This window comes from Schistocerca gregaria, chromosome 5 (assembly GCF_023897955.1).
Source record: "Schistocerca gregaria isolate iqSchGreg1 chromosome 5, iqSchGreg1.2, whole genome shotgun sequence".
NCBI lineage: Eukaryota > Metazoa > Arthropoda > Insecta > Orthoptera > Acrididae > Schistocerca > Schistocerca gregaria.
The window spans coordinates 380,738,402-380,810,490 of NC_064924.1; the positions used below are offsets into that span (position 1 = coordinate 380,738,402).

The 72,089-nt window shown below is 41.6% G+C and overlaps 1 protein-coding gene across 1 annotated transcript; it reads right to left on the reverse strand.

Annotated features, from left to right (window-relative positions):
- Window positions 1-19,279: 19,279 nt before the first annotated feature.
- LOC126271908 (cytochrome P450 6k1-like) lies at window positions 19,280-55,977 on the reverse strand. The gene is made up of 5 exons (XM_049974298.1): window positions 55,963-55,977; window positions 39,728-40,627; window positions 35,946-36,182; window positions 31,252-31,503; window positions 19,280-19,741 (listed from the first exon to the last, which is right to left on the reverse strand). Exons 2-5 carry the CDS (start codon window positions 40,617-40,619, stop codon window positions 19,569-19,571), a joined length of 1,554 nt encoding a protein of 517 aa, XP_049830255.1. The 5' UTR covers window positions 40,620-40,627; window positions 55,963-55,977; the 3' UTR covers window positions 19,280-19,568.
- Between the last annotated feature and the right edge of the window lie 16,112 nt (window positions 55,978-72,089).

Here is a 72,089-nt window from a genome sequence, read left to right on the forward strand (position 1 = left end):
CATACCTGACCCTCTTTTCCAAAACCCGAGCAGACCTATGGCTTCCTGTCGTAAATAATTATCGCTCTACGGCCACCAATAAGAAGGTAAGATCTAGCATACCTTGTAAGCTCGAGACGATCTTGCCTTATCATGTTAAGAAGGGGATACGTCGTAAAAGTGATCCATTTTCTGGTGACATCACTGATTACTTGTCCAAATGGCTGTTAGGCTTTGACCACGATGTCATCTGGAACGTAGAAAAGAAGTTCAAAGACTCTAACAGTGTAGAGACCGAATCCCAAGGGATAGATGGAAACTACCCCACGTTGCCATCAGAATGTTTGAATTTTAGCCCATTCTTATGCTCATGTACAAATTATCACATACTGCATCGTTGATAAATTTAGAGTAAACGACACTACTCATAATAGAGAGGTGGATGCCTACCAGTTCCTGTGATTCTATTGAGGTCACTTTCCGTATGAAGCACTCGATTTCGAATGCTTTGGGTCTCGCCAGTCCAGTTGATCTTGATGGTTTTCTATATGAGCGGGCCATGTTGTGTCTGTAGCATAGTTACTTGGGAGAAACACAAGAGGTAAACAATTTCACGATAGCTTCACGCTCGAACCGTCCGCAGTTTAGATGTAAACAGGGGTCGTAGCCGTTCCGCCGATGGAGGCGAACTGCTCCTAAACCAAGGGTGAACATCTCCCATCTCCACGCCTGGAAACAAGAAAACATCTTTTAAGCATTCTACGCAAGTTTGAGAGAATGATTTAATATAGTAGAAATATGAATTACCATCTACATATTCTGTCATCTTCAATTGGAGCTATGCCTTGTGAGTTTACAGACGATAATGGGGTCACACCAAGCGATGGCAGATACTAATAACCTACATGAAGGATGGGCACTTCATCATCAGGACTTTGGACTTCCTTGATATAACACCCCATGATAAATTGCCAACCGTGTGTGCTGGGCAATGTCAACAACTGGCTCAATGTTTCTAAAAAATACAGTCACGTAAGTACTTATGCCCACCAATGTAAGGAGACAGAGAATAGTAAAAACAGTAAATCTTGCTCAAAACGGAATCGCATGGAATTAAAATGATTTTCCACATTTACAGGTTACACAAAACTCACTAGGCCACACCAAATTTGTCAGATATAACGCGCTATAGAATAAATGTTTAATTATGCATATATTTACGTACCTTCATTCTCGTACAATTTCATTTACTGTGTGTTGTACAACAGTGCAATAGACTATTACACTACTTGATAAACAGTACTAAATATTTGTGTTTTCACTCTAATCTCCGCTTCGTTTCTTGTTGTATGTACATATATATTATCCTCATGGTTTGTTGCTTTACTTTCACTTTCTCGCCACATATGAAGCATGGGAAACCTGTTTGAATTTCCTTTTCACAACTGTTTTTTCTACGCAATTTTCGCACTATACAATATTTCAAACAGCGTGGGAGAACTTGTGTGTGCTACAATCTGCATAACATAGTTTATGCACACATTAGACTCTTCAGGAATATTAATTTTTCTATGGACATAATTTGGCTCTTCTTCTTCATCCTTTGTTTCTTCCTGATCATGTTCTGTGTAGCGGACTTCCATAGAGAAAAGCCAACATGAAGCTTGCGCAAGATTAGCCCTACAGGGGGCCAAAGTTCTCTTCTCAGAAAAATGTACACGTTATATAGCTTGTCTGACTAGGAGTATTTTTTTCTGGAGCAAGGAAAACCCAAATCTATCTTGTCTGAATGGGTGTATTTTTTTCTGGAGCAAGGAAAACCCATACTGCTATGAAGGATCAGAGAATAATCTCCCACATGTTATGATCTGGACTACAGTATCCAGTAGGCACATCATAGAGCTGTATTTCTTTCAAGATGCAATGAATCAACATTCTTACTTGGAAATGTTGCGTGTATGATTTATTCCAGAGCTCCAGAGATTGAATATGCTAGGTGACAATTAGCTTCAAGAAGATGGAGCTCCACACAGTAAGCTCTCCGTCTTCAAGAGTTCTTGGATGAAGTGTTACCCCGGAGGAGGATAGGCAGGGGATCAGTGCAGTCTGCCTCCAAGCAGGCATTCCAAGTAATCATAAACTGTGAGAGCCATTGGTGCTGCAAGATGTGCAACTTTTAGTGGGGACTTTGCTGTGTACCATACAGGATAACACATTTGCTTGTCATTGACACAAATGGTTCAAAATTAACATTTTGTAGTAATACAGCACGTTATTGTACAAACACCTCATATTTAGCAAAGTCAGGACAACGTAGGTGAGCATAACACTGCTCTTCTGGCTGGTTTTATGTGGCTCACGATGAATTCCTGTCCTGTGCAGATTTTTTCGTCTCAGAGCAACATTTGCAACTTAAATCCGCAATTATTTGCTGGACGTATTCCAATCTCTTTTTCCCTCTATAGTCTTGATATCCCACCTTCTTTTCAGTGTATTCCATATAGTTCTTTCCTCGCCGATTCTCTGGAGAACTTCTTCATTGCTCAATACATCAAATCTTCAATATTCTTCTGTAGCACCAGATCTCAAATGCTTCTTTTCTTCACCTGTTTTCCCACATCCACGTTTCACTTCCACACAATGCTATGCTCCAAACGTACATTCTCGGAAATTTCTTCCTCCTGTTCTGGCCAATGTTTGTTACTAGTAGATTTATCTTTGCCAGAGATGTCGTTTTTGCCAGCGCTAATCTGCTTATTACCTAGTCCTTTCTCCATCTGTTATGGGTTTTTGTTTCCTAGATAGGAGAATTTTTAACTTCAATTACTTCATGATCACCAATTCTGATGTTAAGTTTCTCGCTGTTCTCATTTCTGCTGCTTTTCATCACTTTCGTCTTTCTTCATTTTGTTCTCAGTCCATGTTCTGTACTCATTAGACTGTTCATTCCATTTAGCAGATCCCATAACTCTTCTGCACTTTAACTAAGGATGGTAATGTCGTTGGGCAGTCTTATCATTGACAGCGTTTCACCATCAATTCTATTTACACTCTTTAACCTTTCTTTTATTTCCGCCACTGTATCTTAGATGTACAGACTGAACAGTAGGGGCGAAAGACTACATTCCAGTCTTACAGCCTTTTTAATCAGAGCACTTCTCTCTTGGTCTTCCACCTATTGTTCCCTCTTAGCTGTTGTACATATTGTATATCACCCGTCTTCCCCTGTATCTTACCTCTATTTGTCTCAGAGTTTCGAACATCTTTCGTCATTTGGCATTCTCGAACGCTTTACCCAGGCTGACATACCATATGAAAGTGACTCGATTTTTCTTTAGTCTTGTTTCCATTAACAAAAGCAATGTCAGAACTGCTCTGGTGCCTTCGCTCTTCTAAAGCCAAACTGATCCTGATCTAACACATCCTCAATTCCTTTTCAACTCTTATCTCAGCTGTTTAGATACATCAGCTGTTAAGCTGATTGTTCAATAATTCTCCTACTTGTCAGCTGTTGTAATCTGCTTAATTGTGCGGATGATGTTTTTCCGAAAATCAGGTGGAATGCAGCCAGACTCATACACACTACAAACCAATGTGAATAGTTGGTCTATTGTCACTTCCCTCAATAATTTAAGACATTCTGATGCAATATTATGTCGCCACCCTTGCTTTTAATTTCATCGAAGGTTGTTTTACTTTTCTACACGCTGAGTCAGTCCATCCGACCATCATTCCTTTTTCGATTTGTTCACATTTTTCGTGCAGTATTTTCCCCTTAGCTTGCCGACACTTCCTATTTACTTCATTCCTAAGTCAGTTTTCTTTCCTACGTGTTTTGTATTTCCGCATTCCTAAATTCCCTTAACATTTTTGTATTTATGGTTTCATCGTTCAACTGAAGTATTTCTTCTGTTACCCATGCTTTCTACATAGCTATCTTCTTTGTAGCAAAGCTTTTTTTTCATCTCCTGTGTTTTCTCTTTTTAGACATGTCCATTCCCGTTCAGTTGTAATACATACTGACTTATTCCTTATTCCGGTATCTATAGCCTCAGATACTTGATTCATTAGTACATCTGCATCCCACTTCTTTGTGTACTAATTCTTCCTGATTAATCTCTTAAACTTCAGCCTACTCTTTACTATTATCAGATTATGATCTGACGCTATATATGCCACTGGCTACCCGTTACAATCCAACATCTGACGTCGGTTCTCTGCCTGACCATGCTGTAATATAACTGGAATTTTCCCATATCTCTCGGCAGTCCCTTGCCAGAGATCCGGATGGGGGCTAGTATCGAATCTTTTGCCAATGGAGAGATAATCACGATTAGATTAGAGATTAGATTAGATTAGATTAGATTAATACTTGTTCCATAGATCATGAATACGACACTTCGTAATGATGTGGATCGTGTCAGGTTAATGAAAGATGTCTGTACAAGATATTACATTACACAAAATATTGCATGACACTAATGCTTAAGTTAGTTTTTTTCCTCCCTTAATTTATATCTAAAAATTCAGCCAATGAGTAGAAGGAGTTGTCATCTAGAAATTCTTTTAATTTATTTTTAAATGTTGGTTGACTATCTGTCAGGCTTTTGATGCTGTTTGGTAGGTGACCAAAGACTTTTGTGGCAGCATAATTTACCCCCTTCTGTGCCAAAGTCAGTTTTAACCCTGCATAGTGAAGTTCATCCTTTCTCCTGGTGTTATAGCTATGCACTCTGCTATTACTTTTGAACTGGGCTGGATTATTAACAACAAATTTCATAAGTGAATATATATACTGTGAGGTTACTGTGAGGATCCCTAGATCCTTAAGTAGATGTCTGCAAGATGACCGTGGGTGGGCTCCAGCAATTATTCTGATTACATGTTTTTGAGCAATAAATACTTTTCTACTCAACGATGAATTACCCCAGAATATCATACCATACGAAAGCAGTGAATGAAAGTAGGCATAGTAAGCTAATTTACTGAGGTTCTTATCACCAAAATTTGCAATAACCCTAATAGCATACGTAGCCGAACTCAGACCTTTCAGCAGACCATCGATGTGTTGCTTCCAGATTAACCTCTCATCAATGGACACACCTAAAAATTTTGAAAATTCTACCTGAGCTACAGACTTCTGTTCAAAGTCTATATTTATTACTGGAGTTGTGCCATTTACTCTACGGAACTGAATATACTGTGTTTTATCAAAATTTAAAGAGAGTCCATTTGCTGAGAACCACTTAATAATTTTGTGAAAAACATCATTTACAATTACATCACTTAGTTCTTGGTTTTTGGATGTTATTACTATACTTGTATCATCAGCAAAAAGAACTAACTTTGCATCTTTATCAATATGGAATGGTAAGTCATTAATGTATATCAAGAACAGTAAAGGACCTAAGACCGAACCCTGTGGGACCCCGTGCTTGATAGCCTCCCAGTTTGAGGAATCTGCTGTTGTATTAACATTACATGAACCACTTATTTCACCTTTCTGCATTCTTCCAGTTAAGTATGAATTAAACCATTTGTGCACTGCCCCCCTCAAACCATAATGATTTAGCTTATCTAAAAGAATTCCATGATTTACACAGTAAAAGGCCTTTCAAAGATCACAAAAAATACCAATGGGTGATGTCCGGTTATTCAGAGCATTTAAAATTTTAATCAGTGAAAGTGTATATAGCATTTTCTGTTGAAAAGCCTTTCTGAAAACCAAACTAACATTTTTTTAGTACTTTATTTTTACATATATGGGAGGCTACTCTTGAATACATTACTTTCTCAAATATTTTTGATAGAGCTGTCAGAAGAGAGGTTGGCCGATAGTTGTTGACATCCGACATATCCCCCTTTTTATGCAATGGTTTTACAATGGCATATTTCAGTCTATCGGGGAAAACACCCTGCTTTTTCAGTTAATGGTCACCTGTGCTGTTCATGTGCATTATGTGTCTTGCCACATGCATTCTCATGTTCATAATCAGTGCTGATTCTTCCAAGGGGCACTTTCCCAATCCAAGGGCAAGAGAGCCATGGCTGAACATCTCACATCTCCACACCCAGAAACAAGAAAAACCTGTTGTAAACTTTGTATGTACATGACCGCACAGATATGTGCTTCTGCTTACCTATTCTGTCACCTATAACTGGAGTCCATCATTCTGAATTTACAGCTGAGAATGGCACAGTGGCTTGGGATGGGAAAATTGTGGCCATCTTATCACTTTGTATGGTGATGGATGTGATAGCAACCAATTCAGCTATCTCAGCATCACTATCAAGCACACGAAGCAACAGGACAATATATCTGATAAGCATTGCATGCAAGCATAAATTAATATTGTAGAAATATGAATTATCAGTTACATATTCTCTCACATTTAACTGGAGTTATTCCTTCTGAATTTATACATGAGAACTGAGCCATAACAAGAAATGATAACTACCAATAATCTAAACGAAAGTAGTGGAGTACATCCTCAGGGCTCTGGCCCTTCCTGATACAACACCCTATGATAAATTGCCAATCCTGCGTACTGAATAATGTCGAAGTTTGGCTCGAGATTTCTACAAAGCACACAAACCGTGGCAAATAATAATATTGCGAAAAATTATTTGTTCCAACATATATATGGAGAGAGTGAATACCAATACAATAAAAATTGCTCAAAATGGAGTCACATGGGATTAAAACAATTTTCGAAATCTCCAGTATATACAAAGCTCACGAGACCACATAAAATTTGTCAGGTATAATACACAAAAAATAAGTTTCTAATTATGCATGTATATATGTACCTTCACTCTTGCAGTGTACATGCTCATCTACTGTATACTGTACAACAGATCACTTGACATTTACACTAACTTATAAATATTATTGCATGTCTTTACTTTCACTCTAATCTCCTCTCCGTTTCTTGTTGTATGTAGTTATGCGTTACACCCATGTTTATTTGCTTTACGTTTGATTATTTCCGCAACATACCAAGGAGAGAAACTTGTTTTAACTTGCTTTTCAAAATTGTTTCTTCTATGCAGTTTTTTGCACTAACAATAGTTCAAACAGCAAAGGATAATTTGTGTGTCCTGCAATTTGCATAACGCAGTTTATGCACACAGTTGATTCTTCTTTTTTCTGGGGACGTAATTTTGATCCCCTTCTGCTGCCTTTGTTTCTTCCTGATCATCTTCTGTGTAGCAGATTTCTATTGAATCTGTTACTGAAGTTATTGTGGAATGAATTGACAGACTCATAATTTAGAATGTAGTCATGCGCAATACATGGAACGTTTCGCATTTTAATTAACTAGGAATTTCTACTGCGTTTTCTTGTGCTTCCATGGCCACGGAAGCAATTTGTTACTGACCTCTAAACGCCACTTTATTGAAACACTTGGTAACAGCTTTCCTTACTTCCAAGCCAGTCGAATTTACTTCATCCAGGACGGAAACTGATCATGGCAGAGCAAATTGCTTGCGAACTCTTCAACACTAAGAGTAAGGGACTGCATCAGTAATCACCTGTAATAGGACTTGTATGTGTAAATAACCCTCTGAACCATGGACTGTGTGAGGCTGGTTGAACTTGGCAGGAACCAAGCCAGTTTCATGTTTTATACCGTGACTTTCGAGTGGTAGGTTGCATTGTCTAGGAAAGGAGAACTTGGCGATTTCCGTTCATCATTGTGTCATTCATAGAGTTGAGTCTTTATTCCGGAAGGCCACTCACCATCTACGCCTTTTTGTTGCCTTGCTATGTGACTGGAAACTTACTTACTTCTATGTTTTCGGAGCAACTCGGTTTTACCGCCTTTCTAATCACCAGTAACTTTTCTGTTTCATCTGATATATATCCACACAGTAGTAAAGTGATTTTTTGCTTGGACACTTCTTCGCAGCTGCACTTTTCACCTCGAATTGCTAGGAGTTTGGAGGTAAGGCGCGACATAGTAGTCCTGTGTCACTAGCACTGGACATGATTTCGTATCATAATGTTCTCTTTGGTTTGTACAATATTGTCTTCGATTCTGTATCTACACTTTCCTGCATGACCTTAGATTCCCCACATGCTGCATTTCACATGATGTGCCTTGCTTACAAACTGTCCAGCCATACTTTGGACGCCTTACACTCCGTATTTCCAAGCTCTCCAACGATTTTCAGAGCCTCACTCTTCAATACAAGTCCCACAATATCTCCTTAATATCTTCAGTTCCCGTCTTCTTCGCCTTTCTTTTCATTTCCTCATTCTTTTCGTCCATTCATCCCTTATCTTATCCGTGTTTCTTAAAGTATCAAAACCGTATATTTTACCAGATTTTAAACGCAACATAATTTCGCGCACAAAGAGTCTTTCTCACGTGCCTCGATTACCTTAATCTTTTAGTTAAGTATTAACGACGCATGCCTTTTATTCGACATCATTTTATCACTTAAAGTGTTATTAGTCAACTGAAAGTTGTAGAAAATGATATAGGTAATACATTTCTTTGGAGTGCTTGACATTGCCGAGTAAAACGATTGTTTAACGGAACAACATCCAACTCTTTCACTGTGCCGATTGCAGAAGAGTGTTTGTGGGTGTTCAACAATGTTCCAGCTTGCTCCTGTGCACATCAACAATAATGGAAATAGAGAAACCTCGACAATCTGAGCACTCAGGAATGAACTATTTTCTTTGATTCATCGCCACTGTGCGAAACTTGTCCGTTGTTGCACAGAGCGTAGTAGTTTGATGTCCACACCCGCAGCGCCGCGCTGCTCCAAACGTCTTTTGTTAGTTTTGTGCTGCTCGATAGCAGCGTCAGAGCTGTACAGTCTTTGTGTTCAAACTGCTGCCCTTGTGGAGTCGTGAATAGGTAATATATACTGTAATCCTTAACACATTTCTCAAGTTCTTTGAAAGTTACTTTCCCTTAGCATGTTCTTAACACGCTACTACCAGTAAAAGGCAGCCTAGATAGCTGATTGGTGGGATAAGAATATCATCTAGAACAAAGTGGGAATTATATCAAAATGGTTGAAGTAGTCACAATCAAGCTACAGTAGCCCATTGCAAACAGTATAGTAAGATGCTTAAAAATTTTATTACGAAAACAAAGAGTACGTGGTACGCAAATAGAGTAGCTAATTCACACGATAAAATTAAAACCATATGTTCAGTTGTGAAGGAAGTCTCTGGTCAGCAGCAGAAGGTCGACGATATGAAGTCAGTTCCAAGTAAAAACATTTCTATTACTGATCAGCCAGATATATGTACAGTATTTAACTATCACTTTCTGAACATTGCTGTTGAATCAAATAAAAACTTAGTTTCAACAGGGAATCATATTACTTTCTTGGAAAATGCCTTTCCGAGACTGATGTCTGAAACACTCCTCTGTAATACTGAAAAGGGGGAGATTGAGTCGCTAGTTAAATCACTGCAGACAGGGAATCATATTACTTTCTTGGAAAATGCCTTTCCGAAACTGATGTCTGAAACACTCCTCTGTAATACTGAAAAGGGGGAGATTGAGTCGCTAGTTAAATCACTGCAGACCAAGGATTTTCATGGATCTGATGGAGTACCTAGCAGAATATCAAAGTACTATGCCACACATGTTAGCTCTGTAATTAGCTATATTTGTAATTTTTCCTTTACAAACGGTCAGTTACCCAAACGATTAAAGTACTCATTAGAAAAGCAGCTTTATAAAAATTGAGAATAGGGTAATGTAGATAATTTTAGATCTAATTCTATGCCATCAGTGTTTGCTAAAGTTATTGAAAAGGTTGCGTATGTAAGGATAATTGATAGTTTTATTTCACATAATTTGCTATCTAATGTACAATTCGGTTTTAGAAGTTGTTTAACAACTGAAAATGCTGTATTCACCTTTTCTGTGAGGTATTTGACTCATCAAACAAAGGTTTCAAACGCTAAGCATCTTTTTTTATTTAACTAAGGTGCTTGATTTTGTTGATCATAAAATATTGCTCCAGAAGTTGGACCATTATGGAATACGGGAGTAACTCACAGACAATTCACTTCTTACTTTAACAACAGAGAGCATGGTCATATGGGGGAGAGTATGTCTCAGGGATCAGTATTGGGGCCATTCCTGATCTTTATTTACATAAATGTTGTGCCCTCTAGTATTACAGGTGATTCTAAATTATTTATGTTTGTTGATGACACCAACTTGGTAGTAAGGGATGATGTGTACAACTATGGCATTGTTCTAAATAGTGCAACTCATAAGTTCATGGCTTGTAGAAAATAAATTAAGGCTAAATCACGGTAAGACTAAGTTTTTACATTTTCTAACACACCGTTCAACAAAATCGGACGTTCTAATTTCACAGAATGGCCGTATGATTAGTGAAACTCAGCAGTTCAAATTTCTTCGTGATCAGATAGATAAGAAACTGTCATGGAAAGCCCACATTCAGGATATCGTTCAAAGATTTAATGCTGCCATTTTTACTATTCGAATGGTATCAGAAGTAAGTGATAGTTCGACAAGAAAAGTAGACTATTTTGCTCATTTTCATTCGACTATGACGCATGGTATTATATTTTGGGATAACTCTTCCCATTCTCAAAGGATATTTTTGGCTCAGAATCGGGTGGTCTGGGCAGTATATAGTGTAAGTTCACGAACGTCTTGCCGACACCTGTTCACTAATTTGGGTACTCCAACAGTGGTCTCTCAATATATAAATTCCTTACTGTCATTTCGTGTCAACAATATCAGCCTATTCCCAAGAATTAGCAACTTTCACTCAATTAATACTAGGCAGAAATCCAATCTGCATTTGGATCGCATTTCCTTCTCTCTTGTGCACAAAGGTGTGCAGTACAGTGATGCATATATTTTCAATAAGCTTCTGCAAGAATACAAAAATCCACACGCTTTTAACTGAAGAGTTTTTGTTCTTTCGAGTAGATCCTTAAAAAAACAACTAAAAGTAGTGTTCCGGAGAAAATTATAAAGTGGCAGCTGTAACACCCACAGCGGAACGGGAGAATGAGTTTAAGAATTATTCGCAAGTGTTGAGAGAAGATCAGATGTCAGATCAAACTTCCGTCATCGAGCGAGGGGATGCAGAGAGGGATGAGGTCGGGTTTAGGCAGCTCGGTCGCTTATACGACGAACTAAGAGATTATAGGGGCCTGTATGGAAGAAGTGTTTATGGGAAGCGCGTGTAGGATTTTCCACGTCTCGTCCCGCAGGAAGATAGTGTTTGTGAAATGATAGAAAGTTCTGGCCCTAACCGGCAGACTTTACCAGAAATAGTTGATGTTAATGGGGACCACGAGCAAGATTCGTCGTGTTTCATACAGCAAGAGTTGGACGTTGAGGTAGTAACGGAAAGTTCTGGCCCAAACCGGCAGACTTTACCGAAAGTTATAGTGGTAGAAGTAGCCGACCCATCCGACGCTAACCTCCAGTTTAAACATTGTGAGAGTATTAAGGAGAAAGATTACGAAAATTTTAGTGATAACCGGACACGATTGGTAGAAAAGCACATAGATTACAGCTTGTATGAGGTTAGAGCTGACATTATACGGTCAGACGATAGCAGTGTGGGTTGCGCAGATCTAGAGGAAGTAATTGCAGATACTACTGGGCACATTCCTCCAGGTAGATTGGCAGATGAGATCAATCTCACCAAAGAGGAATCAATGAAGGTGACAATTAATGAATTGATAGCAAAGCAACGCTCACTAGTTGACGAGTTACAGGAAAAGGTTTCGGTATTGGAGGCGGAGCTACAGACTAAGCCTCAGGACAAACATGTTGAAATTAAAACTGTATGTGAACAGAGGCTGAAAAAGCCGCCAGATAAGCCGGATTTACGATCAAAGCCGGATGGTTTTTTCTGGAATGACCTGGATATACACGAGGATTTACTGTGGGAAAATAAAGAAACAGTCGGGGACAAGTGTAGACAGATAGTGGTGTCTGTTAATATGTACGGCCTACAACTAAACATGTTGATTGACACCGGTGCAGAATTGAGTGCTGTATCTGGGAAAATATTTGAGTAACTGAAAGACAGACCTGGTATCGTAGTTATGCCAGTAACAGGAGTGAAAATTATCGGTGCTACTGGGAAGGCCAGTGAACCGGTCACAAAACAGATTTTTGTCAACTTCGAGATATGTGGGGTAGGGTTTGAACAAGAGTTTGTCGTCGTGACAGACTTAACTACGGAAGTAATTATCGGATTAGATTGGCTATTAAAGTACCGTGCAGTGATTAATTGCGAAAGCAAAACTTTGACATGTACGTCACAAAATAAAACAATAGTAGTTCGTTTTGACGATGCAGGAGACGGTGTGCATAGGCAATACCAGCCTATACACATTGTTGACTGACCGGATGCCACTGATATAAGTATTGGTGTGAAAAAATATCGTTTACGAGAAATAATGAAGCTAAAAGTTGATGCTCACATACGTCGTCATCACGCTAAAGCGCATTTTGCTAAGTTTGCAATCGGAGACTTAGTACTTGTAAAAGCTCATGAGAAATCGAGCGAGATAGACAATGAAATCTCTAAATTTAAGTTTGTGTATAATGGGCCGTATAAAGTCATTGGTATACCTCACACAAATGCTTATTGCTTAGAGTATCCAAGCTCTGGAAAACTATTAGGTATACGGAACATTGTAGACTTGAAATTGTACCAACCTAGGATTGATTAATACCACAGAAGGGTAATTTGTACAGTATGTAAATATAGAGTGTAAGATTTAAACGATTTGCTAGATTGCCATGCTTTTGCCTGACCAAGAGAACATTAAAGATGTTGGAATTAATAAGTAATTAATTTATACTAAATGATTTAAGAGAGAGTGATTATTATTCAGTTGAAAAATCCAAGCTGCTAGTTTAAGTTTTCAGCTGAGTCACAGTAGATTAAGGAATGTAAATACGATTTGGTAATTAGCTGTAAGATTTCATAAATATGTGATTTACTAGGCATTGCCGATGTACTTAGACGCTGTTTTAAGTTTCAGGCTAGTATATACGTGTGATGATGGACAGTGTTGAGTTATCCACTGTGATAGTGTTAATGGACTCCTTGAGATTACTCGGGAGTGAGTTTTTCCGAAAGAATTCAGTGAAACGGACGTTCTGGAAATGCAGTTACATAGGCGAGTGAGATCAAGCGTGCCGCACAGGCGGGTGCAACAATACTGGCGAGGCGGAGCTGCTGTCGGCTCTTGTGCCGCTGTCGGCATTCTTTGTACTTGCGGGTACGGAAGGCGTTGTTGTTTTTCTTCCCGGACAGCTGATGTGAAAGAATTCTGCTGTCAATATTTATGTTTTTGTCCATCTGCTGTATATTATTTTCTTGTTTAGCGTTAAGTGGACTCTCATGACGAGAATATTAATTATGAAAAGGTTATATAAAAGAGTATTCTATGTAATCAATTATTAATTTGCGTATTTTGATATACCTCTTTTTATGACCATGTACTCTGATTAATTTTGTAAATAGTAGTACATTTCCTGATACTGTTAAGAATTTTGATTTTTTGAATAGCTAAACCAATTTCTATGATTTCTATGAATTTTAATATGTTGTCAACCTGTTTTCTTTTGTGTAAGATGACAGAGTGGAATAAGGTTAGGAGTGTCTCCACACAATTATTATGGTCGAAAATGGGTTTATGGTTAATTAGCCTAATGCTAAATTTCTTGATGTTTTGAGCATATGCATTTCCGCTGTTTTTTTTCCTTTTTGGGCCATTTTCTGAGTCTATTTAGGTCACACGAACATCCTCAGAAAATGTTGGGCATATCCTCCTATGTCCATCTATTGCACTGCAATTTTTTTTCCTTATTTTGTTACCTCAAGATATGACATTTCTGTGTCTTTATATATTGTAATTGTTTTACTATTTGTATATATACATATTTGTGCATTTATGTCAATGTATAATTGGTTTCTTTTGTAAATGTTATTTGTATTTTACGCTGGGTCTTGCCAAGGGAAAACTGTGCTATCGAACGATTACATCGATAGGTCGTGTCTTGTGAGGAACCACAGTATGTAGGATCTTTGGTAGTGTTAACTCTGCCGCGTGGAGAAATGGCAGAGGGAGAGTCTGGCTGGGGTAGTGCTGTGGAGCAGGTGTGTGGTATGACGCTCCCGCGATTTGCCGCGCTTTCGAGGTTTGGCAGCATGTAATTGCGCTCGACTCGCTATGATAGTTACTGACACGGTGTCGCGGACGGGAAGCATTAGCTGGGCACATCAAGAACCCGTTTCGCCTGGTGACCGTGTCGAGAAGAAAGCGCGCCAACATCCAGCTTCTGCAACAGCGACGGCCGACAATGAGTGACTGTCGCCACGTCCTCGATCGACGGCTTCAAACCTTCAATCAACAAACAAGGAAAACTGGAAGCACGTAAAGTTTTAGAACTGTATGGCAGACCTCAGCTTTTCAAACTGTTCCATTTTCGTAACTATAATTACAGCAACCTAGCATGAACATTTGTTCCTCATTGTCCCAATTGCATTACCAAGCACGGTCCCTTCCTTTTCCGGAATGAACCCGAGTGTCGTTGAAATTCAAACGCCAGCATTAAAGTAATATTAATCCATTTCACTGCTATAATTTCAAAGTTCAGTTAAAGTATTCATAGCTGGCTACAATATTTAGATTACACAAGCACAAATTATGAGTCCGAGTTTTGTTACCATATTTTAGCTTACCTGTGACTACAGGTCAGCTTGGTACGTACTAAATTTTACTATTGTTAATTATTCAGAATCATTAAATTCAAGTTCAATCTCTTATTTCTAAATTGCGTAGATTCAAGCAGCTTTTGAAATGATTGTTGAGGTAGCCCAAGACTTACCTTATTTTGTTGAATTTCGTAGTGCTTCAGAAACAAAGCTCACTATTAATTTCAGTCACTAAATAAACTTCCAATTTTCTGGTTTTATTAATTATAGATCTAACAGCAGCTTATGACACAGTTAATCATTGAAGACTTCTAACGAAGCTGTACAATGCCACTAGAGACTACCAGCTAACCTGTTTCATAAGGAATCTCCTTGAAAATAGAAGATTTTTTGTTGAATTCCAGGGCAAGACAAGCAGATGGAGATCACAGAAAAACGGATTACCCCAGGGAAGTGTGCTTGCTCCAGCTTTGTTTAACATCTACACAAATGATCAACCACTACCTGAAGGTACACAGAGCTTCATCTATGCAGATGATTGTGCTATCACCGCCCAAGCCCGCTGCTTTGAAACTGTTGAAGAAAATCTGTCCAAAGCATTGAGAGAACTGTCAGCTTACTACAGGGAAAACCAGTTGAGACCAAATCCTGGAAAAACACAGACTTGCGCTTTCCATCTTAAAAACCGACAGGCAGCTAGAGCCCTCAAAATCACCTGGGAAGAAACATCACTAGAACACTGTACGTATCCCAAATACCTAGGGGTCACCCTTGTCCGTGCATTAACATACAAGAGGCACTGCCTAAATACCAAGCAAAAAGTGGCAGCCAGGAACAATATCATCAGAAAGCTAACAGGCACAACGTGGGGAGCACACGCCAACACTGTGAGAACCTCTTCCCTTGCGTTGTGTTACTCTGCCGGAGAATACTCAAGCCCAGTGTGGTTCAATTCTTGCCATGCCAAAACAGTAGATGTTGCTCTTAATGATACTTGTCGTATCATCACCGGGTGCCTCAAGCCTACTCCTCTGGATAAACTGTACAGCCTCGCGGGAATTGCACCCCCCGACATCCGCCGGGAGGTAGCAGCAAAAAACGAGAAGGAAAAATCAGAAACTTCTACAGCTCACCCCCTATATGGCTATCAGCCAGAAAACCCACGACTAAAATCCAAAAAGAGCTTCCTCAGATCTACCGAGGCTCTAGTTGGGGCACCACAGCAATGCCGAATAGAACTATGGCGTGCAAGGCTTACCAGTACTGTGGGATGGATTACACCAAGCGAAAGACTATCACCCGGCTACACAGAGAGTTGGAGTACATGGAGATCCCTCAACAGACTACGCTCGGGTGTCACGAAATGTAAGAGCAATCTGACCAAATGGGGTTTCCTATAGGAGACGCCACTCTGTGAGTGTGGAGCAACGCAGACGACCTCCCACCTGCTCCAGTGTACCCAACGTCCAGCAACATGCACAACAGAAGACCTCCTACGTGCAACGCCAAATGCAATAGAGGTCGCTAACTTCGGGGCGGCAAAAGTGAAAATAATTATCTTGTAAATGTATTTACAAACAACATGTAAATATTGTACATTATTTTATATATTGTAAATGCTTCTGACACGGATAAATAAAATAAATTAATTCTTTTGCTAAATTAAGTCAGCGTGTAGCGAAATTTGTTACTTCTGACAAACTTTCAGTTTTCACACTACACGTGTCAATCTTCCGTTGCCACGCTTCTAGTGCTAATTATATGTGCAATAACCTTTCTTTTTCCGTTACTATAGTAATTGTCCATAGGACTAGCGACCGTAATTTTCCCTAAATCTCAAATATCTAATGACCGCTAGTTAATTGATAACGTAACGGCCGCACATTTACTTTATTTATTAACTTTACCCCTTTTCAAAATCAATGTCCACCTGTTTGATTTGCATTTTTCCTTTCATTTAGATGTAACCCTTTCCTCCCTCTTTACCGACAGATTAACTTCGGTGACGATTGCTTTTCCCAAATTTCCATTAGGTACACGCGATTTAATTTTTCACTGTCATTAAGGTCGACAAGGAGGGGGAGGTTACACGCTTAAGGTCGATAAGTGAGGGGGAGGTTACATGCTGTCTATATCGTCAGTACAAAACCCAGGGGCCATCTTGGATTATAAACTATCTGCACATGAATCTGAACCTGGGTGCTATGCTGAAGGCACACACGCAATTCCAGCAGCACACTGCGACACACAACACTTCCAGAATTGCTACAGGGTGGCTCTAGGAACACTCTTCTGAGTTTAAACACGTTCTCCAGACATGAACATATTGAGCATATCTGGGATGCCTTGCAACGTGCTGTTCAGAAGAGATCTGCACCCCTTCGTACTCTTAAGGATTGACGGACAGCCCTGCAGGATTCAAGGTGTCAGTTCCCTCCAGCACTATTTCGGGCATTAGTCAAGTTCATGCCACGTCGTGTTGCGTCACTTCAGGGTGTTCGCGGGGGTCCTATACGATATTAGGCAGGTTTACCAGTTTCTGTGGCTCTTCGGTGTATGAATAAACAATAAAGCCAGCAGCCTTTGCTTTGTTTATATATAGAGTGTTATTCACCAGTTTCAAGCAAGCTGCACAAAACCCGGAATACAGAATCAATGATGATTGTTTTTAAAGAAACCAACTCAGCCTTGGCATGAGGCGAATAAAGATATCCGTAACGAAAGTCACTCAGGATGGTTCGATGGGCATTTGGTTCTTACTCATCCCAAATACTAGTCAATTTTTATCCGTTGATCTGCTTTTTCGATAAAAACAGTATTTACTTTCAGCAGGGAGAACAGCGTAATTCCTCGTGCTTGATAAGTGAAGTCGTTTTCATTTTTTGTGTATTACAGAGTTGCATAGTAATGAAATATATATACTTTTCATCTGCAAACAGTGTTTGCTTTCAGCAGGGAGAACAGCGTAATTCCTCGTGCTTGATAAGTGAAGTCTTTTCATTTTTTTGTGTATTATGGAGTTGCATAGTAATGAAATATACATACTTTTCATCCACACTTCTCAAAATAACTGTTTATTTTTAGCAGTATTGTTAGTGTTCTAAGCTTAAAGCAACACCTTTTTCAGTGAAACGTTTTATCGGTAGGTTGACTGAGTAAGTAAATTCTAGTTCAGAATTTTTCTGGAATGAGGTGAGAGGCTGTAGATATTATCGCACTCTTTTGAAACCTTTCTGTACAAGAACTTTCAACTGACTGTTTCTAACGATTTGGGAAAATTACATGTCTGACCAATTTCAATCAGTTCTTTCTCTTTCATGGTTGAAGATATGTGCTCGTCTCATTCTCCAAAACATTTTTTAACCATCATTCATAATGATGTGTAATCACAACTATCAGCTTCTCCTATATTGTACGCAATTGTCCTGATCTACTTTCGGTTGTACACAGTTGTTGTAAAACGTAAGAGTAGCTGTTCTGTGTCTCTTTCACGTGACTGTCGACTCTATAATTCGTTCTTGTAAAAATTTCTTTTAGGCTTTCATGGCGTAGCTATTGCACTCGTATTATGTAATTTTACGTTTTAATTTGAAACTAAGATTGTATATACATGTACTAACTTGGTTACATTATCGAACTTCAAGTCATTACCTTTGTCTGATACAGTTACGGTGCCTCACAATCGATATGTCGCACATGATAGATGTGAAGCGGTATGTTTACACGTTTACTTCCTTTACTGATCAGCCCTGCAATGCCGGCCCAGTATAGCTCTGCATGTCGCTTCAAAGTCTGTACGTAGCACCTACTACTTGCTGTGCTTACACCAAGCATAGTCGACCAAGTGAAGCGTTGTATTCGTCGTATTGCAAGGCACCTTTCAACGTCCTCTTGGGCGATTCACTATTTTAAATCATGACACCACAATATTCCTATCACTTTGTATCATTTCTAAAAACTGTTGTTGAATATTTTCTGGAACGCTACACATAATATATTATGTGCATCTTTTGGTGTATTTCATCTAATTCTACCTTGTTGAACTGCAGCTCACCTGAGGATGTTCGTATAGGATGAAACTGCCCACTGGTTATTAAATCCACCTAAGGTAACAGCTATGATGGTTGGGGTGGTTTTGGGGAAGGAGACCAGAAAGCGAAGTCATCGGTCTCATCGGATTAGGGAAGGACGGGGAAGGAAGTCGGCCGTGCCCTTTCAAAGGAACCATCCCTTCATTTGCCTGAAGCGATTTAGGGAAATCACGGGAAACCTAAATCAGGATGGCCGGACGAAGGATTGAACCGTCGTCCTCCCGAATGCGAGTCCAGTGTGCTAGCCACTGCGTCACAGTTATGATGATTTTCTTAAATTTCATATTAATCATCTGTGGAAGCACAAGAAGATAGAAGGTATCGCATGATCAGTATTCATGTTCACAACGGTAGACAAACAGGAAACTTACCGAACGTGTTTATATTTCAAACACAGAATAGATATACAGTAGACAGCTAATTGCACCAAGTTTCAAGTGAGGAATGGTCTTCAACTGTTCTCCATGACACACAGAAGCAACAAGGTAAGTAAATGGCACGCATTACTATAAAACATTTTTATATTTAAATGAGCAATTATTCCATTTGACAGTGATATCAGTCTTAATGAACATTCAACAAAATACAGGAAAAAAGATTGGCATCTGTTGTTAGAGCGGTAGTATCAGTGGAAAACTGCACACTATCCACACTCTTAAACAACAGCCTGATTTATCAGGTGGTGCTAGTGTTCCATCGTAGAAGAGGCCTAATGCTGGATCCACTTGTCAGCGGATGTGAACACAGTGTGTACAGACATTTCCACAGAGTTCTCCACAGCAGCTGCAGGTCTCACCACGCAGGCTCTTGTCGCCGCTCGAACCTCAAATTCATACCGCCGATTGGTGTAAGCCCTGGGAAGCTCGGATCCATCCGTAGCGGCTTGTCTTCCACAGGCAGTACGACAAATTTTGACAGCAGATGTACTATCGCCGTCTTCATTTGCATTAAGCCAAAACGCATGCCTGCAACAAAATAAAGGAGCCATCACTTCATCGGTGGTCCTAAAAATAATGTTACGTGCTTTCAGTCTTGAAATTACGAAATAATGAATTAAAAAATTCATTCCACTCAGTATCCCGCATAAAACTGTGAGACGACTAGTTTGATACATAACATAGCCTGAGTGCGGTTAGACGAGTTCCTACGCTCGTGTACTCGAATTGTGGGCTGTTTCCCAATCTTCACCTCAGAATACAGGATACACAAATAGTTAAGTACTGTAGGTCACAGAACAAAGTTAATATCATTCAAGGGTTTATGGCCGACGTGAATTCCCTCCTAAGTTTAATTGTCTGAAGCGTGATGAAGCACCTCCGATCAAGAATTAAAGAAAAAAATTAAATTCTTAAAATCTTGAAAAAAAATAGAACCCACACAACGGAATAGTCGCTGGGAGAAACACACACAAGGCAGAGAGAGAGAGAGAGAGAGAGAGAGAGAGAGAGAGGGAGAGGGAGAGAGAGAATGTGCAACAAGGTGCGCTTTCAACCTCTTGCAAACAACGAGTTACGGTATTTTGTAAGAAAAGTTCTCTGTCTGAAACTTTCGAACGAAATTTTGTAAGAAAAAAGGTAATGAAGTCCACGATTTGACAACATAGTTGCATAAGGAATGCATTTTAAGTTTTCACGCAACTCAGAACCACATCCGACAACTTTTTGCCGTAATTGAATGGCAGCGATATGGAGACCCTAAGAAAGGCTTAGCATTGAAACCCGTCAGACCTAGGAGATGTGGTGTTTAATGTTTTCATTTTGTCATTTATCTTAGTACTACAAAGGAAGTGATTTTCGCATTAAAATTTGCTATACATTTCATCACTGTGGTATCTGTGGTATTTGAAGGCTGAATATGAGTTCGATGCAGTTACAACCCCTACATACGTCATTGTCAGAAAGCCATTTACATTGAGTATTTCCATTGCTTGTAAATAATAGATTTCTGCTATCAGTCGTCCTTTTAAAATTTTATTGGCAGATCTAGATTTCAGCTAGAAGCTAGCCATTCTCAGTGGACTATCATTCAATGAATATTCAATGAACTGTGGACGAAGCCCGACCAACAGGCATTACATGCATTGATCAAAAATGATAGTGCACTGAGGATGGCAAAAATGGCTCTAAGCACTGAGGTCATCAGTCCCCTAGAACTTAGAACTACTTAAACTACTTAAACATCACACACATCCATGCCCGAGACAGGAATCGAACCTGCGGTAGCGCGTTTCTAGACTGAAACGCCTAGAACCGCTCGGCCACATCGGCCGGCGCACTGAGAATGGCTAATTTCTAGCTGAAATCTAGATCTGCCAATAAAATTTAAATCGGACGACTGATAGCTGAAATCTGTTATTTACATGTCAATATAACAGTCAGTGCGTGCAACAGCCTTCCGGATGGAAGGTAACCTGTTTTCCATTGCTGTAGGAATGCTAGAAAAAGAGTTCAGTTGGCGGTAGTATTAGTTTTCTAGCGCTGAATAATTTAGTATCACATCACGTGGTGACTGGACGCGAATTTCTGGATTTGCTGAATAATATGTAGGAGTATTGCTGAAAGCCACAAAGGTGCCAGTTAATATACATTGAAATATATTTCGTGCGAATCCTAAACACAAAACGAGTTACAGTTCTTGGAAAAAATGGAAAAACAGCGAGAAACGCACCCTTGAACATAAATGCAGTTGCTAGGCAAGCCTGCACGTTGCACTCTTGTGTCTGTCCACGAATGGTGCCTGAGAATTGTCCTCAACACGTCACAAGTGCGAATCGTGCGCAGAACAGTGCTGTCACTGAGTTACCTCGGAGCCGAGTGAATTGTAAGGAGGGCAAGTTGTTGGTGCTCGTATGTATCCAAGGCAGGCGACGTTTTTGGTGTTTCAAGAGGCACCATGTTGTAGATTTCTACCGGATACAGGGAAAGTAAAAAACATCGTCCTCTAAGTTACAACGCGGCAACGGCATTGCCGCAGTGGCTACACCGGTTCCCTTGAGACCACCGAAGTTAAGTGCTATCGGGCGTGGTCGGCACTTGGATGGGTGACCATCCAGGCCGCCATGCGCTGTAGCCATTTTTCAGGGTGCACTCAGCCTCGTGATGCCAATTGAGGAGCTACTCGACCGAATAGTTGCGGCTTCGGTCAAGAATACCATCGTAACGACCGGGAGAGCGGTGTGCTGACCCCACGCCCCTCCTATCCGCATCCTCGACTAAGGATGACACGGCGGTCGGATGGTCCCGGTAGGCTACTCATGGCCTCACGACGGAGTGCTTAAGAGTTACAACGCGGACTAAAGTATGTGTTGAATGATCTTTACAGACGGTCATTGAAAAGGACGGTGACGAAAAATAAGAGGACAGTATCTGCAAAAGTCACTGCAAAACAGAATGTCCCTCTCACGAACACTGTTAGCAGCAAAACAATGCGAAGATAGCACCAGAAGCTGGGAAACTCAAAGCCAGCTGGAGTTCCATAACAACACATCATTGACTGCAAATGCCTATAACAGGAAAACGTGGTGCCGAAACCTTACGACGTGGACTACGGAGCAATGAAAGAATGTCGCTCTTTCCAACTTCTGGCCGAGTTTACATCCCAAAAGTGAAACATGACATCGGTGACCATCTCGTGAATTTTCTTGGGGTGCATTGCTAGTCTGTGAGACTGCGTTACTGACAAGGATTACGTGACAAATGTGGCTGATCATGTCAATCCCATGGTACAATGTTTATTCCCTAGAGGTGACGCTGTGTTAAAAGACGACAGGTTCTATGTCCAAACAGCTCGTATCATCCAGGACTGGTTTTGTGAGCACGAGGATCAACTGTAGCATCTCCTCTGGTCCGACAGTCACCAGATCTGAACGTAATTGAACCTTTGGTCTACTTTGTAGAGAAGGGTGCGTGATCGCTACCCCCTCCATCATTGTTTCTTGAGCTTATCACGATTTTGCAGGAAGATTGGTATAAGATACCCGATACCCCTTGAAACCACACAGGACCTGTAATTATCAATTCCGAGAAGACGGAAAGGTCTTTCGAATGCCAACGGTTTTCCTACAGCGTATGCCACTGAATTATGTTTTTTGTGTTTCCATACTGTTGTTCACCCCTGTAATTACAGCAGAAACCTGAGGTCTTTTGTACAGCTGCACATATGACAGATCTCAGAATTACATTTTTACCACACATCTTATAGGCTGCGACACGTTACTCAATCCTTATCGAGTATTTCTGGGCACTCTAAAAAAACTGACAATAAAGAATTCCAAGATCCCTCGGAATCTTAGCAATTCCCTTCAACATGATACTTAAAGTGAACTCTTGCGGATATAGCAAAAAAAGATATTCACAACGCGTTAGCATCTGTAGGCAAAACAAACTGTTAAATATAAGAAAGGTCCTGGAATGTCTGAAGCGGCGATCGTTAATGTCACGTACACAGGGAGTCTCCAGCACGCACTACTCCATTCTGTCTTACCGAGACTTTAACGATGACACAGAAATATAATACACAAAAAATCTTATTTCATTTGCTACATCTCTAATTATTTCCTCTGCTGGCGGACGTTATTATTTCCATGTATTTTATTTTAAATAGGAGTGCACAAGCTAAGTTTAAACAGAAAGTACATCACTTCAGATGACCTTAATGCACAAGATATGTGTTTGACTGGGATCTAAAGGTCTATGACATAACTAACGCCATGGGTTGGAAAAAAGTATAGCTTATTTTGCTTGAAGTATCCATCATGAAAAGACTTTTCTCTAGATGTCTGCCTACCCACCTCAGTGGTCAGCGTGAATGACTGCAATGCGGAGGACCCATGATCGGTTCTCATTACTACAAAGGATTTTTTCTTGGTTAGAGAACTAGTATGGGGTTCACTAATTCTCGTGATGCGAAGAGGAGCTACTTGAACGAGAAGACAACATGTGGCTCCATACCGCATTCGCATGAGGCCGCATTTAAAAAGGATCTCACGTGACTGGCCGACATCCGTTAGGGCTTCAGCGCCTGGACGAGGAGCACGATTGTGTTTTATTTGCTCCAGATGAGTGTCGCACTTCTGGGATGGTTCCTGGTAGGTATCTCAGATTTATGAGGAGTACTCAAGAATCCATCAAAAAAGCGTTTTGTGAGCCAGTTCTGGCGTGTATTTACTACTTTTCCTTAAGATTCTACCTATGACTCTGTCTTGGATATGCTTTCTAACTCTTAGTTTTATGTGGTCATTCCACTCTCAGTGTCTCTGAATTGTTACTCCTACACATTTTACGGTAGTTACTGGTTCCACCAGTTCGTCAGAATTAATGTAACTGTATCATAGTGAATTTCCTTTCCAATGTATGCACAGTATGTTACATTTATTTACGTAGAACGTCAATGAGCCGTGGTAAAAATTGCTGTTTTGAAGAGCGCGCCGCAGCGCGTTGTGTGAAGCAGTCGCCCTCCATTTCTGGCGGTGGGGCCGCTGTGGCAGTCGCAGCTTTGGTGTCTCCCTCTGGTGGGAAAGGGGAAAGGTTGCCTGTTTACGTGCATTTAAGGGGCGCTATAAACTCGCCAGTCGTGCAGTCTGGGTCAGTCTCTCGTCCCCAGCTTGCTAGTCTGTCTCTCGTCCGCATTTTTTAGGCAGTTAGTGTCCTTCAGATCAACCTTTAAAGCCGACAAAATGAGAGTCTTTCCACTCCGCCAGTAAGGGAACTCAGCGAGTGGTCGCTCGGTCGGGGCTTAGTCCCTGTATCTGAGTCTGCGCGTTAGGCCGCCAGTCTGCTCGAGTTTGCTCAGGCAATGGTCATTGGCGGTAGGATCGATCGGTTGGTCGGTTGCGCACTGAGACACAAGATGATTTGTCCGTCTTGAGCGTCAGCGCATGTGAGGTCGCCAGGTGAGCCCAGTGGGCCGCGCCGTATAGCGAGGGGTAGTGACTTGGCGGTCGAGACGAGAGCAGCACGAGTCAACCCACGACATTAGTCTGGCCGGTGCGAGCTGCGACGCTTTGAGACGGGAGATCGACGCGCCTTCCTGCGTCCGTTGAAGCGGCTGGCACCGGACGGTTCGGGAGAGCGATTTGGGGGTGCTGCGCCAGGTCTTCTTGAGAAATCGAAGTTTATTAGAAGTTAAGTGATTGGTGATATGTTGTTTGACTTAGTCTTGTTAAATTCTACTTGTTTTCTTGGTGAGGTCACCGGCCGTTTTGCTTTGGGGTCGTGCCACCATTCTTCTCCGTTTGTCCACCCGCGGGAAGGTAGTTGTTCATAAATTGGGTGGTCCTTTTTCCCTTGTGGAGTAGAGGCGGGTTAGAGCAACCTGCGGTTCGGGTTGTTCGGTAATCTCCCTATCAATCTACCGTACGTTAGTAGCTGCCTCTGTTATGTTTGTCGGATCTGGTGTGTTAACGAATTTATTGCTTGGACTGTAACGGCCTAATACCTGAAATATGTTTTGATCTTTGGAAACTTTGATATTATTGCCTATAATCTTGAGAGGCGGTATCTGTGTACTGTAGAGCATCTTAACTATTGTTTGGCCAACCTTGTAGAATTTTATATAAGATTGCATTTCATGGGCTTTTTTTAAAATGATCATTTTAGTGTATAAAGTTGCAACCGTAAGACTTTTCTTAGAAGTTAAAGTCAAGTTGCACCTTCGGTGGCAAGAGTAAAGTTTTAATTGTTAGTGTTTTGTACCATTTCCATCCCTCCTACGTGGGGTGCATAGTTTGTGTGCTTATGTAAATTGTTAAAACTCTTAGTTTAAAGTTATCTGTTGTGTTCCAGATTTGCACGAGTGTAGTCTTTCAGAGGCTGTTGTGAGCGGTCGTAACTACGGCGGCAACGTTCTCTGCCCGAAGCTCATACAGTCAAAACTTGTTTCTTTCTGTCTCTGAATAAATTGTAACTTTGATATTTAGAGAGTGCTCTCTGATTATAATTTTAAATCTCTTTCTTTTAAAAAATGTTTTTAGGCACTATTAAAGTGAATAATAATCACATTTGTTAAAAGGATTTGGTTATGATTTCATCAGCAACTCCCTGGCAACTACTTCCATGCTTACGTAGTGTGATTAAATGTGTTAATGTTCTTGATCAATCGCTAGTAAATAAAATAAATTTTTGAGAATATTCTTTGAAATTAAATCACGGTTCAGTCAACTGCGACTCCCTGCGCAATTAATCATTCCCCTGTAGGCGATCCCAACGATGCTTTGACGTTGCGACATTATTATAGACAACCACATAGTCTGCATACAGCCTCTCAGAGCTCATGACCTTATCCAGTAGATCACTTACATGTGTGTTGTAAACAGTTAGCGTATTCCTGCAGTTAGCATTACACAGGTCTATTTTGTTCCGATAATAGCCACGTCTTGCATTTTATCTGCAAGGCCCTCTTGAATCTAGTTACAAATCTGGTCTGACACTCAAAAAGATCCTATTCTTTTCGCTTAACATCTGTAGAGGACTACATCAATGGCATTTCTGAAGTCAAAGAACACGGCACCCATCCGAGCGCCGGCGTCTACAGCGCTGTGGATTTCATAGATAATCATATCAAGCTGACTTTCACAAGATCTCTGCCTTAGACATCCATGTTGATGTATTGTAGGGCAGATTTTATTCTCCAAAAAACGTCACAATACATGGGCATAAAACTGGTTCCACAATTCTACAACACATTGACTTCAGGAGTATAGACCAATAACTAGGTGCATCTGTCCTACAAACCAGCTAGAAAACTGAAATGATAACACTAGGAAAATAGAAGCATATTTTAACGAATTGTAACTATGGCCACGCTCATCCTCTCTCTACACCTACACACTGAGTGAGATTCCACTGTGGTGCAACATTGATTTATACTTGTCTTCACATCAACACACTGAGTGAAGTACCGTAGTAGTGTTTCACCTGTTATTATTATTTTCAGACATAATGGCTATGTTTGTGAGCCGTGACTGTGTAGGATAATTATTTATTTCAAGTTTCTGTTACCAGTCACTTTTGTGACTGGTAGCGGAAACTTGAAATAAATAATTAACTGTTTCACCTGTCTACTCACCCACACATCAACTGAATTAGCACAGTGGGAAAATGTTGGATTCCACCACTCTCCACACTTATGCATTGAGTAATGTATCACAGTGGTGGAACACTGGATTCTGTCTGTCTCCAAAACCACACATCGAGAGAATTACTGCAATGGTTTAAGATCCGAGTCCATTACTCCGTACCAAGTTATGTATCATAGTGCTAGAACACTAGATTCCACCCGCGTAGACACCAACACACCAAGTGATGTACAGCATTGGCAGAATATTGGATTCCATTTGTACCCACCCCTATACACTGAAGTAGCACAGCGTTAGAATACTGGATACCCGCTGTCTCCGCACCAGCACACATCATGAAGTAACATAATGACAGAACCCTGGATTCCACCTTTCTACATATCTACACACCAAAAGACTTACTGCAGTGGTAGGAAAACAGATTTAACTTGTCTCCACATCCTTACACTGAGTGAGACATCAAGTGAAGGAGCACTGGATTCCACCAGTCAAAACTCTTACAGGCTAAGTGAGGTACCGCAGTGGTAAACACTGGATTCCTCCTGTCTCCAAATTTAAACACCAAATGAGGTACTGTAGAGGTATAAAACTGGATTCCACCTCCATCAACACCTGCATGCCGTGTGAGATACTCCAGTAATGGAACACTGGATTTCACCTGTCTACAAGCCTACATCCCAAGTGACGAATCGCAGATCCAGAACACTGCATTGCACCATCCTCTGCACCTACACACCAAGTGAGTTACTATGGCGGTTGAACAATGGTTTCCATCGGTCTACATGCCTACACAGCGAGGGAGCTTCCACTGTGGTGCAACACTCATTATACTTGTCTTCAAATCAATACACTGAGTGAAGTACTGAAGTAGTAGAACACTGTGTTTCACCTGTCTACTCAGCTGCACACCAACTGAATCACCACAAATGTAGTACAGCGGCATCTACCATCTACACATCTACACGACAAGTGATGTATGCAATGATGGAGCATTAAGTTCCACTTGCCACCACACTACACACTGAGTGAGCTACCAGTGTGGTATTCCAGCTGTCTTCAAACCTACATCGGTCACTGTGGCCGAGCGGCTCTAGGCACTTCAGTCCAGAACCGCGCTGCTGCTACAGTCGCAGGTTCGAATCCTGCCTCGGGCATGCATGTGTATGATGTCCTTAGGTTAGTTAGGTTTAAGTAGTTCTAAGTCTAGGGAACTGATGACCTCAGATGTTAAGTCCCATAGTACTTAGAGCCCTTTAAACCATTTCAAACCTACACACAGAGTCAGGTACTTCAGTGAAGAAACACTGGACTCCACATGACTCAATAGATGTACGGTGTGCGACATACCATAGTGCTAGAACACTGGTGTTCATATGTATCCACAGCTACAAACAGAGTGAGGTACTGCCGTGGTAAAGCACTGGACACACATTATGGAAGATTTATGGTTTCCTCGCTTAAGGTGGATGCTAGCATGGTTCTTTTGCAAAGGACGTATCATTTTCATAATTCTGTCCTTCCTTTCCCCAGTATGAACTCGTGTTACGTCTCTAGTGTCCTCACTTATTTTTTCCACTTCTAAAGCTCTTTGTGGGAATATGTTTTTAATCCCATGTAGAGGTTACGGCAGAGAAATACATGCGTTTGTAAATCTTCAACAATCGCACTTCAGGGATCAAACCTTATCACTAGAAAATCGTTGAATAAAGTGCACTGACCTAAGAGTCAAAACATCGGAACTTTAGGTGTGTTTTCTTAAAAAAAAAAAGAATGTGGTTCAAATGGCTCTGAGCACTATGGGACTTAACTACTGAGGTCATAACTCCCCTAGAACTTAGAACTACTTAAACCTAACTAACCTAAGGACATCACACACATCCATTCCCGAGGCACGATTCGAACTTGCGAACGGAGCGGTCGCGCGGTTCCAGACTGTAGCGCCTAGAACCGCGCGGCCACTCCAGCCGGCAAAAATTAATATGCTTTCATTACCTAGCGAAGTGCTGTGCATGGTTAATGCTGATACTGGAGGAGCGTATATAAATAAATACTTTCCACGGCTAGCCTCCGTGATGTGTGGCTCAATCAGAGTGGAGCAGGCCACAAGAGAGTGTGTGGTGCATCTTATCAATGGGATAACCGCGTGTTCACAACTCTCGTAGTGAATGCTCAGGTGCTCCAAAATGTAAACCCAACAGCCTTGCAAATCTAACCTGTGCACTCCTATGTTGTCAGTTACTCGCCGTCCTCCACAAAGCTTTGGAAGCTGCACTTTTACCCATGAAACCTCGATACACATTAACTACACATTTAAGCGTATATATGAGGCAGGTACTTTCTGACCGTTATCATCTCGTGTACGAAGTGTCATATTGGTCTCGCCATTATGGCTACAGATAACCTTCCCAAATGTCTTAGTGGTCCACCATGTTTACAGACTATCGACAAAAAAACTTCATTTTTCAATATGAAGACAAGAAAAATGAAATATTTTCATTCTACAGAAAAATGCATTAAATATGTGAAAGATAGAAACTTTTTCAAAAATACGATCCTATCATCAGGAGCCTACTATGGGCAAAAAAAAAAAAAGACAAAGAACAGCATGTGCATAGAAAGAAAATGGCAATATAACAACACGACCTGAGAGAGCTTTTTTATGTAGTTACTGATTTATTGTACCTCCGTATGTAAAAGCAGTGTACTATCATCCTACATGATTGAGAGTTCTTGTGATTCACACTTACCTCCAATGAACTAAGTACACTCCTGGAAATTGAAATAAGAACACCGTGAATTCATTGTCCAAGGAAGGGGAAACTTTATTGACACATTCCTGGGGTCAGATACATCACATGATCACACTGACAGAACCACAGGCACATAGACACAGGCAACAGAGCATGCACAATGTCGGCACTACTACAGTGTATATCCACCTTTCGCAGCAATGCAGGCTGCTATTCTCCCATGGAGACGATCGTAGAGATGCTGGATGTAGTCCTGTGGAACGGCTTGCCATGCCATTTCCACCTGGCGCCTCAGTTGGACCAGCGTTCGTGCTGGACGTGCAGACCGCGTGAGACGACGCTTCATCCAGTCCCAAACATGCTCAATGGGGGACAGATCCGGAGATATTGCTGGCCAGGGTAGTTGACTTACACCTTCTAGAGCACGTTGGGTCGCACGGGATACATGCGGACGTGCATTGTCCTGTTGGAACAGCAAGTTCCCTTGCCGGTCTAGGAATGGTAGAACGATGGGTTCGATGACGGTTTGGATGTACCGTGCACTATTAAGTGTCCCCTCGACGATCACCAGAGGTGTACGGCCAGTGTAGGAGATCGCTCCCCACACCATGATGCCGGGTGTTGGCCCTGTGTGCCTCGGTCGTATGCAGTCCTGATTGTGGCGCCCACCTGCACGGCGCCAAACACGCATACGACCATCATTGGCACCAAGGCAGAAGCGACTCTCATCGCTGAAGACGACACGTCTCCATTCGTCCCTCCATTCACGCCTGTCGCGACACCACTGGAGGCGGGCTGCACGATGTTGGGGCGTGAGCGGAAGACGGCCTAACGGTGTGCGGGACCGTAGCCCAGCTTCATGGAGACGGTTGCGAATGGTCCTCGCCGATACCCCAGGAGCAACAGTGTCCCTAATTTGCTGGGAAGTGGCGGTGCGGTCCCCTACGGCACTGCGTAGGATCCTACGGTCTTGGCGTGCATCCGTGCGTCGCTGCGGTCCGGTCCCAGGTCGACGGGCACTTGCACCTTCCGCCGACCACTGGCGACAACATCGATGTACTGTGGAGACCTCACGCCCCACGTGTTGAGCAATTCGGCGGTACGTCCACCCGGCCTCCCGCATGCCCACTATACGCCCTCGCTCAAAGTCCGTCAACTGCACATACGGTTCACGTCCACGCTGTCGCGGCATGCTACCAGTGTTAAAGATTGCGATGGGGCTCCGTATGCCACGGCAAACTGGCTGACACTGACGGCGGCGGTGCACAAATGCTGCGCAGCTAGCGCCATTCGATGGCCAACACCGCGGTTCCTGGTGTGTCCGCTGTGCCGTGCGTGTGATCATTTCTTGTACAGCCCTCTCGCACTGTCCGGAGCAAGTATGATGGGTCTGACACACCGGTGTCAATGTGTCCTTTTTTCCATTTCCAGGAGTGTATATTTACCTCAAATACTTCCATTTCTGAATTTATTTGAAATTCGTGAGTGGCGCCAGCTGTTGATTGTTTAATGCGGGAATTAAACATAGTGTAGACGTAAGAAATCTCATAGCAATACTTATATCTCGGTTACACTGGACGTGTAAAGATATTCATAAGAATTTTGTAACAATTAAAAAGAATCAATAAATATGAAAGTAGAAGTGACTCACCAATGCAGATGCGTGGCCCTTCGCCGAAAGGCAGAAAGCTGTAGGTATGTCTGGATGCCACCTGCTCCTCAGAGAAGTGCTCCGGGTCGAAATTATCAGGATTTCGAAAGAACTTCTTGTCATGATGGAGTCCCATGACTGGAATGATCACCTTAGTTCCTGTCTCCAACACACAGTCATATCCTGGCAGTTTATAATCCTTCGCCACCTCACGATTCAGAATTGTAGCAGCAGGGTGCAGACGAAGGGTTTCTGAAAAAAAAAAGACATATCTCATCGTAGATATCTTAGTGATTATTCTACAGTGGCACTACGCGTAAGGTCGTAAATCTAATGGACAGCAGTCTGGTATAGCTGGTAAAAGGGTGGGATGCTATGAGTGACAAAGTGACGGAATTATTTTTCTGAGGTTTCAAAATGAGGCAATATCCACCATCATCATACAGATTTCCATAGCCACATCACAAGCCGATGACGAGAAAATAGAGGGAATATATGTAGAACTAGAGAAATTGATAAAATGCGCGGAAAGGGTGAGATTTTGATAGTCCTAGGTAGTTCGACCGTTATTACATGGAGGGGAATGGGAGGGAAGACGGCTGGCAAATAGGAGAATCATCAGCAGCACTGGTGGCATTTGACATTCAAACGAAATTCATTGTGCTTGTAAGAGGAAATACGACCACCTGTGTCAGTGGTTCTCAACGTGGTCCCCAAAGGACACTAGTGGACATTTCAGCTCCCATGTTGGACGGTAGGTGGTAGGAATTTCAAAAATATTTTCATTAGATTTTCATAAAATTTTGACGTCAAGTTTTTGGTAACTAATTATTATTACATCCTTTCACTTGTTGTAACTCTGCTCTACAACTTTTTTGAATTAAAACCACTTTCCTACGTTATAAATAACCACTGTTGTGGAATCGGTGGACGGTTAGAGAATTTTACTACTAACATAATTACAAAAGTGGGCGATTGGTAAAAAATGTTGACTACGCCTGATCTGTAGAAACAATTTTGGAGACAAGCTGAACATCCCCGTTAAAGTGTTTGCAGACGATGTTGTCATTTATCTACAGTATAGTCATCACAAGATCAAAACTAAATGAAAGATGATATAGATATATATCTGTATGGAGCGCAAAGTGGCAGAAGCAAACGTGTGTCTTCAACCACATGCATACAAAAGCAAATTCGTGAAATTTCGTTATACATTAAATCAAACAAATTTAATGGCTTCCAATTCAACTACATACTTCGAAATTACAATTACGAACAACGTAAGTTGCGAAGGTGACATAGATAATGCTGTGGGCAAAGAATCCAAAGACTGTGTTTAACTGGCAGAACACTTAGGGGATGCAACAGGTCTGTTAAAGAGTCTGCGTGCACTGCACTTGTCCATCCTCTGCTACAATATTGTTGTGCAGCGTGGCACTCTTACCAGACAGGATTTACGGAGAACATCGAAAAAGTCCAAAGAAATGCGTCGGGTTTTGTATTATCGCGAAACAGGGGGAGAGCATCACGGATATGGTAAACGATTTCGGGTGTCGATAAGCAAAAGAGAAGAGTGTTTCGTTGCAGCGAGACCTTTCCACGAAATTTCAATCAGCAGCTTTCTCCTCTGAATGTGAAAATTTTGTATCATCTCCAGCCTGCCTGGGGGAAATTATCGTCGTAATCAAGTAAGAGAAACCAGAGCTCGCACAGAAAGTTTTAAGAGTCCGTTTTTCCCACGCGCCGTTAGAGAGTGGAACGGTAGAGAAAACACCATGGCAGTGATTCGAAGCGCACTTTCCCATATATGTAAGCTCGAATTGCAGTGTAATCATGCAAACAGAGGTATAGTCTTGCTTGTAACATCTGTACACACACTTTTATAAAGGTATGCATGTGACAGGGGTTTTATTGGTGATAAAAAAATAGGAATAGTGATCATTCGTATAACCAACAGGACGTTCGTCTTAGTGTCACTATCCTACAGTACAAGGTGGTCTATGGTGAACGTGATGGGAAGTTCATGTGCATTTCCTCGGGAAACGTCACAAAGAGTTTTTTTTTACTATATTTTCTCCGTCACCAGCCGACCAAATCCCAGCCGAGGATTCGAAGACGGTTACGCAGAGAAAATAGCTGAAATTTTAAAAACATTCCTAAGATCCCGATTTCAAGAAAATTTTGTAAAATATGTTTATCCGTTTCCAAGATACTAATGTTCAGATTTACTCTTCTTCTACACGAAAAATACGGTGTGATGCGAAATCTAAATAATAAATAACCATAGGAAATTGCTGAAAAGTTAACGGCGTGTTCTCTATGTATCTATCTAGAAGAGTCATCTCCCCGCTTTCAGACCTCTTTATGTGTTGTCGAGAAACCCCCGAAAACTTATATTTTTGGTGCCAAAAACGCTGCCGTGGATTCCGAGACGGCTATGCACACCAAAGCGCTCTAATTTTTACAACGGATTCTTAAGATCATGGTCCTGAACAGCCTTGAAAATTTTCTTCATGTCTTTATCCGTTTCCGAGGTACAGAGGTTCAAAATTACCCTACTTGCACATGTCGAACACGCATCTAAAATCGGTTGTGAGAAGAAAACGTGGCTTACAAAGTAACGTAGCACTAATAAATATGCTGCAAAGTGTCTCCTTTATCATCTGGAAACCCTATGTTGTACTACAGACGTACCTGTAAAATATTTTGCATGTAAAATCCGACTGAGGTATAAAATAAGTTTTGTATTATTTCAACTTCACATAAGTAGACTGTCTAAATTTTACTGACCAGTACATTTCGTTTCTTATGACTAACATGCTCGTGCTGCAGCAGGGCAAAGAAGGGAACCAGCTGAAAAATGCTCCTACTGGAGCACATAGTAATTTGAATATGTTCCTGTTTATTTCAAAGACTGACTTAAATGTGGGATACCAGCTGCCTCGTTCTACCTTCCTCAGCACCTTTAAAAAAAATTTCCAAACTGTTTGGCATGCAAACTTACTCGCATTTTCTAATGCTGAGAGAAAAGAAGACAGTGGTAATGGTAAAGAGACGGAAAAGTAATAAATACTGTAAGTATTAGTAGACAGTATTTGTGTTATAGAAAGAGCGAAGGCGACTATTGCATTATCAGAGAGAGAGAGAGAGAGAGAGAGAGAGAGAGAGAGAGAGAGAGAGAGAAAGGGACACAGTGACAGTGACGGAACAATTCTAGGAAAAGAGTAAGGGAGAAAGTGGCTGAGGGAAGGAATGAAGAGAAAGAGGAAGATGAATTGGGTGGGAGCAAGTGATTAAGAGAGAGAATATATGACACTGACAACGAGGAACAGAGAGATAATGACGGTGAGAAGAGACAGTAACAATAGGAAGGAAGGAATGAGATAGCAGGAGTAAGAGAGAGCAAGAGGGAGACAGTGGCAGAGAGAGGAACCTTCAGTAGTAAGACAGAAGAAGAAGTGGCTGTAATTTTGATACAGGAGAAACAAAGAGATATTGACAATGAGTTGGGACGAATAAGTGAGTGAGAAAGAGCAACTGTGAGTGGATGGGTAACAGAGACAACAGTGACGGACTAGTAGGTGTGAGTTAATTAGAGGTAGGAGAGCTTCTGGTAGTTTGAGGTGAGTTGAACATTAAAAAAGCATGAATATGTTCGTATGCCAAAATTTTTGGAAAGTTTTTAAAGGTGCTTAGGAAGATAGAATAAGACTGTCGGAAGCTCACTTTTCAGTCCGTCTTTTAAACAAACAGGAACATACTTGCATTTTTGTGCTCCATTAGAAGCATTTTTCTGCTTGTTATTTTCTGATCATTTATGTGCAAAACCAGAGTAAAGGGATTCATAAATCCGACAATTTTATTTTCTATACCAAAATAAACAACTCTATTCCTAAAAATATGCAATAAGTGTTCCTTGCTCATGGATAATTAATAGCAAGTTAGATTAAAGTTACATAAAATATCTTCTTGGAATTATAATAATGTGATTAACATATTTTGGCAAGCTCTTCACGTGCTCTTAGAGTAAACCTTATTATACTCTGTGGTTGATAGCATGAGGGTAGAAGGTGTTTTGTGGAAAAGCAACTGCAAACATACAGTTCTGAATGAATCAACAAATAAAAAGGGCATATCTAAGACCCTTCTCTAGGTTCTATTTGTGTTTATTTATTTGTGTGTGTGCGTTTGTATGTATGTGTGTGTGTGTGTGTGTGTGTGTGTGTGTGTGTGTGTGTGTGTGTGTGTGTGTGTTATGCACATGTGTGTATGGTATGTGTGTTTACATACGTGTGTGTGTGTGTGTGTGTGTGTGTATTTGTATAGAGAGTACAAAATCGCTTAGTGATAAAGGTATACCGGAAGCTATCTTAGACTTGTAGGTACAAAAATGCGGCTTGTAAGGGTAGCTTACGATGATGTTTCAAGTAGGGATTAGTGAACTGTGGTCTTCTTCATTTCTGAGAATATTTGAGCTTTACTTGTGGTAGAGGTTTGCACTGCCACAGTAAATTACTTTGCTTCACATTGTTGTACATGGATACCATAAACTATCCAAACGGAAGACAAATAGACATCTATGTGTTTGATATATTGTTAGGAAACTCCGTTCTCCCCCTTAATGGCTCTTAATGTATTCAGCATCGAAATTTAGTTACTGTAAAACACGAAATAATCAAAATCGTACAACGTACCGTTGACCACCTTTTCCAGGTATGGCATCTGGGTCATTATGTCTTCATACGTGACATCACCTTTTGTCTTCTTCATCGCGTCGTCAATTTCTTCTTGTAGTTTGTTCTGAATATCAGGGTGTCTGGCGAGCTCGTACAGACAGAAGCTTACAGTGCCGGAGGAAGTTTCGAACCCACCGAGGAAGAACCCCCACGCCTGTGCTGCCATCTCCTTTGTCGTCAGGATCCCGTTCACTTCTGCCAAGGGTAAAATATGTTTGTATGCAGTCAGTTGCATTGTAAGACAAATGAGATTGACGAATTATCATCTTACAGTGATTCATGGAAGAATACACTCTAAAAATTTCTCTCTGATTGTTGTCGACTGGGGGAAGGTTCTCTTTCAAGATGCACTTTTATTATAAAGAAGTGAAATATCAACAATAACTGCAGAAACCTTGACCCTGACACATACTAAATGCGTAATATGGAGAAAGTAGTACACAGACTTAAAGAAAATACATGCTGATTTATACTGGATGTTTAAAACGGAGTGTCTTACAAATTGTTACCGGAGGCGATGTTGGTGAAAACTAAAAAACAGAAATCCTATAACAATACGTCTGGAAACCAATAATTGTGTCGTGGATGATGTTCATTGCTAATTTCTTACTGGTTGTGTTTTCCTCTGTACTTGCTCCTCTGGCGGTGATGGTGGTGTTGGTCACAGCCAGTTTACAGTTCGGACAGTGACTGAACATTATCATGGTAGCTGTGTGTGGGGAGGTGCAATTAGGCAAGGTTTCATGGAAGCGAAGCAGCAGATTCACTATAATTTCAATGTGTGAGCAGCAGCTGTGGCCGGCCTGAGTGGTCGAGCGGTTCTAGGCGCTACAGTATCGAACTGCGCGACCGCTACAGTCGCAAGTTCGAATCCTGCCTCGGGCATGCATGTGTGTGATGTCCTTAGGTTAGTTAGGTTTAAGTACGAGGGGGTTCGTTAGGTTTAAGTACGAGGGGACCGGTGACCTCAGAAGTTACGTAAGTCCCATAGTGCTCAGAGCCATTTGAGCCATTTGAGCAGCCGTGGGTGACAGCCTAACGGAGCCATGGTCTTAGAAGGCACAGTAAAAGTTTTATTTAATTTATTCGAGATTTGAATCTCTATCACACGTTAGTGGACATCGTTAGCCTTGCAAAAAGACAACGAATATCGCGCACGATGGGGCATCACCACATTTCACACTCTTCGTACGACATTACATAACACAATCGTTTAATCTGTAGTTTATTGGTCGAGAATGTACATCATCACGGTCTCCCATCTCACCTGCTCTTAATCGCTTCGTTTTCTGATTAAGGGCACATTTAAAGGCATTGGTGTGCTTCACAATCATCGAAAACGAAACACGTACAAGATCATCTGTCTCAAACGTGTGAGTGAATCCAAGGACTGCCACGTGAGCTAGCGCAAGTTCGTGATTCTTCGTAAAAGATGACAGAAGGGTGGGAAGAGTTAACGGTGAGCACTTTGGCGTCTTACGTAGTTTCAACGGACAGATGGCTACAGTAGAACAGAATGATCTGTATCTCAACAAGTTTTTATTTAATGTTAGACGTATATAACCTGTGTTTATAGTTTCGACAAGTACTGTCTCCCGTAGCAATAAACAAAATTTAAAAATTTTTCTTCATCCCTTCCTTGCGTTTGCTGTCTCTCTAATAAGATATCAGTAAAAAATTTAAATAGCGCTCAAGATCTCAAATGGTGAGCTATACGTCGATTCACAAAATATAATACACAGCTTCCCTAATGGAGAGGTATGAAGAAAACAATTTACATCTACATCTACATTTATACTCCGCAAGCCACCCAACGGTGTATGGCGGAGGGCACTTTACGTGCCACTGTCATTACCTTCCTTTCCTGTTCCAGTCGCGATTGTTTCGCGGGAAGAACGACTGCCGGAAAGCCTCCGTGCGCGGTCGAATCTCTCTAATTTTACATTCGTGATCTCCTCGGGAGGTATAAGTAGGGGGAATCGATATATTCGCTACCTCATCCAGAAAGGCACCCTCTCGAAACATGGACAGCAAGCTACACCGCGATGCAGAGCGCCTCTCTTGGCGAGTCTGCCACTTGAGTTTGCTAAACATCTCCGTAACACTATCACGCTTGCCAAATAACCCTACGACGAAACGCACCGCTCTTCTTTGGTTCTTCTCTATCTCCTCTGTCAACCCGACCTGGTACGGATCCCACACTGATGAGCAATACTCAAGTACAGGTCGAACGAGTGTTTTGTAAGCCACCTTCTTTGTTGATGGACTACATTTTCTAAGGACTCTCCCAATGAATCTTAACCTGGTACCCGCCTTACCAACAATTAATTTTATATGATCATTCCACTACAAATCGATCCGTACGCATACTCCCAGAGATTTTACAGAAGTAACTGCTACCAGTGTTTGTTCTGTTATCATATAATCATACAATAAAGGATCCTTCTTTCTATGTATTCGCAATACATTACATTTGTCTACGTTAAGGGTCAGTTGCCACCAAGTGCCTATCCGCTGCAGATCTTCCTGCATTTCGCTGCAATTTTTTAATGCTGCAACTTCTCTGTATACTACAGCATCATCTGCAAGCCGCATGGAACTTCCGACACTATCTACTAGGTCATTTATATATATTGTGAAAAGCAATGGTCCCATAACACTCCCCTGTGGCACACCAGAGGTTACTTTAACGTCTGTAGACGTCTCTCCATTGATAACAACATGCTGTGTTCTGTTTCCTAAAAACTCTTCAATCCAGCCACACTGCTGGTCTGATATTCAGTAGGCTCTTACTTTGTTTATCAGGCGACAGTGCGGAACTGTATCGAACGCCTTCCGGAAGTCAAGGAAAATGACATCTACCTGGGAGCTTCTTTCTTGCTCACTTGTTTTAAACTTACTACGTTGTCTCGTTTATATGAAGGTCAGGTGTGTCTACTGCCTTTTCGACAAATGTAGATGAACTCTTTACATTAGTAAAAGAAACACAAAGCTGTATGCCATATCAGCTCATTGCTATCACTTACCGTATCATATTTATAATCAAAACAACTGATACAAAAGCCGTTTTAATTTCATCTAAAAATAGGATGGCGCCAGCCACTGGACCACACAGTGATAGTAATTCCTATGTGCACTACATATATCTCCACCTCCTGGCATCCACAGGGCAGGGGCTGAGAGTGAACGATCTGTCCAGCGAGTGGTGCAACTGGGTTCTGAGTGTTCAGCCAGTCGATAGTTCACCATCACAGGTGGGGCTGCGATGGAGCAGCAGGGAGATGTCTAATTGTTGTCCAATCTTTCGTCATGTAAACGGTACTGTTAACGATTCAACCAGAGGGTGTACCAGTTATGATGCAGATGAGAATATAACGGCAATATATTAGTAGTAATATTGTTCGTAACGTATGGATTACTGGTAGACCATCAGCTTTCAGAAACTGTTACTACCCCAAAGTATTGTCATTTTTTAGAGAGTGATATGCAATTAAATTCTTTTAGCTTACAACTTCTATACCTAGAGTGACAATCATCACAGTTTTAGATGAATGAATTTGGCTCTGTGGTGTGTGGTAATCAACGGCATTAAGTACCATGGCATTAAGTGATATCTATATCGCATCTCTTGCGGAGGCGAGAGGAATAATGGTATCTTAATGCAGAAGTGTTTAAGGACGATAGTCTGGACGATGTGCTAATTATATATTGAAATTTTTAAAAACAATATAAAGACTTACGTTCAGAATTCTTATTCCCAGAGACTGAGAAGCTGTCATCGATGATTCCGTTGTTCTTCAACTGAACCATCAACTGTATGAAGTCCTTCCTAATGACTCCTGTCCCCTCTCGGTGTCTGACTGTGTCCTTGACGATCTGTGTGAAGTATTCTGTGATGTCCTTTGGAACGAAGGGTATAGGTAACAGGGTGCGCAGTTTGGGATTAGCGAGTGCCACACCTAAAGTCAGGAAGGTACGCAACGAAGGCTTGAAGAAGCGCCGTCCCCACTGTCGGAACTCAGCGTTGGGGTTGTGCTGGCTGTCTACATCGATGCCGAAGGCGCAGGAAGCGATGGTGTCGGTGGAGTAGCGGGCAAGCATCTCACGGACTTCCACAACGGTGCCCACAGGTGTGACGTCAACCAGAGTGCGCGCACAGTCGCGCACTATGCCGAACATAGCGCGCATTTTTCCAGACGTGAACGTGGGGGACAGCTTCTGGCGCGATGACTTCCACTTGGTTCCTGACTGGAAGAAGAGGTGTGCTGACAGTGGGTCTGTCTTCTCGTCCACGTAAAGGCCCCGGTCGGGAAAATAGTTAAAATCTTTCACAAAGATCGTTTTGATCAGCTCTGGATCCCGCACAACGAGAATAGGGTTGTGTAATGAGTAAATACCGACGACATCTTTGCCTTCTGCTTCAAAATAGACGTCCTTCAGATCCTCGCCAAAATTTTTCCTCATTAGTACCGTGTTCCATGCATTTCCAAGCGGGAAAGACGGCTCCAAATATGGCAGACCTTTCTTCTTCCAGTGTGTGTAACTGATTTTAAACGTGACATAAAGTATCACGAAAACAGTTGACAAGAGAGCCAACATTTCGGTCACCCAAGAATTGAAGAAGATGGCCATTTTGATACCTATAGAAACAAAAACAAAGAATAGAACATTAGTGTCACAACATATACGAGTAACTCCTTATATGCTATGCTGCGTTGTTAAACCCCTTGTTTGGCACACTTTTGTAACAACAGGAAAACTGACTGCAACTCACTGATAGAATCAGCGACATTGGCTATCGTTGCCTATGGAATATTAGTGATAGCACTGCAGTTTAGCGTACAAACATCGGAAAATGAGTACAAAATCTGTTCCTGTTAATTTATTCCTTTTATTCACCTATGACACCTCGATAAACTGAACTGTTATAATACTTGTTGAATGATAGGTGTTGTAAGAAAAGCTAGTTTGTTGAGAAATTATGCCCTTATGATGGTACCGTAGGTGAAGCTGATTCACTACATTGATTTTTGCAAGAGATTTGTGGAGAAATAAGAGAGATTCTTACACAGGTGCAATTCTCAAATGAGTCACACTGCAGGATTAGAAACAGCGCCAGTTTGTTAGCAAACTGCTTCGAATTGGTGGTCTCCATATCGTTCAATACCTATTTGGGATAATTGTATCCTTTATCAAGTATCCACGTTTCATCAATTTGAATGTTGACTATGGTCCATTAATTCTGTTTGATATAAAATATCTGCTTTCTGACACACTTTAAAATGTAAGCAATTTATTATATCCAGTTAGAAGATTCGTACATTGTTCAAATACAAAAAAGTATTTCTGGTCAAGTAAACTACTGTAAGAAGTCCGTGCATAGCCCAAAGGGTCTTCAGCCCTTTTTTTACAAGTATTAACTCGTAGCAGTTTTATACTTGTCACTGACACCTAAACAAATTCTTGACTTTTACTTACTTTTAGTATCTTTTAGACTTATCCTGCACTCAGAAGTTCATGACAGACATCACATATACTCCCTCTAGTTACGGCTACAACAATTCTTTATTGTTCCACTGTGTTGGGAAATGGGAATTTCTGCAAGAACACCACAGTATTCCAATAAAGGACTTCAGATAAGGTAGTGGTGGTAAGATACTGATGGCAATAGACTATCTTAACTGATGAGTAAATGAAAATGACAGATATGTTTATCACTGGGAAACTAAATTAAGCCATCACCAAAAATAGAAATTTTTATGCAGCATGCATAAGTTACTGCTAACAATGGTTGATGTATTTATTTTACAGTAATGACAATTTTCATTGACCTCGCTGTATTTTTTCTCTTTTGGGTATTATTCTAGTATATTTTGCATGAGAAACTTTTTGGATTGTATAAGTACAGATTATTGTGCCAAATAGGAAAACTTTTACATATGGTGCCAGTGGCTATATGCTGAAAATCAGTGGTTGGAGACATTTAAAAGAAACTAATGCTATCATAGAGAGAACCTTCTTCTAGCTTTCCAGTCTCTCGACTTAATGGACGGTGATGTTCATTACATGTACATCTCCTGTTTTGTACAAATATTTACATTCATACAGGCATACGAGGTGCATTCAAGTTCTAAGGCCTCCGATTTTTTTTCTCCGTACTGGAAAGAGATAGAAATATGCGCATTGTTTTAAAATGAGGCTACGTTCATTGTCAATACGTCCAAGAGATGGCAGCACCGTACGGCAGATGGAATTTTACCGCCAGCGGCGAGAATGAAAACTGTTTTAGATACTTAAAATGGCGACGTTTTCCTTACTTGAAGAGAATGCAATCATTCGTTTTCTGAATTTGAGTGATGTGAAACCAATTGAAATTCATAGACAGTTGAAGAAGACATGTGGTGATGGAGTCATGGATGTGTCGAAAGTGCGTTTGTGGGTGCGACAGTTTAATGAAGGCAGAACATCGTGTGATAACAAACCGAAACAACTTCGGGCTCTCACAAGCGTTGACGCGCAACGACAGCATGAATGGGACTTTCTTTTCGTCGGTTGTGACAATGGATGAGATGTGGATGCCATTTTTCAATCCAGAAACAAAGCGCCAGTCAGCTCAATGGAAGCACACAGATTCACCGCCAGCAAAAAAAAAATTACTATTAAACCATTAAAACATTTTAAATTTTTATTTCTAGTATTAAAATCGTTCCCACTTATATGTGGGGATGATGGCAACTTCTGTTTGGGGGAGAGGTTAATGAGGGGGCTAGTAGGAGAGACAATATCCGACAGTGACACAGTGATCCCATCATCACCGCCCTCCTCCCCTCCCCCCCCCCCCCACCCGCTCTAGAACCGAAACTTGGATCAGCACCTGAGCAGGCACAGATATTTACTGATAACAGACTGACTAGGGACAGACAGTCACCATCTCTGGGTTAAGACTTGGCTACTTTGTAGATACACCTCAGTCAGGGCAGAAGTCTTTGAAACTGAAATTTCAGAGCAAAAATAATTCTTCGAGAGGTTTCGTTCTCCAAGTTCGTTCTCCAAGTGACGTCCAAGTCCTCACCTCTTCACACCAGAGATCCTTAACATCAAGCCAGATCAAATCGACCTCTCTCATTAGTCAACAGTTTAAATTGTCATCAGTCCCCTAGAACTTAGAACTACTTAAACGTAACTAACCCAAGGACATCACACACATCCGTGCCAGAGGCAGGATTCGAACCTACGACAGTAGCGGTAGCGCGGTTCCAGACTGTAGCGCCTAGAACCGCTCAGGCACCGCGGCCGGCTAGGTATAGCAACTACCTCCATTAACATTGAGGGAATTTCTCAACTAACTTTCAGAGCATACAGCAGAATGTTAACTACCAGTTGCGTAAATGCCAAGGAATTCTAGAAATTGCGAGCTACGTTTAACACAGGATACTTTCAGTTGCTCTAGCGGGGTCATCCCCACGTTGACGGGCTTGTGACCTAACCACCTACAGAGCAAACTCCAGCCAGGAAGTAGCGGGGTCAGCCTAACTGTGAGGCTGAATCTCGGATAAGACCTGTGTTTGGGACCAGACATAATGCAGCCATCCTGACAAGAAGTAAACTTCTTTTACGTGTCGTTTATTAATAATCGTCGATGCAAAGATCTTTCATCAATTTTTTCTACAAGACTAAAATTAAAATTCAGTAGTGATGTGTCTTCAAAAATACATATGTGTGTACCAACGTAAAATCCCCATGCACTGTGGGTAAAACATGAAGTAAAGTGTGCTGCAGCCGAAACAGTGATCATAGATTTCAGAGGGATTTTCTCGATATTCTTCGTATTGGAAACATAGCGTATCACTTACAGCCAGGGTATTTTCTGCCTCAGTCGTGAGAACAGAAAAGGAGACCGAATGTCACCACAACAATGAAGAAAACACATGCAGATTATACTTTTTATCCTCTCCTTACTGCCTCTGTAAGGGTGTTCCCGCTTTTATTTGCCTTCAGTTTTATTAGGTAGTTACAGATCGCTTATAACACTCAAGTTAATGTCTTAATTTTTCAGAATGTTTTAACAATGTTAGGTTTAGAAGTCCAGCACTGATGACTGTTCTTTCTGCCTTCAAGTTATTGAAAGAAAAGCAACAGACGGTTTCTGCTTTTATTAAGGACTTCATATACCAGAGATGTACGCATACAACTCGAGCGAGACATTTCTTGACATTTTGAAAGGCAATAACAAAAACATAATGACATCAGGTTTTGACTATTTGAAGTATCTAATTGCACGCAAATGAGTGAACCGTCTTACTTCTTAAATTTAACTGCACACAAGTGAACAAGCCACTTACTTTTCAAGACATCTGAACCTTTCAGTTTTACAGTAACTGAAGGTGCGCCGTAGCAACTGAAGATGTTTGCATCTGCATGTGGACAGAAACTGAGCGTCCAGAATCCTCTAATGAGACAACGTCAGCAGTCCATCATAAGCTTCCGATGACTAGTTTTCCTCCACAGTAAGAAAGTCATACCGATGTACTGTGCTCATTGCGTTTTACCTGTAAGTTTGTCCTGAAGAATGCTAATGTTCTGACCTTGACACTTTGCTTAAAACTATTATAACATTATGGAATCGAGTGTAAGTATAACAATGACCTCGACTCTCATCGTCTGAACGTCGAGTTACATGCAGAGCCTGATGCTGAGAGAGATGATGAAGAGCATACTTTTCCAACAAAGGGAAGTATGTTTAACGTTGCGGATATGAAACTTGATTACTACAGGAACAGTGATCATTCTTAGAAAGATTATGACTTATTTTTCACATTAACAGATTGTCAGAAATACGATTTAATTGTTTAATAAAAATCATACAGTCTTTAGAATGTTCTATTCTACAACCAATGCATTTAGAACACCTCTCATATGTATATTTTGCTTGCCAGTTTTGATGGCGAACCCAGACATTTCCAAAATATATTTTAATTTGCAAACTATTTGTCTTGCCTACCAGATAGAAAACTGCACAACTAAATACAGAGATAATGTGGATAACACAAAACTCTCAGTTTACATACGAACGTTTTCCCTGTGTCTTGAAAAATAGTAATAGCAGAACTGTGATTTTTATCGGAATGCCTCACTTAATCTGCACAGAAATCTACTAGTTCAGGAGTCTGAACAGAGCAGTAGAGACATTTAAAGGAAAATTCTGTAATAGTTATACGAACAATTGTGGAGATAACCAACTAAATGGCAGTTGCTGTATCTTACACTGCTGTCAAATTTAGATAAGCATGTAGTGCGATCCAACAAATAAGACACATGATAACAATTAACAACAGCATTGACCATGAGCAGTTCAAAAAAATGGTTCAAATGGCTCTGAGCACTACGGGACTTAACATCAATGGTCATCTGTCTCCTAGAACTTAGAACTACTTAAACCTAACTAACCTAAGGACAGCTCACAACACCCAGCCACCACGAGGCAGAGAAAATCCCTGACCCCGCCGGGAATCGAATCCGGGAACCCGGGCGTGGGAAGTGAGAACGGTACCGCACGACCACGAGATGCGGGCATGAGCAGTTCATTATAGTTTTAATTACTTTGTTAACCAGAGCAATAACACAATCTCTTGTGCATACATGGTTTTAGGCTTTTACTGATCTGCAAGAACTGATTTAATATCTGTTTCACAAAGCACCCCCTGTGTCATCGACTGCACTACTGTATGAAAATTGTGTGTGTGTGTGACTGCTTGATATTCACACTTTTCCCATATTCTTCTAGAGCATTTAAGTCCGTTTGCTGTAAGTATTCTGATCGGGCAGAATCCGTGTTCTCCAAGTAGACATGCTACATGCTTTTGAAAAAAGGTGCCAGCACAGGATCTGTATGCCACAAAATATAAAACTATTTCGTATTTTTATCAAGTTGATGATGTGTAACACATATAAACGAGCATAATGAGTCTCGAGGATGCAGTTTCTAGTGGAGCTAAAACGGAGTTCATTCCCACTAATACTCATCACCATTCACTTATTAATACACAGGCTCGACTAATACTCAATAGCCTCCACAGTAAAAAGGTACCAGTCATGGAAGCAAAGGAATCAATTCTCAAATGCATTCCAAGAGTGTTGAGCCAGTTACCAGCTCGTACTGATAAGTTGCCAGTGCGCCAGAGACAAGTCTACTCCATCACTAGAGACGGATTGCGCGAAATCTTGACAGAGGGCTCTAGTAAGGGGGGAACAGCGAACTCAAAGCTGAGGGGTCTTCGCCAGTGCTAATTCGGTCCTTACCCTTAATAGTTATAGCTTGATGTCAGCTGTTAAGCAGCAGATTGTGTTTCAGACGGATTGCATCAAATGTTTAAGCGAAGTGTGGGATGAGGTGATTTCTTCAGTTTTTGTTCACAAGTTCACATAGTTCAAATGCCTCTGAGCACTATGCGACTTAACTTCTGAGGTCATCAGTCGCCTAGAACTAATTAAACCTAAGTAACCTAAGGACATCACACACATCCTTTCCCGAGGCAGGATTCGAACCTGCGACCGTAGTGGTCGCTCGGTTCCAGACTGTAGTGCCTAGAACCGCTCGGCCACTCCGGCCGGCAAGTTCACATGAGTTTGCATTTAGCAGTAATCGTTGCCAATGTGTGGTGCATTTCCAATCTATGGGAGTTTACTTCCAAGCGAGTCTCAAATTCGCGTCGTCATGTTACGGAAGGATGCACGTGGGTACTTGGCATCCCATGCAGCAGAAGGTGTAGTGCATATGATTTTACTGAAGCCATTATACGAATTCACCAATTGAACCTGAAGAAATTGTGAGTGACTCGTTAAAGATCCATTTCCTTGTAATGCACCTGGCCAGGGTTTGCGGGATTTAAAAACAAAATTAACTTAATGTCGTTGTTATGCTGAAAAGATGTGCCTCATAAAACCCTGTGGCGCCTCGAAAGTTAAACAATAATTCTGGGAGGGACAGCACTGAGGTCTTTACTATATTTCCACGTGGTCATCTTGTGTGCTGAGAGAAATGTTGTTATTTCGTGTAAGCTGTTCCAGTGTGTACTTCTTTAGAAGGTCACGAGTTTTTTTAACAATAATTGAAGTGAGTATTATTTCTATATGGGCTGAATTATTTTAACGTGTGCATTTGAATACAGAGAGTACATGTCCAATCGTGTGCTGAGTGTGAGTCAGTATGCATCATGCACGTACATTGACGGCGGGTGCAACTAGGAGGCCGTAATGATTTTCAGCTCAAATTTAATTGTCATTGTTCTTCAATGTTTATTGCAACTATGTGTGTGTAATGATGTACACTGAAGCACCAAGGAAACTGGTATAGGCTTGCGTATTCAAATACAGAGATATGTGAACAGGCAGAATACGGCGCAGTTGTTAGATCGGTCACAGCAGCTACAATGCCACGTTATTAAGATATAAGTGATTTTGAACGTGGTTTTACAGTCGGTGCACTAGCAATGGGACTCGCCATCTCCGAGGTAGCGATGAAGTGGCGATTTTCCCATACGACCATTTCATAAGTGTACCATGAATCTCAGGAATCTGTTAAAACATGAAATCTCCGACATCACTGCGGCCGGAAAAAGATCCTGCAAGAACGGGACCAACGACAACTGGAGAGAATCGTTCAATGTGACTGAAATGCAACCCTCCCGCAAACTGCTGCAGATTTCAATGCTGGGACATGAACAAGTGTTAGCGTATGACCTATTCAACGAAAAATCATCGATATCGGCTTTCGGAGCTGAAGGCCCACTTGTGTACCCTTGATGACTGCACGACACAAAGCTTTACGTCTTGCCTGGACCTGTCAACACCGACGTTGGGCTGTTGATGACTGGAAACATTTTGCCTGGTCTGACGAGTTTGGTTTCAAATTTCATGGAGCGGTTGGATGTGTACGAGTATGGAGACGACCTCATGAATCCATGGACCCTGCGTATCAGCAGGGAACTGTTCAAGCTGGTGGAGGCTCTGTAATGGAGTTGGGCGTGTAGCTGGAGTGATATGGGACCCCTGATATGTCTAGGTACGACTCTAACAGGTGAAATGTACGTAAGCATCCTGTCTGATCACCTGTCCATTGTGCCTTCCGACGGCCTTGGGCAATTTCAGCAGGACAGTGCAACACCCGACGTCCAGTGGCTCCAGGAACACTCTTCCGAGTTTAAACACTTCCGCTAGCCACCAAACTCCCCAGACATGAACGTTATTGCTAATGTTTGGGATGCCTTGTAATGTGCTGTTAAGAAGAAATTTCGACCCTTCGTATTGTTACGGATTTTTAGACAGCCTTGAAAGATTCCTGGTATCAGTTCCTTCCAGTACTACTTCAGACGTTAGTCGAGACCATTCCACGTCGTGATGCGGCACTTCTGCGTGCTCGCGGGGGCCCTACACGATATTAGGTAGGTGTACCAGTTTCTTTGGCTTGTCAGTGTATATTGCATGTTTGTACATTTGCCCTCTGCTGTAGATGGAATTTGGGCAGATAGAATGGGTCGCTTATGTATCTGAATTAATAACTTATACGATGAAATTTGAAAAGCCGTTTTTGGAATGATATAACATGCCACTGGATCAGCTTGCTTGCTTCAAGGAAGAAGAATTTCTAATCATGAAAATTTTCTTTTCACTTGTTTTTTGTAACAATCATAAATGTGTAAATTGAAACTGTTCGATGTTAAATAAAGAATTTTGTTTCTTTCAGCTCATATTGAACACTCAATTTAAACTGTTTGAAGTTCATTTGTTAAAATTATATAACTAGCATGTTTAAAGGTTAGACATCTGAGAAGCAAATAAAATTTTTGAAAGAATTTTTTAGGTTGTGGACTACCACCTTAAGCTCTGCTGCGCTCCGGAAAAAAAATCCAATTGGATATTAAAAAACTGTTGAAGTTCTTCCCCGGCAAAACCAGAGACAGAGCAGAATGGGTTAATGGACAGATAGAATGTCAGCAAGAGAGAAATGCTGATGGGGTAACAGCCGACACGGAAGCAAAAACAATTGTAAAACTCTGGACAGGCTGGGTGCTCAAACAAGTAACGTAAGAAAACGACGTCGTGGTGACAAAGCGACATCGTCGCAATGATGGCAGCGCAAAGTGACACAAAAAAGTCTACAACGTCAATGGCAATCTGGTAGCCGAGCTGCCGAATACTGAGGCAGTGCAGGATACGCAGTCTGTGCTGCGGCTAGCTGCGAGCCCCATGAAAAGACAGGCCATGGCGCTTAATCAAAGCAGGCGACACTGCAGGTGTTACGAGTGCCAGCACCCATGTCCGGTAGGGAGAAAATATGGTGATGCAAGTTTAATAATTCTTGACTGTGTGATGAAATGCATGCAAATTCTCAATAACACACGACATCTTTAGTGCGTATCGTTTCAATTACGTATTGATTTCACTTACGCCTTGCACGGAACCGATCTTTTGCAAAGAATAGCGGATAAGCCGACTAGAGTCACGTCACAACTTCGTTGCGTGGCTCGTATGTTTCGTTGGCCCCAGCTAGATGGCTGTGACGTCATGAGGTGGTGGGTGCACACCTGCGTCGCCAAGGCAAACGAGATGGGGCCCCTCCACGCTCGCACCAATGTGGTGACCAAACCCAAAGTTCTACTGCCACCTCCGTAAACATGTTAGTTATCTAGTAAGTGGATCACAGGATGCTGGGCTGTGATGTTATCCGTGCGTCTGGGTAAGATTACGCATTAACACGGTCCATCAGGTGATAGACAGTGGACGAAACGCGAGTGAGGGTAGCGATTTGAAGAGCAGAGAGAAAAAGTGTCAAGGCTCGTGCCGTGGGAAAAAACCTCTGCGACAGTAGGATGGGTAGTAAGAGCAGTAGTGGCTTACTAGCTGCGATAGTTCATGCAGAGTTGGATTTGGCGAGGCAAGGCATAACGGCGTACCCAGTGCCCATCTGCCCGCTGCAATTGTGGCAGCCGCGAAGTATGACAACTGTGAACCTCTGATCAATTTACAGTGAGTCCAAAAAGTATTCGTCTAGCTGCAAATCTTTTAGAAAACAAAGTCTGTGCAACATGAAAAGAAATGTATACAGAATCCAAAGAGCCAGTAAAAGCACCTCGGTAAGTCATTTTTGTTGAAAAGCAAGGAAAGGAATACATCCAAATCGACAGCAAGGTGAAAAAAATAGAAAATGTAATACAAGAGCTAGTTTATAAAGTATTCGTCCACCATCTAAACATGCCGAGTGATTAAACTACACTCCTGGAAATGGAAAAAAGAACACATTGGCACCGGTGTGTCAGACCCACCATACTTGCTCCGGACACTGCGAGAGGGCTGTACAAGCAATGATCACACGCACGGCACAGCGGACACACCAGGAACCGCGGTGTTGGCCGTCGAATGGCGCTAGCTGCGCAGCATTTGTGCACCGCCACCGTCAGTGTCAGCCAGTTTGCCGTGGCATACGGAGCTCCATCGCAGTCTTTAACACTGGTAGCATGCCGCGACAGCGTGGACGTGAACCGTATGTGCAGTTGACGGACTTTGAGCGAGGGCGTATAGTGGGCATGCGGGAGGCCGGGTGGACGTACCGCCGAATTGCTCAACACGTGGGGCGTGAGGTCTCCACAGTACATCGGTGTTGTCGCCTGTGGTCGGCGGAAGGTGCACGTGCCCGTCGACCTGGGACCGGGCCGCAGCGACGCACGGATGCACGCCAAGACCTTAGGATCCTACGCAGTGCTGTAGGGGACCGCACCGCCACTACCCAGCAAATTAGGGACACTGTTGCTCCTGGGGTATCGGCGAGGACCATTCGCAACCGCCTCCATGAAGCTGGGCTACGGTCCCGCACACCGTTAGGCCGTCTTCCGCTCACGCCCCAACATCGTGCAGCCCGCCTCCAGTGGTGTCGCGACAGGCGTGAATGGAGGGACGAATGGAGACGTGTCGTCTTCAGCGATGAGAGTCGCTTCTGCGTTGGTGCCAATGATGGTCGTATGCGTGTTTGGGGCCGTGCAGGTGAGCGCCACAATCAGGACTGCATACGACCGAGGCACACAGGGCCAACACCCGGCATCATGGTGTGGGGAGCGATCTCCTACACTGGCCGTACACCTCTGGTGATCGTCGAGGGGACACTGAATAGTGCACGGTACATCCAAACCGTCATCGAACCCATCGTTCTATCATTCCTAGACGGGCAAGGGAACTTGCTGTTCCAACAGGACAATGCACGTCCGCATGTATCCCGTGCGACCCAACGTGCTCTAGAAGGTGTAAGTCAACTACCCTGGCCAGCAAGATCTCCGGATCTGTCCCCATTGAGCATGTTTGGGACTGGATGAAGCGTCGTCTCACGCGGTCTGCACGTCCAGCACGAACGCTGGTCCAACTGAGGCGCCAGGTGGAAATGGCATGGCAAGCCGTTCCACAGGACTACATCCAGCATCTCTACGATCGTCTCCATGGGAGAATAGCAGCCTGTATTGCTGCGAAAGGTGGATATACACTGTACTAGTGCCGACATAGTGCATGCTCTGTAGCCTGTGTCTATGTGCCTTTGGTTCTGTCAGTGTGATCATGTGATGTATCTGACCCCAGGAATGTGTCAATAAAGTTTCCCCTTCCTGGGACAATGAATTCACGGTGTTCTTATTTCAATTTCCAGGAGTGTAGATAGATTTTGCGCAACAAAATAATTAAGAAACCAACCACGTACCGGACGCCCTCACACTTTGACTGACGCAAACGTGACATTTAGCTTGAGGGAAATGAAGAAGAAACCTAAAATCAGCGCTCCTAATTTGGATGGGGAGTGATAGTCTAGGGGGAAGAAGGTATGTGCCAACACAATCAGAAATAATTTCCATACGTATGGGTATCACGGCCGGGTAGCGCGCAGGAAATTTTCGTTCAGTGAACAGAATCGAAAGAAGCGTCTTAATTTTGCGATGGAGCACAGATTCAAAAAGGGAGGCTTCTGGAATAGAGTAATATTTTCTGATGAGAGTAAGTATAACGTATTCGGGTCGGATGCCAGGCATATGGTATGGCGTAAGAAGAATGCGGAGATATTGCCACGCCATCTTGTGCCAATGGCCACACACAGTTGTGGCTCCCTGATGCTGTGGGGTTGTATTCTAAAGATTCATGGTGGTGTCTGTTTGTACTATATCGTGTCTCCCTACCACTTTCGCGGAACGACGCTCTGAGCGTGTTTTTTAGGGAATTAACTAGTTTGAACCTGGGACCTGTTGCTGGTAAGGAGACGCCAGACCACACATGACATGTAGAATTCAGAAGAGTTCAGTGAGACTAGCGATGATATAACCAAGTACTAAATGATCTCAGCGTCAGCTCCACTGCACTCCTTGTAAAAGAATCTTAATACTAACTAAATTTAGTGGAAAGGATTCAAGGCTTTCCTATTTTTAGTTAGCTGGTAAAATAACGTCGAAAAAGCAGTTAAGTTTACCGTTGGAAATTTTATTCTACTCACAAAACATCGTTTATAAATTGCACTATTGATAAAAGGAAATGTTTTAATACAGGATGGTAAAAACCAACTGCGTTCAACAAAAATGTGAACGAATATTCCCTAAATGGGTTTCCAAGTTCTACAATCGATCGAAGGATGCCATATCACATCTATAATCTAGGTTTAAATTAAGTTTCACAAAAGAGAAAGCTATCAAAATGATCTACAGTGACCCTCAATTATCAATTACTTATCTAACTTGTCGTAAATTACAGTGGCTGATGTGGCTTCTCAATATCTATAAAATAGAAAAATCATAGCGTTTCAGATCTTTACTTCAAGTGGCAAATGTGAACACCATGAGTTTTAATTAACGATCGTTACTAGTATTACGCAAAAAGGGGGTGTAACAGATGAGACTTCTGCAGTTCTGAGTGAAGCCTTATGCGCTCAAAAATGCGGCATCGGGTGCGTTCATTACCTTGTCGGTGTCTAAGCAGCGTCAGGGCGGCAGCGGCCGGCGCAGCATCCATCCAGCCCGCCGTCTCGGAACTAACTGTCCCCTAACTTCTCCTTACTACAATTTACCGAAGTTAGTTTAAAAAAACTATCTGGCTATGTGTTCATCTGACCAATCAGGGTCTCAATATTAACCTTAAGCTCCGCCTACAAAAATTCTGTCTATGCAATGAGAAACGTTATAATTTTCGTGGTGGGGCAATGTTTTTTTAAAGTTTGCAACGTAACAGAGACGCTAAAAAGTCTCACGCTAAAACCTGCAGCTGATGTGGTCCTTTTAGCGTTATCGTGAGATCTATACTGTTCTTCTGGAGAGCTCTATCTTTTAATATGGGCTGGAGGATTGTCCTAATGTAACAGACACGCGAAAAAGTCTCACGCTAAAACTTGCGGGTGGTAGTGGCCCTTTTTGTGTTATCGTAAGATCTATACTGCTTTTCTGGAGGGCTCTAGCTTTTAACATGGGCTGGGGGTGGTCCTTGACATACCTGAGACGCGAAACAGTCTCACGCTAAAACGTGCGGGTGGTAGTTGTACAGGTAGGCTGGGCCGTCCCTTCCTTATCGTAGGGCCTTCTAGCTCAACACGGTTCTGCTCTCGGCTTCTGTCCTCGTTTCTCCCCTCGGAACTGCGTCTGCCTCACGGTGGGAAGGCACGACATGCATTTAGGCATTCTTGTGTTAGTCTGTGGCATTCCATTTGCTCACTCCTTACTTGTATTACTTTGTTTAATGTAATGTCACGATTTATTCGGAGCTATGTGACATACTAGTAGATTTGCTTATTATGTCAGGGTTTTCATGTAAGGTGTTGGATTTGCCTGACACCTTACAGTATGAGTGCTGCACGTGTCGGAAAATTACATTTCATTGGAAGGTACATGGATCATCATATGTGTATAAACAGTTTAAAGGACAATCTGAATCCTAGCACAGAAAAATTAGGTCTGCAAGGAAATTAAAGTTTTCAACAAGATAACGGCCCAAAGCATACGGCTCTAAATACAAGGCTGTGGCTAATGTACAATACCCCAAACAGCCTTAACATCTCTCCTCGGAGACCAGACATTAATCCTGTTGAACACTTTTGGAAAGTACTGGAAGATACCATCAGGAGAAGACACGTTTGTAACAAGAGAGACCTAAAAGAAGCACTTCAAGACTAATGGAACGGAATTCCAGCCTCTCTGACTGCTAACTTGGTCAAGTCGAAGCCTAGACGACTACAAGCAGTAATAGCTGCAAAGGAAAAGCCCACTAAATATTAATTTTTGTAATTCAAATCAAATTTTCAGATTGTAAATTTAAAAAAAAGATATGAGTGGACGAATATTTTTTGATGTCGCCCTTGAATAAATTCTCCATTTTGTCAAATTTGTTATCGCTATGGATATATTTATTTCCTTGTCCATCAATTAAACATGACTTACCAAGCTTCGTTGCATATGACTGGATGTTCACATTTTATGTGCCCTTCGTTTCATGTGACATATACTTAGTTTTTTTTTAAATTACAACTAGACGAATACCTTTTGGATTCACTATATGTGAATTTTGATAACAACGTCTCATTAGCGCAAACCCGGCTGTTCTGGCAAGAGACCAGAATGTTAGCAGGACAAAACTCAGTGTGAGAGCCCATGATAACAAAATGTTATTGTACTAAAGCAAACTTTTCAGTGTTATTGTTAGACGGTGACGCCTGTTTCAGTATAAAATAATGCCCACTAGCATTATAGACACAGGAATGCATAACACGAAATTTCCTACGAGTCTGGAAGTTTGTCTGTTGGGAAAATCCTTTGTTTAGCAGAGGAGAGACACGAATTTATGCTGAGTCTACAGCCTCGTGCATACTTATAGTTCGTTGCTTGCAATGCTTCAACAGCGTACACTAGTGCTATAATTATCAGTAACACAATAGAGGAGAAATTGCTAAATCCACTGAAATGCGACGTTGTATGAGAAAATATATTTTTTTGTATTATGAAATTAGAGATCGAAAGATGTTTGGAAGGATTGCGATCAAACAAAACAAATGGGATGCATAAAATTCCATAGAAATTTCTCAAATTTATGGGGGGAAGTGACACTGCAATAATTCTTGAAGGTACAACGTACAGTCTATCGTAGAAAAAGTGTTCGACAATGAGAAATGATGTAAGAGATATGAAATTCTCATGAAAATTGGTATAAGCTGCAGGAAAAAACGTACAAGATGCAAGAGGGAAGAATAGAATGGAAAGCCAAGAGAGAAGCGCTCTCGTCAAAAAGGGCGTAAGACAGATATGTAGCCCTTCTCTTCTGTTGATCAACCTGTACATCGAAGAAACAATATCGGATACATAAATTCATTGTGAAAGAAAGTCACTGATGAGATTCGGTAATAAGATTGGAGTAATAAGTGAGGGTAAATTACAAGACCTATTGGATGGACAGAAGTTTAATCAGCGTGGGAAATAGACTCAGATTAAGCCAAAGGAAAGCGAAGCGGTAGCACATTAATCATAAAATTAACATCAAAGTTGGGGACAGTGCAGTACACGTATTGAAGGGATTCTTCTACCTTCAAAGCAAAATAATGCATGACGAACGAAGTAAGGAGGACATAAAAAGCAGATTAGCATGGTCTAGGTGAACATTCCCTGCTAAGACAAATCTGTCGGTATCAAACGTAGCCCTCAATTTAAGCAGCATCAAACAAGTTAAAAGACTGATGACGCAAAAAAGAAAGTAAGAAGCCTGATCTCAAACCCCAAAGGATAATTTCGAATCATAATCTTTAGCTGATAATATGGATTAAATTTCTAAACTATTATTGTAATTTGATGTACAGAGGTGCACGATTGTGTTTGTGTACATGTGTGTTCACTACAAGCGGCTAAAATGTGACGGGTTTAGAAGGAAGTCGATTGCAGAATGAAACATTTCTGCTGTGACGACTAAGCAGCGCAGTACTTGCCTGTTGGTGATACAGCTGCTGTTGTGGAAACCTGTGGGATATATTCTGCACGCTGCTTAAATAGGCGACACGAGTTGGAGTTATGCAACTCACTCGTCCCCACGTGACTGCGAAAGAGATAAAAGAACACACGCACCTCGGTTGTAGAGACGAGCGAAGCTCATTCAAGGGACCTGATCGGAATCGCTGACTCACTACCTATATTTAATGGCTGACCATTCACTATTTACTTAGTAGAATAAATGAAAGGTAGGCTCCTTGTCTTTTTACTAGCTGTATGTTCACCATATTTTCTCCTATTTTGACCGAGCGAGGTGGCGCAGTGGTTAGCACACTGGACTCGCATTCGGGAGGACGACGGTTCAATCCCGTCTCGGGCCATCCTGATTTAGGTTTCCGTGATTTCCCTAAATCCTTTCAGGCAAATGCCGGGATGGTTCCTTTGAAAGGGCACGGCCGATTTCCTTCCCCGTCCGTCCCTAACCCGAGCTTGAGCTCTGTCTCTAATGACCTCGTTGTCGACGGGACGTTAAACATTAATCTCCTCCTCCTCCTCCTATTTTGATAGAACACTGAAAATGGTGAACCGCTTTCCGTTATTTCTCTTCTAGTGTTATGTTTTCCAAAATGCCATACATTTCCGTTTCAGCAAAAACTAAAAATATAGCAAGAAAATCCATACTCCATCCACATTATTAAAATGGATATACGCATGTAAACCACTGGACGGGTTTCAACCAAACTTGGTACACATATCAGTTACCGTCCGGAAACACCTACCTGTCAGATGGGAGGGGGTCGGTGTGAAATAGCTGTTTAGCCCACGACGCCAAGCTACCACTCTTTCTTCATCCAGTGTTTAGGGCTGAGAGCGCTTGGTGACTTGCAACAAGTCATTTGCTACAGACTTTACACACAATTTCGAATCTTTACGACAGCTTTTCGCGCTGATGCCTCCCACAAAATGGTGAATTCAAAAAAGTTTATACATTAATACATTTTCGCTGCTCGTGTGGTAAAACTTCCACATCAGACTGGACGTTCTAATTTATTACTGCTTTACCACTAACTCCAAGCCAGACAAATTTTGCAGAGAATATTCACATATACCAGTGAAAGTATCTACAAAATTATATCATTTTACGGCTGGAGATATGATGACATAAATATTGATCTACTTCAAAACTAAACTGAAAGGCGACATTTGCCAGAGATACAGGTGAAATATGTGTACAAAATGTTAAATAAAAGGTATATGTAACATGCGCATACACTTGCGAAGACGCGATCACAAAACTCACCCTAAATCCCTGGATCGATTACAACTTAACTTGGTGCACATACTCCTATCCAGAAAGAAATGCTGTGCGATTAAGAAGACAGTCAAGGTCTCAAGGGTGTTGAATTCACGTCTCCTTATGATAAAATTTTCGGAATTTTTTCTTCTTCGCGGAAGTTGCAATTACATTAAAAATCCAGAACCTACTACATACGACCCAACTCAGTAAAACTGACGTTTAAGAGCATACAAGAAATAGATTTTAGTTACACCACATTCGTTTGACCAATGGTGCGTTAAATTACTGAAATTCAGAATATCATTTAACTATAAATACTTTCTAAAGATAGCGGAATGAATATTTGTTTCTGAGTTTGTGCGCAAAACAATTTGGCTCATCACAACTTTTAAAACATAATGTGTACAATGGCATTGTTAATTCTTATATCAGGTGGTTCAAATGGCTCTGAGCACTATGAGACTTAACATCTGAGGTCATCAGTACCCTAGAACTTAGAACTACAACCTAACTAACCTAAGGACATTACACACATCCATGCCCGAGGCAGGATCGAACCTGCGACCGCAGCAGTCACGCGGTTCCGGACTGAAGCCCCTAGAGCAGCTCGGCCACCGCCGTATTCTTAAATCACTCTGTTAAATGTATTTTCTTGCTGCTGGGCAAAATTTCTTGAAGAAGAGAGGATTTTAGTTTGGTCTTTCAAGAATAGCAGCTGTTAAACGACTGCGTTAGTATTTTCATTTTTCGCTGTACTACACTTTTGTAAATACATGAAAGATCTGCGTTTTCTTACATTTTACGAACTTGGGAGGGAGGGGGGGGGGAGGATATATCTTCCTTGTCCCTCCGCCAATTGCTTCCGTCACTGTCCTGGGCAAAGGGTGCTGCTATTTATACAGACATCGAATATTCTGGAATGTATAAATCTTACAAACACAATAAATTCACAGAGAGTTTTAGAAATGATAAATACTAAATAGAAACGATAGTTGGTTTTCGGGTGTGAACCGCCGACCCGCAGCAAGCAACCAGTGTCGCTGCCCAAACGGCACACTGCTTGCACCTCAGTTCGCGGCAGTTTTTTAGCAAGCTACTCATGTATTTGCCTCGGTGGCTCGTACTCCGTTTATTATGCATGTTTAGCATCTTTCCATTAACGTGTTGTAGTTATTTCTATGCTATGGCAGGTAATGTTTGTTGAAATAGTTATAATTTTCAGGAATATTTGTGATGTTTGCCAAATTATTTTAAAGTTCAGTTGTAAGGAATAGTTTACTTGTAGCATACGTATAGTTTAATAAACATTCTATGTTACAGATCGACGGGGCAACACAATGTTATCATACAGAAAAAAACTACACTTAGATCTGGAATCGAACTCTCGGCGTCGAGTGTCCTCTGTCCATTACTCTAACTAGGCAGCACTACTACTTTGCTTTGAGTGAAGGCACGTGTCGTAGAGTGCTGCCAACTTAACGTTCTGCGGCGTTCATTTTCTACTGACAGCAGGCAGAACGTTTGCTGTTGGCTGGGCTGAGTCCACATGTTACTTATTGTAAGTTTAAATCATTGTCTCCCACCATTCTGATGTCACTGTTTAAAGAACTGCTACCCTAAGTTTGGAGCTGATGTGTCCTAAGTTTAGAATGGTGGAATATTAAAACAAATTACCCCGTCCTAAATTTAAAGTATTAGGGAATTAAAAAGCTTAAATTTACCTAAATTTAAAATGGCAGGAAGCTAAAAAATCTATTTATCCAAAGTTAAAAGGAAGGGGAAACATAGCGGAAGTCAGAACTAGAGCACTTGTCCTAACTGTATGGCTAGCTGATGCAACCTGTATATTTGCCAAATACTTGCGTCTCTCGTATGTAATGGAACTGGACTGGGAGCGGGATCCATTTGTGTTTTATCTGTGTAAACACACCATTCAAATCTACTTCAGAACTTGTACCACTTCGCACTGGTCAACAGACTCTCCATGCAACGCTGCTGCCAAAGCTGCACTCCCTACAGCCGACTGCGCCTCGTTGCCAGCTGGTTTACCGGCACACTATGGGCACCTGACATGAAGCGTTGTACCGTCTCCAGCTACAGGCGGTTGCTTCCACTCATGCATGTCAGAGCTCGTCAAATACCTGTGATGAAACGCTGGTTGGGATGCCATATTATCTAATGTGGAATGTAATATGGTCCATCCACAGTGGTAACAGCAGCCTGTCGACAGACAATATGCCAAACATTCTCAGCTGCCACATGCCCTTAATGCCACATCCGCGTCGAAAGGCTAGTGCAGAATGGCTCTGAGGCTGTAGTAGTAGGCTGCTTACTCCACAGTTTGCACTTTGCTTGCACCAGTGCTGTACTCTGCTTCCACCAGTGCATGTCAGATCTAGCAGCATGTTTGTGTCAGTATGCCACATGAAGTTAGAATATGGGAGGTAGTGAGTAGCCTTTTGTACACTAAGTGTAGTGCATCCCCATAGCAGCTGACTAGATGATTCCACATTCAGCATTAACTGATGTGTTAAGTTCCATCTCAGTTAAAATGTACTAAGTCTCATGGACGTTTTAACAACATGGACTGTAAAATCAGATTTCCGGAAAGCTTTTGACACCGTTCCCCACAAGCGACTTCTAATCAAGCTGCGGAGCTATGGGGTATCGTCTCAGTTGTGCGACTGGATTCGTGATTTCCTGTCAGGAAGGTCGCAGTTCGTAGTAATAGACGGCAAATCATCGAGTAAAACTGAAGTGATATCAGGTGTTCCCCAGGGAAGCGTCCTGGGACCTCTACTGTTCCTGATCTATATAAATGACCTGGGTGACAATCTGAGCAGTTCTCTTAGACTGTTCGCAGATGATGCTGTAATTTACCGTCTAGTAAGGTCATCCGAAGACCAGTATCAGCTGCAAAGCGATTTAGAAAAGATTGCTGTATGGTGTGTCAGGTGGCAGTTGACGCTAAATAACGAAAAGTGTGAGATGATCCACATGAGTTCCAAAAGAAATCCGTTGGAATTCGATTACTCGATAAATAGTACAATTCTCAAGGCTGTCAATTCAACTAAGTACCTGGGTGTTAAAATTACGAACAACTTCAGTTGTAAGGACCACGTAGATAATATTGTCGGGAAGGCGAGCCAAAGGTTGCGTTTCATTGGCAGGACACTTAGAAGATGCAACAAGTCCACTAAAGAGACAGCTTACACTACACTCGTTCGTCCTCTGTTAGAATATTGCTGCGCGCTGTGGGATCCTTACCAGGTGGGATTGACGGAGTACATCGTAAGGGTGCAAAAAAGGGCAGCTCGTTTTGTATTATCGCGTTAGAGGGGAGAGAGTGTGGCAGATATGATACACGAGTTGGGATGGAAGTCATTACAGCATAGACGTTTTTCGTCGCGGCGAGACCTTTTTACGAAATTTCAGTCACCAACTTTCTCTTCCGAATGCGAAAATATTTTTTTGAGCCCAACCTACATAGGTAGGAATGATCATCAAAATAAAATAAGAGAAATCAGAGCTCGAACAGAAAGGTTTAGGTGTTCGTTTTTCCCGCTCGCTGTTCGGGAGTGGAATAGTAGAGAGATAGTATGATTGTGGTTCGATGAACCCTCTGCCAAGCACTTAAATGTGAATTGCAGAGTAGTCATGTAGATGTAGATGTAGATCTCCCTCTATGTGTAGTCTTATGCTTTTGCTGACTGTCTGCGGTAGACAGTTCTTTTAGAGATCTCTACATAGCACTATACAACATTTGATGAATACTAAGAGGCACTTCTCTCGAATTTTGCTGTAAAATGTACCATTTTATTACAAGTGTACTGCAAAATGCTGCATTTTGTTAAAATTTAATTGTATCGTCTTGTATTCTATTACATTTTTTTGCTGCAACAAGGGGTATTTTGTTACAGTTGTTAACTCTTTTTCACTCTCTGACATAGCACCAGATGTACTTTTAAGTTTGATCTCATGTAAAAATGTCCTAAGTCTCTCTGATATAGCAGTAACTAGACTGTAATGTCATAGTCCCTCACATCAAGAACAGTGCTACTATATACATACACTGCAGTTTGTCTTTGTGTAATACGCATAGACAAATTTTCCAGTTGCTCCAGCTAGGTCACTGAATATGTAACTCAACCTAGTTGCAATTCAAAGTTTAATAATTTTAGCTGCAAGTCTTATTCAATATGTCTGAGGTTCCCACTAAAAGGAAACACTGTTTACAGAGACAGATAATCTTTTGTTTTCACTGTTTTTTACTTAGACTAACACAAGGGGGTGTACACGTAATTGTTCACCAACGTCAAGCAGTGATCGTGATATATCGAACATACTGAATACTGAAAGACAACACATATTGAATTGTTCTGAAGTGTTCTGATGGGCTCAGTAAGAGCATGCCAGACATTTCCATAAAATCCATACACATACGACGTTTGCACACTCCGCACTGGGTAGCTAAGCTAAGATCAGTCAATCATCCTGAACCAAACAGTTGAAGCGAATGATAGTAAATTGGCGCAGCATCTCCATTGTGCATTGGACTGCCCACTGCTGCCGAGCCCTGGTGTCCTTGGAGAGGTAGATGAAGACCTGTTTACCCCAAGTCTTTCGCCAGTGTGCAACAAAATATCGACCTGCTTCAGACTAATTATCCGTCATGGTAGCATTTAACTCGATCACTTAAGTAAATACCCATACATGAATTACAAAAAATTAATATCGATGTCAAGAAGGGTTCGAAATCGAGTTGCAAGAGAAGTTATGGAATTCCATCACGCTAATCTATTGCAGTGGGACAAAAATTTCTGACAATTTCTTAAGGAGCTGCAGCCCCACCTCTGCGAAACTGTCATTTCCTTGGCCAGGCTCATCTTTTCTAATGATATTCACTGACTGCTTTACTCTGACAAACAGGAACCTGAGACACCATCAGGAGAAAATGGAACAATACGGTATAGTAAAATGTGACATTAATGTGAGAACACTTCCCACTGAAGACCCATAAAGGTCTCTATAATTTTCCTATAGCCGCACGTGTATTTCCCCTAGTTATGCATGCTTCTACAGCATTGCATTTGTCGTCCAGCAGTTTCTCCTTAGCCACTTTATTATCAGTCTCAGTTTTTAGATGCCTGTCTTCCCTTTCGTGTAGTTCATTTGCTATATTTTAGTATTTCCTTCCGGCGGAGGTTCGAGTCCTCCCTCGGGGAATGGGTGTGTGTATTTGTCCTTAGGATACTTTAGGTTAAGTAGTGTGTAAACTTAGGGACTGATGACCTTAGCAGTTAAGTCCCATAAGATTTCACACACATTTGAACATTTGATTATTTCCTTCTTTCGTCAGTTAAATTCAATATCTCCTGTCTTACCCATTGATTTCTAATAGGCCTTGTCTTTTCACCTGTGTGATCCTCTGCTGCTCCCATCTCCTATGGTGTTCCTTTCCTTTCTGTCCCACAGTATCCATGTCTCCCACTGACGCTCCAGACAACGTCTAGTTCCTTCAAAATATGCGGGTCCTATCTATTTAATCTCTTATGTTCTTACAATTAATTTAGTTTTAATATATGGTTCATATTCACTAAATAATGGTCAGAATACGCATCTGCCCCTGGAAACGTCTTACGTTTAAGATCTGGTTTCGAAATCTCTGTCTTACCATTATGTATTTATTCTTATACCAGAAACATATTATGTACACAATTATGGATATATTACTTTTGCCCAAATCCAGGACACTGTCAGTGCATTTTCTGCTCCTTGATGAAGTTCAGCTTTGTGCAGAGGGCCGGACATCGTCGTCATTGAAGCACAGGGTGAACAGTCTGCTCTTATCCACAATTACACTAAATATCAGTTTGATCAGAGAAGCCCCTTTTTGCAAAATTAACCTTCGATCTCCCAACTCCAGATCTCAATTTGAAACCTTCTAGTGTCCCTACGTCTCCTCATGTACACAACTTTCTTTTGCGAGTCTTAGGCAAGTGTTACCACTCATAAAATTATGCTGTGTGCAAAATTTACGGGACAGTTATCTCTTTAATATCTTTCCACCAGCCCTGCTATCAAATTCCCGTACCTACCACGATTAAATTTTCGCCTTCCTCAACTATATGAGAAGTTTACTTCGTCTCATCCAGCATTCGTCCAATTTCTTCATCATCTGTGGAGCTAGTTAGCATACGAAGTTGTATACTGTGGTGGGTGTAGATTACATTAACTTTACTTCGATAACTTTTGCACAATGCTTTTAACAGCAGTTTACCCCCGTTCCCTTTTTTTTATTCGTTAATAGACTAACTACTGCATTCCCTCTTTTAGTTTAGTATTGATATCCGAGTACTGAACTGACCAGAAGTCCAGCTCTTTATGCCACCACACTTCACTAGTTCTCAGTATGTCTATTTTTATTTAATCCATCCTGTTCCCTTTCAAATTCTGTAACCTAAATATCTGATTAAGGGATCTAACATTCCACACTCTGACCCGTCGAATGCTGGTTCTCATTCTCCCTTTCCTTTTGAATAGTTTCCAAGCGTAAATCCGAAAGGGAGATTAGTTTAGCACTACAATATTTTACTCAGGAGGACCCAATCATAAGTATGCCGTGCGACTGTGCTGCATGCCCTCGGGGACAAAATCATAGCTATAGCATCCCATTCCTCTCAGCCATTTGCAGGACCGATACAGCAAGGCCACGTTGGCTGATGATACAAGGCCGGATCAGTCGATCATCCACATTGTTGCCCCTGAAACTGCTGAGAAGGTTGCTTTCCCTGCTCAGGAGCCACAGTTTAGTCTGGTGTCTCCATAGATAACCCTCCGTTGTGTTTCCACTTGCGGTACAGTTGTCTGTGTCGTTGCAAAACACAAAGCACCCAGCCTCGCGAAAGTCAATGGTTCACAGTTATCTATCCCAAAATATTAACCGTTCATTCGGAAAACTAAAAAATTACCACTGTGATGGGATGAGGAATGTATTAATTCATTGATCAAACAAAGGAACGATCTGAAACTGTACAGAAGACGTGCTTCGTAAGAAAATTACATAAACTTAAATTAATTGCAATAGAAAGCAAAATGATTATCCTAAAGTAATAAATCTGCAAGGATAAACTTCTGTAAAGTTTAAGATTACTCAGCCCAACCATCCGGTAAAGCGTATACGTAGAGCCTGGAACAACAATAGTATAAAAGCGCTTCCTGTGAAATTAGTTGATGGCTTCCTGTGACGCCTGGCACCAGATTCAGTTGAACAAATTATTCGTGAGGAAGACGAGGAAGGTAACATTTCCAAGACTAGTGCTTTACTCTTGTAGAAGGCAACAGTCTTGTCATCTGTAAGACGTTGTGCCTCAGGTACTGGCAGTATATAGGGCAACACGTGAAAAACCAGCTCCGAGTACAGACTACTCGCCAATTATGCACGAATTGTTACCCGCCACGGGCAAATACAACAACAAATAGATAAACATATAATAATTAGATAAGAAACTGACAATAAGAAACGTAGCCGCAACAGTTTCATAGCAATTGATGACAATTGGCTGTCGACAATGCGCAGTCTAGGTGTCGGGGTCGGTTTCTTGTGAATCACCTTGCGTATTAACACATCCCATTTTCATTAGTGCATAAAGGGGGATCCATCTCTGTTTTTAATAATATATGGAACAAAAGAACTGATATCTCCGAATGGCAGACCTCACGAGTAGTGTCCATGGGAATCCACCTAATGAAACAAACTAGTTTGTGCCATAAAGGCTCTTGAGCTGTGTAGAAAATGTCTTGGAAAGAATTCAGAAACATAGAGTGGCAGTATGACCACTGCAACCTGTTACCTAAAACGACTTCTGGTTTTCGGAGAGGACATGAGACGAACGAAACACTGATAAAATTAGTAACCGATAACCTGATAGTCTCAGCCACAACGGATGTGTCATTACCGGTATTCATAATATAAACAATGCGTATTATTGAGTCACCTTAACAATGTTGGGTGTTAAAATGCAGAGGCATAATAATCCCGGTAGCTTTGCGAGTAAACGTATCCACTTACTTTCATATAGATTATTAGTAGTAAGAGGTGGAAATGGCTACGAGGTTCTAATGGCGAGATGCGACTGGCAACCTGAGATATCACTGTTATCTTCCCTGCTTTTCAATATATTTACGTCAGTCCTACATTATATTTTGAGACAAAATGTTACAGTTTTGCACTACGCTGACGACCTGTGTATTTACTAAACGATCAACACCCTTCCTGGTGACCTGCCTAGTATATATTAAGCTATGTCTAGACAAAACATGTACTTACAAGGAGAAGAGTGGATTCGATACACCTCTCAGAAAGTCTTCGATTATTCTCTTCATCAGACGCATGATTCCTCCTAAGGATACACTGAAGCATGTGCTGTGTTAACTCACAACAAAGACAGTATTAAAATGTATCAATAGTTTTTGTGTACATAGGTCCACAGCCACTGCAAATTACTTGAGGAAAGACATTCTCTCACGTAGCCCGTTTTTAGATGTGACAGTTTTGCCAGTTACCAGCACATTCATAAGCAGCCTTTATTAGGAATACCATTAGAAAGAGCTTCCTCCACACTGATGTGGGTAAGGCAAGACATGCGACCACAGTTTCCACTTTGACAGGAGGTAGCTCGCAAATGTTCAATGAGGCGAAACTAGCGAATAGCGTAAAAACACGAAATAAGGTGTTTATTTCAAAAATTAAAATAGAAAAGTGACTTCCCTAAAGTATTCATACAGCTTTCACTCCGTATCGACCACACACTTCGATGGAAAACATACATTACAGAAGCTGAGGTAAAATGCGAAAAGTCCTTAGATATACTCTGAGCCATCTTGGACGTGAGTTAGGGACTGGATGCAGACATTGAACTAAGACTGTATCGTACTTAGTACATCCATACATGGAATAGACATACCTGTGTGTCGGGTCAGCTCAAGACACATGTCTAAAACCAGTAGACAAATGCCAATACAAAGAACCTTGAATATGCCTGGGAACAATGCCGTCTACACGCTCTTTTAGCTGAAGCAAATGAGTCTCCCTTACAACTACGTCGCCAGTAGCAGAGTGCGAAATTATTACTAAAACGATCGTAGTACGCGCAATGCCTTAACGGGGCTGTGTTACATATGCAGATATTCGCTCAGTAAAAGTCTTCCTCCTCTCGTTGCTGCATAAACTGATACCAGTCCATTTATCAAAACAAGCCTCTTGCACAAAGGTTACGCTACATTAAGATACACTACCGTACCAGTGTATTGGAATCACAGTTCGTATTACACCTCGGCTCTGGCTGTGGCTATTAAGATAACAGCGTTTTGAAGAAGTACCTCTTCCAATGCTGGAACGCAAGGCTCATCTATATCGACGCTTCTAAGAATGAAGGTGGCTGTGTATTTGCTTACTGTGACTGCAGCTGTCATAATGGAATAAAACTGAAACTAACTTACGAACTAATGATTATGACAGCTAAGTTTTCGGCAGTACTACGAACCCTTCAATACTCCGAGATGAACATTGACTATAAGTTCGTTATCATTTCTGACTGAATATCAGCGCTACAACTACTAGAATATCTGCACAATATACGATCAAACCATCCTATAAGATATGACATCATGAATATGGTATAACAGATCACAAATGAGTATCAGGAAGTTACCACGGGCTGGATAAAACAACGCTATGGTATTAATGCAACGAAAACGAAACAATAGTCAATGCAGCCGTTTATGACGGAGGGAGAGAACATGTGGAATTTGCAGCAACAGCTCTTTTAAACGGTATCGAATTAATAATCAGAGAGAAGTGATACACTTAATGACAAGATACCTCCAAACACGAAGGTAGGGATTATGCCACAATGAATATGGGGCTGATTACTAACTTCTGGCACGAGAAACATCTGCAATCCAAAAGTCTCAAGATTTCTATAAGATGCTACACCTTCAAGCACGGATGTTACAAGAAGCATCTATAGCATACTGCTCTGGTAAAACTAAAATTGTGTGACTGTGGGGAAGAAGAGGCTGTCTGACGAGATACAACTCTATAAGTCACGCACTACAACGTGTTGTCGGCATTGTTTCTTTTCGCCGACATGTACAACCGTACTGCTGCCATTGCAGCACTTGAGAGTATATCGCCTTTCATACGCCTCTCTGCTATAGTTGCAGGGCAACTTCTGATACGATTCTATTGTAATTTTCATTGATGCTGACATACACTCCATTAACTTGTATGAGACCGTCGCTCAACATTGTACTAAACCTTATATGTACGGTGGTGACTGTATGAATCTTGATCTTCCTCATTTCCGTGATTACTGTCCAACATATGTAAGTATTCATACCAAACTGAGAATTACAGTTCACAGGTTCTTCAAGAATATCCTAAGAAAACTTCTAATGGAATATATGTGTGTTAGCCTGAGTTTTCAGTGAACGTACTAGTACGCTGTGCTTCAGTATACAGTTTCTGAAAATTTTTATAGGAAATAAAGAAGATGAACACTTCCTATGTTCTTTAAGTACATCTTCCAATGCGAATTTCCAAACAAAGCTACAAGAGAGGACAGATAAGATAATACAAATATTATTGGACAGGTGACTGTGAAAGAAAATAGTAATGAATTACCAAAACATGAAGCAACAACATAAAGAATGAAGTACATTAAGATATGAACCAAGAGAATATTGATATACGAGGTATTTAGAAACACCATTCCACATTTTATGGTCTCGCTTCCTGTAAGACACGGAAAATACAGTAGCAGTGAGGTCAAACAAAAAGCCTGATGTCAAGAGGATATGGTGTAAGTAAGTTGTAGCAAAGCTTACGGTACTGTCGGATATATCTGCATCATTTTAATGTGGCAGTAAGAAATACTATTAGCATGGTTAAGATTTCAGGCTATGTCAATACGATACATAATGCTCGGAATAAAATCAAAATAAGCAGGGATACAGTCAGGAGTGGGCAACAAACAAGGCTCCTGGTAGCAGACGATGGAAATCAATAAAGATGTCAGGGAAACTACAAACAATTCCAAAATCACAAAAAAAGTGTGATGTGAACTTGAGGTAATCTCTAACTCACGATTTCTATCACGGGAGCACGTATTTGTAATTTTCTCAGAATAAATGTCTAGAATAACAACAAATGTGTTGAGACTGGTATAAATAAAAATTGAGGCAAATACAAATGAGCAGTGGAACGTTTGTAAGACTAGCGATATTTCGTACATATGCACACTGAAGCAGCAAATGAAAGTTTGTACCAACGCCAGGATTTAAACTCGGCTCTCCTGTTCACTGGGCAAACGCGCTAAACACTACGCCACCCTGGCATAGTGGCTCTGCAGAGCTGCATGGACTACCCTGCACGCCTCACTTCTCGATCCAAATTTCAAAAAAATGGTTCAAATGGCTCTGAGCACTTCGGGACTTAACATCTGTGGTTATCAGCCTCCTAGAACTTAGAATTACTTAAACCTAACTAACTTAAGGACACCACACACATCCATGTCCGAGGCAGGATTCGAACCTGCGACCATAGCGATCACGTGGTTCCAGACTGAAGCGCCTAGAACAGCACGGCCACACCGGCCGACTCCAAATTGCAATTCACGTCTCTGTCCATTTGATATACGGGGAATACAAAGTGGGTTGACACGTGAATGGGAGTTCGGATCGAAGAGGTAGTCTGTGCAAATGTGCAAAGCCACTTTAACAGAGTGGCGTAGTGGTCATAGCATCTGCCTAGTAATCAGGAGACCCGAGTTCGAATCCAGGCTTTGGTACGTTCATTCGGTGCCTCAGTCTGCGCAAACACACACTCACACACACTCATAGGCTACACTACACACTGGAGCGATATAGCTTAATTTCACTCATGTATTGCGCCGTTGAGAACATGCCAATTTAGCTCAAGCACCTGCTGCCGAAATGAATGGCAGATTCTCCTTACGGCCAGATACTGCAGGCGACCTTGGGATCCGAAGACAGACAAACAGAGAAACCAGATTGTCTCGCTTCAGGTCACGAGTCCCTTATCATCAGCTTAAGATAACTCGCAAACAGTCCTGTTTAACATCCGGGAGCAGCGGTGCAGCCACGAAATTACTGTCAGTACGATGAGTTGCAGATACCACAAATGGAACTCTTCTACTCGCATCACGCTGACTAGACATTTTAGCCGTACCATAGGCTTCCTCTGTCACCTGTTTCCAGTTCAAAGACTGATAAATGGCTCGGAAATTCCTATCCAACTGATTAGAGCAAAACTAATCTTAAATGAAACAGTGATAAATTGATTTTGTTTGTTTTACTGTCAAATTGAGATTTTAGAACAGTGCGCTACAAAAATGTGCACGTGGCAGGGCATTCCTAAACTCTCAGTTCAAGTTAATGTAAGAGGTAGAGAACATCAAACCATTTCGATAATACATTTCGATAAGGAACATACGGTTTCTGAAATAAGCCTGTAATGTTAGGGAACACTTTGTTAGTGGTGCTGACGTAACCTGTTGTGTCGGTGTCGCAGGATGCCACTGTATACTGACATTCAGTGCTGCTCCGTGTACTGATGGCCCTGAGGCTTACTTAGAAGCAAACTGGTTCATTCGCAAGCGTCACTGCCTTCTGCCAACAACGGCGACGTCCTTCTAAACATACCGATCCAGTCCTAATCATTACAGCCTTGTGACAACAACAGTTAACATGGACCACTTTCGTATGCTGAAATGGATGATGTGCATCTGGTAAACGGGTCTGTGAAAGGCAATGGACGAGCTGCATTGAGAGAGTGTCGACAGGTATAGACATTGCTTTCCCAACCGACGTGTTGCACAACACCATACATTCCGACATCCGCATCGGCTACTGCGAGAAACAGACACTTTCCATGCACATACGCATGATACAGGTCGGAATCGAACAGTGCGAACACCCGAAATGGATGACGATATCCTGCGACATGCAGAAACCACTCCTGCTGTAAGCACACGCTGTGTTGCACATATCCTTGTCGTTGGACTTATGCTTGTGTGGAATGTGACCAGAAGTTTCATCTTTTCCATTTTCGACGCGTAGCAGCATAAGCACCCGAAGATTTTTCCGAATTAATGGAGTTCGCAAAATGGTTTTACATCAGACTGTCCTCCACCCCTTATTTCCGGCTATGGTCCTGAACACCGACGAGGCTTTGTTTACTCGTTAAGGATGTTTCAATATCCATAGTTTGGATGTTTTGGCACATGCGAATCCACGATGTACTCAACCTCATACTCATCAACAGTGATACTTGGTTAATGTGTGGGCCGGAATTCTCGATGACAAGTTGATTGTACCATCCATTCTTCCATTTCGCCTCAACAGATGAAACTATTGCATCTTCGTAGGACATGTGTTGTCAGAACTGGTGGACGATGTATTTCTGAATGCTACACAAACGATATACTTCCAGCAAGATGGGGCAGTAGCTCATTCCATTATTATTGTCAGCAATTATCTGAGACCCACCTTCAAGAATCGATGGATCGGGCGATGTGGACCTGTGACCTGGCCAACCTGGTCACCAGACCTCAGGTACCTGTATTTCATCCTCTGGAGGCAAATGAAGTAGCTAGTATGTGAAACCGTTGTGGAAACCGAAGATGACCTCATCGGTAGAATCGCTGTCGCTGCTGGTACCATTGCGAACATGCCAGGAATTTTCGAAGGAACACGATAATCGATGGCCAGACATTGTATTGCGCGCATACAATCAACAATCGTGCATTCGAGCAGTTCCTGTGAAATGAATTGCTGTCATTAACATGCTAAGCTACCTTCTCTGTAAATCGTACCTATCGCTTGAAATTATCGTCGGGGAGTATATGTACCATTATGAAATATATCAGTTTTGAAATTCCCTATCGCCTGTATTGATCTGAATGAATAGTCTCGGAACACACTGCATAATACAACCTGTGCACCATCTGCACATGGATACCAACATTTCTGGACATATATTTATGCTTTAAGCTGATATCATTGTAAGTTAATTATGTTCGTTATGACGTGGTCTGCACTCATAGTCTTTCGATATGTTTTTATCACATCACCTCTTTCACCCTTTGAGGCAGCTGACACAAAAAATTTACGAGTTCACTTAGTATTTTCTCCCCACCGACATTAATTTCTGACCACTCCAGGTAATGAAAAACGTTAGAAGAATTTGACATCCCATCGAAATGTATCAGATTACTTGCAGCTTTTTACTTTCATTCAACTTGTCAAGTGTGGTTCGAGAACCAGCTATCCCCACCGTTCAGTATTCGAAGTCGATCGAGACAAGGAAATCCATTGCCACCAATATGTTCAGGTTAGCTCTGGAGAAAGTGAGACGTGGCACTGGTCGTATAAGTGAAACAGAGGTGCCGGGAGTAAACACAATCTCGACATTTGCTGGCAATATTGTGATTCTTTATGTCACGCTGGAGCAAGTATGTGCTGACACTTCACGATTTCTCCACATCTGAAGAAAATTGAGCTGGTGGTGAATGACGATGACTAAATATGTCGTTCTATTGTACCGTGGAGCTTTTATTCCTCCCATTGTCATTGACTGAGACACCTTTGAACGAGTTAAAGAATTAGATCATCTAACATCCAATCTGAGTAATAAAACTGAAGCGACGAAAGAAATGAATCGACTAAAAAAACGGTTATAGCATGTTTCAGTCTGAACAATTTATTCAAGTCGCGACTGATATCAAAAAAGAATAAGATCCAGCT

Coding starts and splice junctions, on each gene's coding strand:
- LOC126271908 (XM_049974298.1), bottom strand. CDS start 40,619: ATGGCCATCTTCTTCAATTCTTGGGTGACCGAAATGTTGGCTCTCTTG. Junction 36,183..39,727: donor TGGGAATAAGAATTCTGAAC/GTAAGTCTTTAT, acceptor TACCCTTGGCAG/AAGTGAACGGGATCCTGACG. Junction 19,742..31,251: donor AGGGCCACGCATCTGCATTG/GTGAGTCACTTC, acceptor ATTTTGTTGCAG/GCATGCGTTTTGGCTTAATG.